The 68,177-nt window shown below is 33.7% G+C and overlaps 3 protein-coding genes across 3 annotated transcripts; 1 reads left to right on the top strand and 2 right to left on the bottom strand.

The window, feature by feature from the left end:
- Window positions 1-26,266: 26,266 nt before the first annotated feature.
- LOC137925811 (uncharacterized) lies at window positions 26,267-33,528 on the top strand. The gene is made up of 7 exons (XM_068769270.1): window positions 26,267-26,402; window positions 27,899-28,267; window positions 29,441-29,538; window positions 30,774-30,982; window positions 31,789-31,906; window positions 31,941-32,015; window positions 33,328-33,528. Exons 1-7 carry the CDS (start codon window positions 26,267-26,269, stop codon window positions 33,526-33,528), a joined length of 1,206 nt encoding a protein of 401 aa, XP_068625371.1.
- Window positions 33,529-42,099: 8,571 nt separating this feature from the next.
- On the bottom strand, window positions 42,100-55,259 carry LOC137926011 (tetraspanin-33-like). Its single transcript, XM_068769530.1, has 7 exons — window positions 55,049-55,259; window positions 53,163-53,237; window positions 46,859-46,987; window positions 45,910-46,083; window positions 44,940-45,119; window positions 43,391-43,566; window positions 42,100-42,724 (listed from the first exon to the last, which is right to left on the bottom strand). The coding sequence occupies exons 1-7, from the start codon at window positions 55,130-55,132 to the stop codon at window positions 42,712-42,714; spliced, it is 831 nt and encodes a 276-aa protein (XP_068625631.1). The 5' UTR covers window positions 55,133-55,259; the 3' UTR covers window positions 42,100-42,711.
- A 1,282-nt stretch (window positions 55,260-56,541) lies between these two features.
- On the bottom strand, window positions 56,542-64,470 carry LOC137925810 (myrosinase 1-like). Its single transcript, XM_068769269.1, has 6 exons — window positions 64,268-64,470; window positions 60,017-60,135; window positions 59,091-59,761; window positions 58,326-58,622; window positions 57,061-57,305; window positions 56,542-56,701 (listed from the first exon to the last, which is right to left on the bottom strand). Exons 1-6 carry the CDS (start codon window positions 64,468-64,470, stop codon window positions 56,542-56,544), a joined length of 1,695 nt encoding a protein of 564 aa, XP_068625370.1.
- Between the last annotated feature and the right edge of the window lie 3,707 nt (window positions 64,471-68,177).

Raw genomic sequence — 68,177 nt, 5'->3', positions numbered from 1 at the left:
AAGGAATATGTAAAAGATCACCTTGATGGTCATGCGCTGCATGGACGCTGCACGAACTTATAACAGTCCACTAACTTTGGGGCCTAACCACTTCGTACTTACCTGGTCATGGTCTCAAGAACCTTTCGGCCCCAGCCCGTGGGGATCCAAAATTCACTTTTAATACATTTGAATAGTATACACATATTTAAAATGAATATATAATTAGTATATTGTGTAAAAGTGACCGCAAATTAATCCGTCTGAATTTAATGTTGACTTTTCTCAGTAGAACATGTTTAGGAGCTTCGTAAATACGTAGGTGTAGTGTGTATTTACATATTTATGGAGAGAACTTGTTTTTGTTTTTTTTTTTAAATGGCTCCATTTTTGGGGACCCCTCGTTCACCACTACATTTGTAATAGGGACTTAGTTTACATAGGTTTTATAATTTTTCCAGATTAAAATTTTTATTCTGTTTTCTCCTTCTATTCTTACAATTTCTTCTTCTTTCTTTCTGCACTTATTCAAAAATTCTTTCCCCACTATGATTAATTACGTATTGTATATATTTTTTTTAAATGACCATACGTTAAACAGCATTTTTTACTGCTTACTCATGTCTTTCTTTAACTTACAGAGAATATTTACAATTTTGACCTGGACGCAATAACAGCGACTAGATTATTCGGGTCCGAATTCAAATTAAAAAGAAATTATTCTACCGAGTTCGAATTCAAATTTGAACGCGGTAGAATAATTTAATAATAAAAAGTACTTACGTTGTAGTGGCCAGTATTAGAAAGCATATAGAAATGTAATATTGTGATAAAAGCTTATTAAATATTTATATATTATATTAAAAATAATACGCGTTGCTTTTAGTCAATCGAACGCCTAGCATGTTTCGTTGTATTATGATGTACATAAAGGTTCAAGACTCGATCCAGGTATAATAAAATATCTTTTTAATGCACCGCAGCGAATGCTTTTCGGTCGCATTGCCAATAAACACTTTTACGACACCAAATGCGCTAAAGACATTGACATTTTCGAAAATGAACCGAACTAGTTTCAACGACTTCTATTTTTTTTTGACAGAAGGTCACTGTTGCCTTATTGACATTTACAGATTTCGCAGTCTTGACACAGAAATTTTGATCGGTTATATATATACAGGATGATTAGTTATTGGTATAAAAGCTTTAAAAGGATTAATATGTATCTCCTGTGTTGGCAAAAAGTTTTAAAGTTTTTACACTTATTTCTAATCACCCTTTATAAAGTGTTCACTAAATTGTTATTTCAGAATATACAAGCAAACACATTACGCTATGACAACGCGCAAATTTTTATACTGTGAAAATTAATGTGATTTTTATCTGTGAGTTCACATTTATTTTTTTCAATCCCCTCGATTTCCACAAAAATAAATTTGTTTAATATCTACTTTAATAGGAAGTCGTAGTTAGGGCCCTGAGATTCTGGGGTCAAGACCACGGACTGGCAAGCTCTGCGTATCATATCCTCAAGATGGACATATGGTCTTCTGAGAGTCATCGAAAAACGTTTTCAAATGGTCCTATTGGAAATCAATGGAAGAGGCCTGTGTCCAGCTTTGGACGTCCACGTTCAAAATTATGATGTATGATGAGGATTCTTTATATAAATTGTTTAATAAAATAACAATACTTCTAACCGGTGTCTATAAAGCCGACGTAATAATGTCGACGTTTAGCGAAAGTGAGCAAGAAGGCCTTTTTGTTTAAATTTGAATTTCTTTACAGAATCACAGTCGTACCAATAACACCGGACTTTTATAACGTATTATCATGTCATAATCCCCACGTTTGTTCTAGTACTATTAGTTTTTTTAATTTTTTTCTTATAGAAACATTTATATAAAGCTAAAAAATATATTGAAAGACGTGATTCTTCAAACCAAACTGTTGTGCATATATAACGTATCTAGATATGACAACGGTTTTTCCACGGTCCGTAAAAACGTGGATCCATACAAAAAAATTCTTAATTCAAAATAAAATTTTTATTCAAGCAGGCATTTGTATGCGATTTTAAACCGTCGATTGTTTTTAACAGTAGCAAGCAACCGCCATAATCTGATCTGTTGAGAAGTGCCGGCCATAAACTTAACAGCTGCACTTTTAAATGAAATTTAACAATTGTTATGTGTACATCAAAACATCAACCATGAAAATGATTCAACACACCAAGCCCCACACGCTTATATCAACTAAAATCCTTAGAATGCTATAATAAAATTTATTCAATAATATAATTTTAATTTTGGATTTAAAACTAATAGAAGTAAAGTCTAAGATTTCTTGTTGAACTTCATTATATGCGTACATTAAGACCTGTGATGGATTTAATAACATATAATATATCTTTCCGATAGGTGAGAAGCAGCGCGTATTCAGCGAGTTTCGACATATTCGTAATCCATGCACTTTAAGTATATAAGAATAAGATAAAAACAATATATATTGGAATATATTATTATTATTGGCAAAAAAAAATTGCCTTTGGCTTCACCGTAGACCCAAAGATACTATAAATGTTAAATGAATTTTAAACAATATCTTTATTGTATCGAATTAAAGCTTCAGAGAATTTTTTATATTTTTTATTTTATAGGGTGATTAGTGCTACATGTAAAGGCTTCAAAGATGTATAACTAATTTGTTATTAACTTAACTATTTCCAATTTATCACACTGAAATATGTTATATGAATAAAGTTATTTTATTTCAATACAACGGGTCAATAACATTTGCCAGTAAAAAGTCTGTAGGGAAATATAGTAAACATTAATTAATTTTAATATGTAATATTCGAAATTCAAAATAGTTTTTCTTCTCTATTTTATCGTTACTAATAATTTAAAAGTTCTAAAACCTTTATTTATGGTATATATTAATTATCGCCAAATGAACTATACCACCACCTATAACTAATCATCCTGTATGACATTTGTAACGTTATTTTTATATTGGCCAAATCCTCGATGCTTGCCTCAGGGGGAGAGGGAACATTGCGACCTTGAGGTAGTTCAGCGACCTAGGGAGGACCCAAACGGTGTGTACGTCGCTATTTCAAGTTGCTTTGCTGTTATAACAAAAAATAATCATCTTGTTTATATATACAGGATGATGCGATGTAAGTATACAAGCTGTCCAAGTGTCCTACTTGCTGTCAATTAATATACGGTACATCCTACTTTAAAAATTAATTAATAAAGGAACGATAGTAGAATAAGAAAAAGCGTTGTCAAAATTAGAATTACTATGTGCAAAAATTAATGATTTTTTCAATCTGTCGATGCAATTTTCCACTGCCAGAATTTATTGGTCTGTCGCATTCCAATAGAAAAAACATATTAATATAACTAATTAAGGAATGATTATTATAAACATAGTTATTGGAAATAGGTGTAAAAATTTTGAAACTTTTTGCTGACGAACGAACTATATATTGACCTCTTTTAATGTTTTTGCATCTATAACCAATTATCCTGTATTTATAATTAGTGGCTTCATTTACGTGGCAAAGATAAGCCTTGGATATCAAACTGAAATAATGGCTAACAAAAGTAAGGGCTGTGACCATTTACTTATCTATAAGACATGCAAACAAAATAAAGACATATGTACCTTTAAGTTTTTTTTTCTCCTTTTTTTTGAGACACTAATTCACGAAAATTGTAAGCTGGTGACAAAAATCGATATTAAACTAAACATAAAAAAATATACCGTAATTAAAATAAACATACAAACAAAACAAAATTGTATGTCTTTTACCAAAGAACATTTTTTTTATACATTAATTTTTCATTTTATGTCAGTTTTTCGATACTTCCATTCTAGGAATTCCTTGTCTCTACGTGCCTTAAAAGCCCTGACTCTATTAGAATTGACTACATGTAATGTCAATGGCATGTATATTTTTAACAGACAAGATTATTAGACAGAAGATTAAAATTAGAACAAAGTCAAAAACTATAAATTATTATTTAAATTAAAATGACTAAAAATAACAATAACTAAAAAATAATAAAGAAATCATTGCATTTAAATTAACATTTTTAAACAGTTCAGCTAAAACAAAAAAGAATTTTAATTTATGACAAAAATGTTTCTGCACTATTGAAAGTTAGCTGCCACAAATTTAAATTTTGTTTTTATTTACAATAAAGTTGAAGCTATATACAAATCGAATTGGTTCCCTTTTCAAGCAAATTTCTTTAAATTTTTATTACAATGGAAACACATAAAGTGTTACAATTTACTAGCGCGGCCAAACAGACTGGCACAAGACGCCGTTGCCATTTAAAGTATTCGATAAAAATAAAAAAAAAATGTCCACCGTCCAAACTGCGCTCACCCTGTGGGTCAACGGCCTTAGAAGCATCATTCTTATATCGGACGCATTTTGGCTGAACGAAATAGAAGAACTATCGCCGTCCCACTCTCCATCGCTGGCTACCCCACACATTTTCATGTGCGTGATGAATACCGATTATCTCATTCGGCGTTCACTTTTTGAATTTCGGTGTCTGGACGTGTGTGTGCGTATGCGCGTGTGTGACACGAAAATTATCTGTTTCGATGAATGCGAATCGTTCGCTTCGGTACGAACGTCGAATCTTTTATCATATAAATTCAGAACGCGAGACGAATATAAATTGTTTTTATCCGCCGCCTTCTAAGTATTCGTCATTTTTATGTAACCCTCATTTTTGATAAGCCATGTAGCGGTAGGTCGCGCGCATGTGTGCGTGTGAGCGTGCGCATACGTGTTTCGATTTCGGCATTCTAATTTCAAACTGGATTCCGACGATTTTTTTTTTCTAAATTCTCGCTTGTTATTGGCGGTTGGCGGTTAGAGCGATGTTATTGGTTTTCGACGGCTATGAAAATAGACGTTAGAAGCCGGTTCTCCGAATGATATCAATTTATATACGCTTTGAATTCTTTGAAGGAGAAAAAGTATGAGAGCGCCGTTTCGAATTACAATTAGCTTTGTTGTTTTTATTTGCTTTTAAAGACAATCGATACAGCCAGACGTAAGTGAGTTTTATTTAATCTTTATGGTTATTTGTAACAATGAAAATAATTAGTTATTAAAAATTCATTCCATGATTTTCCTAGTTTGTGAATCTATGCATTTTTTTTCTAGACATATTACAAAAATTATCATAAAATTAAATAGTCTCAGTAATTAATTTAATGATACAAATACGGTAAGCAAAATAATTTTGGAAGAAATATTATTTTTTGTTTCGATGTTATAAATACGTACCAAGACATTTCAAGAAAAAAATGACTTTATACATTAATAACAGTTACTGGCTCGTTAAAATACTGACACCAAAAAAAAAAAAAACAAAGTTAAAAAAAATGTTCCTATTTTAATTACAAAATTTTAATTTTTATACATGGGCTTTAGTTATAGGTAAAAACACTTAAGAGAGGTAAATGTACGACTCATTTGTAAGCATTTGGTTTAGAATTTTTATATCTATTTTCAATCATATAGTAGTGATATTGATATATTCTGCTCTCTCGTATCTTTTAAAAGACAATTTTTGTTCGAAATTATTGAGTACACACAATACAATTTAAACCTCATTGGAACGTGACGGCTTGCTGTGACTCGCAATTATTGCGGTGTGATATGCAGAATGCGCTGGATCTTTGATCCCTGTTTAGTAATGTTTTTTTTTGGCATTGTTTGACTATAAATCATAAAATGTTATTAGTGAGATAGTTATAAGGTAACAATTGTAACTAATTTATATTTCTAAGTTTTTTAAGTTTGTACTTTCTTACTTTTGTTTCTCTTTATCTCCAATAAAGTAAATAAATAAATGAACCTGTATACAGTGATTCCTCTGAAATATTTTATATTAATCTATTACTTTTCTATTGAAATTCGATAGGCAGTATCGAATTTCAATAGAAAAGTAATAGATTATACTCGAGTACTTCTTGCAGTACGAAGTCTGCAGAGACAGATAGTAAAAAATAATTAATTTTATTATGTAGTAATCCGAATTTATAAAACGCTTTACCTTATTATATTATCATTAAGTTGTAACTAAAACTATTGATTTTTGGATACCTAATAAATATTAATTGACATTTAAAGCTTTTACGTCTTTTTTTTAATGTTAATATTGTTTGTGAAATATTTCAATTCCCATATACCACATAAATGTTATAAATGAAATAATTAAAAACGAATATGACAAGAATAATGGCTGTCAGTTTTTTTTTTCAATCTGTCAAAACTCCCGCGCATAGTTGACAGCGACGGTTCGAGAACCGTTGGAATGACGCTTAAAGGCTGAAACGAATTCCAAAAGCAGAGTACAGCGTTCGCTGGAGGTGTTTGACCCGCTTGGACAACAAGAAGAGCTCGTATCCCGTCACCTGCTCAGCAAAAACCTAGTCCCGACCGGGCACCCATCCGACCGGTCCGTGCTCGTTTAATGATATGAGACGATTTTCAGATTTTGTCTCACGATGCTCGCCGTTACTATTAATGCTGGCAGATTAAAACACCTTTAGCGCTTTTTGCTATTTTATTTTGAAAGAAATAATGATTTTACGCTTTTGCGATTCAGTTATCAAAATACCATTTTTTTCTTTTTAAATTTTCAACTTCGTTCTTTTCTGTTACTATATTTAAAAAAATGCGATAACAAAAAAACGAAATATTATTTGTGAAATATTCTAATCACATCGCATTTGGAACTCTCGTATCTTTATTTAAATTTTTGAATAGCTTTATAAAAAACAGCAATACGCATAAGATTAGCTCTAAAAAAAGGTAAAAGTAAACTCGCTTTACATTTCTCTAGGCTTTACAAAATTATTAACTGTTTTTCTTTTTTCATTAACTATGTATGATTATACAATACACTTCTTTTGTTGTTAGGAAATTGCTAACAATTTAAATCTTTAGCCATCGTATGTTACGAAATATTTTAGATTACAGCGACTACATTTGTGATTTATTATGGATGCTATAAAATGACTTTTTTCCCAATGGATGGAATGGGGATAATGTTGCTCACTTTTGGCCATATAAATAGATCAATAATTTTCCACTTTCATCATATGAAAAAGATCTTAACTATTCTTAACAGCTGGATTCTAACGGATCAACCCTCAGACTCATATACTCAAAGGTTGTCATAAAATGATGAGTTTTTAGAAACACGTAGGCCTTTCCGATCGACTTCCGTTCCGTTGGAAGCAGACTGAAGTCAATGTCTTCCAACGACCTTGACAAGGTTGTCTGCCAAAAAACCTACAGCAAATCTTTTGATGAGTTGGCCCGGCACATTGTCGTAAATCTCAAGGCATTTAACGGTCTGTGGCGCTTGGGCAGCGACTTGAAATAAAATAATGTAGCAAAATTATATAATTGAGTATTCCAAATTGTATTTTTAAATATATATACATTTTAGCTGTATTTACACATAAGAGAAAATAGTGTAAGAAAAATTATAAAAAATTATAAAACGTTGTCGTGCCTCACAGCTGGGAGAAGAAAGATCCGTATCAAATAGCGGCAACCCTCTCCCAACTGTCTGCGTTTAGTTCAAACGAAAAATAAATATTGTAAAAAAAAACACTAGCGATACAAATTAGAATTAATAAAAAAAAACCTTGTTTGTGGACGTACTACGCTGCGCTTGCCGGTCTGTGGACTCCATTGCCGAACTTTAAGGTCCCATACGGCATATCGGCTACCACTTCAACTTCCCAATTGGCTTGGCTTCTTTTTTTTTTTTTTTAATGGTCCTCGCTGTTGGTGACCTTTTGTTCCCCTATCTCGTGTGGGACAGGGACTTTTTAATTCTAGTAATTTATTCATTTCTTTTTTATTATTATTATCATTCTTCTCTTTCATATCATCTTATCTGTCGTACTATTTCTTTCATTCTACAATTTTCCCATTTCATTTCATTCCATTAGCCATACATTCATCCTCAACCACTACATTCTAGGTTTCCCCACTATTCTATTTTGCAACATTATTTATTTTTACCTATTGCATCCATTACCACCCTCCTGCAGTAGCTGAGGAAGCATACTCTCTCCCCTTCGTCTTGCATGATGGCCGAGATATTCCTCTCTTCTATCTTTTTGCCCATTCGGCATTCGGAATCTGCGCGCAGTCTTCCGAACGCCGGACAGTGGGCCACAAGGTGGACCACGGTCTGGCCCACGCCCGGTTCACAGAAGTACGAGGGGTCCTCCTTGAGCTTGAACCTATTGGCTTGGCTTCGTAGACGGATATTCTCATTTCTGATTTGATCTCTTAGAGAAATCCCAAGCATATCCCTCTGCATTTATCTACTAGCCATGGCTAGTAGATCGACTGTCTACTTGCCAATGAAGCAAAGAGTGAGCCAATACCGAAGCCAGAGCCAATCATGGACCAGTCATATTTTAATCAACGTGAGCGCAAGGATCGAAAAATATACAGGTAATGATGGGAAACAGTGTCTTGTCGAAAATACATTTAAAGCTTATACTCCTATACCAAAGCCGGTCGAAGTTATTTGCAATAGTCGAAAATATCGAAACCAGAAGATTATTATTATTCTATGGTAATCCTCCTACGTAATGGCAAAGGCATCTCAGGATTTCTGCCCAAAAGGTAGACAAACGTCATTATTAAGATCATTAGAGAATTATGAACATAGGCTTCTTCCATCCGGTTCATTTGGTAATACATGAAGGATGCCATTAGCATCACACACGGGTATAGACCCAACAGTGGAAGTTTTATAGCTAAAATGTTCCTTACTTTCATCCAAAGCACTATCTATGGCTTAATGAGCAACTGGCAGCTTGCCAATCAAGTTCAGAGTGAACCATCATCAGGAACCAAAAGACCTTATCATTGTCCGATAGGCTTATTGAGTAATCTTATTTTGAATTAAAAAAAATGATGTTTGAATTTGTGAGAGTCGTAACTGCACTTGCACCACTCGTAGCGCAAACAGACGGCAGTTTATAGGTCGAGCGGCAATTACAACAAAATTAGCTGCATCAATGTATTCGCTTCCCTACCCTATATTACTCAGTCATCTAAGTCAAACTACCCTCGGTCATTACCCTGTGGACTAGAGCCCCTAGATTAGCAGTGGGAAAAACTAAAATGGCGTATTGTTTCGCTTAAAGCAGTGTTGGCACAAAGGGTGGCGTTCATGATTTCAGTAAGGAAAACGGTAGGCTCCGCCAATCGCCGACGACCCCGTTCGCAATAGATAGGGGATGGTTTTTCATACGAAAGCGGATAGCGCTTAATAGAAAAGTCGTTACAGCGCTTAGACCACAGCGGCTCAAATATTTCCCTTAAAAATATTCTTTTATCATCTATGGTTTATCAACACGACTAAAGATCCGTGGCAATTCATAAATAAATTAATTAAAAATGTTAAAGGAAAATATTCAGGATGATTAGTTATATATAGCTTATTCACTTTCAATTAATGTATAGTACATAACAATCCAAAATCAATAGTTTCTCAAATAATAAATATCGTATTGATAACATATTAAAAAAAATTCAAAATTCGAATCACTACATTTTAAAATATATTGTTATTAAAAATCTTTCCCTGCAAAATTTTTATTGCCAAAAAATAAAAATAAATTAATGTAACATGTATCAGAGTAATTAATTCGGTGTGAAGCCTTTAAAGAGTTCTGCTGACAAATGAACTGCACATTGACTAGCTTTTTACAATCACCCTGTATGCTTTGTTTACAATTCGCTTGCTTATGCAATAAATCGATAAACATAATTACTTTTTAATATAAGTCGCGTTAGTCTGCACAAGATATATTTTTAAAATTTAACAATAACGTGTATTATAAGAAAAAATGTTTAAAATTCGAATAAATCAAAAGCGCATAAAGCGATGCGATTTGAACGTAATTAGCAAAAATAAATTTGCTTTAATTCGAGCGTAATCTATTCAGCGCTGGAACGCTTAAAGCACTCAATCGTCCCCTAGTACGCATCTAGGAACCATCCCAGGCCTCCGTTTACCCACATTATTACAGTTTGATGAATTACCTAGCGTCCACACCGCCTCATATGCGGTCATTCAACCTGCACCAGTACGCGGGAAAAAGTACAATTCATAATGAACCCCGCTGTGCGATTCCTGGCTTATATACGCGCTCGATATCGCTTTTGCTCTTAAAATTATCGAGAATATATTGTCTATTGATGCTTCTGAAGAGCACTTTAACAGACTACGTTTTTTTTTAAATTTCAATTAATGACATTTATAATTTATGGCGGGAAAGTGAAGTTTGACATGTCATGTCAAACAATTTTTTTTATCATAAATAATTTTTGTCGTCTTATTTATATTAAAAAGTAAACATTATTAAAAAAAAATTCAGCTTTTTGTGGATCCACGTTTAAGATAACAAGGTTAAAGTGTTTTTGATGGTTTTATAAGACATCATTTGGTTAAATTCAGTGGCTATTTTGGAATCATCGAAAGTTATTATAGTTTCTGATTACTATACCACTGGGAAAATTTTAGCGCTGGGGAAAAAAAGACCTAAAATCCACTTCACACTATGTAATTTTTTTTTTGCGATGTACTTAACTGCTGTACAAATGGCATTTGCAGATTCCGTAAGTTTAAGGTGGCAGGACGAAGTGTGCGCCTGTAATAAGACCTCCAAAAAAGTAACAAGGCTCCCATGCGAGCGTCATCTCCGATTCGCTATATATTATTATTTTACAGGATAAGATAAAGTTCCATATATACTTTTTATAAAGAAACTTCTTAAAGATTCGCAATCTTTATGACGAATTTTTCTCCGGAAATATTAGAAGCACGGTTACACATTGTGTCAGTAATTTCAAGTAAAAGTTTATTTCCATAAATTTCTAAGTTGGTACTCTAACCGTGGCTTTTCGATACATTTTTATAGCCATAATTTAAAATTACATATGAAAAATTGTGACCAGTATATTATAAATACAAGAAAAAAATTAAACTCGTAACGTATAAATTTTGACTTTTAAAAGTTAACAAATACTTCATTGTATGAATGTATGCATTTATAATAAAGTTCCGCGAGATATGTTACACCTTTCTTTTCTTAGTTTTTAATCTAAAGTAAAAGTATATTATTAAATAAGTCCTTTTATAACATTAAAGTGTTTTAAGTTTATTAAAATGTATGGAACTTGGTTTTTTGACTTATTTACATACTTGATATTATAATGTAGATAACAAAAAATGTTAAACGTTATTTAAAAAAAGAGCAACTGTTGCAATTCTAGCTGTCTCTTCCCAACAGATCAGCATTCCAAGCCAGAGGTAGCTTCTTATAAATTTAAAATAATCGACCATTCAAAAGCGCAAGTAAATGCCTTTTAACTTTTTTTAAAAAATTATCGAGATTATAATAAAACCCACAGCTTAATAAAATACTACACTAGGCAATGTCTGTCTCGTCGAGTGAACTATATTTGAAATAACATTGGACTGGTGTGCAGCTTAGACAGTGCTGTAGATCTATGGAAAAAAAGGGAAAAGAAAAATTTTAGCCAAGAAACCTTTCCCCTAACACGTTGTCTTTTTCCTTCAACTATTGCCTACCATAATGGATGTAACATCAGGATATTCCTTCTTACAACAACTCAATTACCATTAGTGAGGTTGGTGGCAAAAGATGTGATAAATAAAAGTGAACAAGTAAAACAGGCAAGAAAAAAAGAGAACTAGAATTAATTATATTAGGAAAAGTTAGTATATCAGAAATAACAATACTGTGATCGTGATATATACAGTAAAAACTGTGTATATAAGAGGAAAATGAAAATAAAATCTGTAATATTATAAATAATAATTAGACCTAACTGCAGTAATTGAGGATGAGATGAATGGTTTAAAGAGCGGAAGAGAAAAATTGAATAAATTATGGACTGAAAGAGACAGAAAGATAGATATTGTAAGGAATGGAAGATGAGAGTAAAAATAATTAAAGATATTAAAAAATATAATACAAAAAAATCCCTGTTCCCACATAAACAGGGGTGGAAAGAGATGTCCTCAAAAATGGAGGCCATAAAAAATTATTATTTGTGTGAAAAAGTATCGTAATAGTGCAGTGTGAGAAAGAAACTGTGGAAGACCCTTGAACTTACATACGTCATGAAAAAATCATTACGTCATATTTGCTAAATCAATTTTTATAGTAGATGATAAAAATAAAGATCGAAAAGGTTTAACTCTACTAAGCAACGCCTGTATGTATATACATATATACACTACTAAAGATATAAACGACCCGTGGGTGCCGGTGCGGTAGAAGACAGTATTGCGACCATAGGTGGCGGATTCGATACCCTTGTTACAATGTTACATAATTCACACTTTGTGCAATAATTATATTAGATTGCCACTGTTCACAAACAAGTTTCCAGAGTATGGGCAGCAGTGACTTCTGCGTACCTTAATACCACACTGCGATCGCCAACCCGCCTGCCAAGCGTGGCGATTATGGTATATCCCCTCATAGATACCTTGGGGGGAGGCCTGTGGCTGGCAGTGGGCGTCTATGGGCTGAAACGGTGATGACGATGATGATTTTCAATATTTGGATAACAACATAAATATTAAAATAAATTATTGTTAATGTCTGTCCCTGCAAAGTTTGTACTGCTAGAAGTTATTAGACTGTTGCATTTTAATGGAAAAATAGATTAATGTTGTTATATTTTAGAGTGATTACCATGGCGATTATGGTATATCCCCCATAGATATCTTGGGAAAGGACTATGCCCTACTGTGGGCTTCTGTAGACTAAAACATCGACGGCAATTTTTATAACCAGTAGCAATAAATTGTACTTGAGAAAACGCATAATATTTACAAAATTCAAACATAATAAGAGTACATATAATGTTCCATTTAGTATAATATTATATTATGTTTATACATTTTTATTACCGTCGTTTCAGCCTATGTATGTACATATAACATAAAGTATGAATCATATAAGAATGTATCCGAGATTTACAATCGCAAGTCACAGTTCTCTACCGCTGTGCTACCACTGCTCAAATTTTCTTTTTAATTAACAAAAGACAACTTACATTAATGTTTAACAAGAGATACGAATAATTAAGTTTTACTGTAATAATATACAAGTCTATACGAGTAAACTAAGATTTATAAATATTAATAAAATCTTACCTACGAACCAAAATCTAGTAAAATGCTTGAACTGTAATTCTATTCGTAATTCGTAACACCCTGTAATCGTTACGAAATTACAACAGACGGTCACAAACTATCCCCACTTCTGTAACCTCAAAATGCAGTCTCCATTCAAACCTCACCACAATAGCTTACTTCGCCTGCATATATAACTCGATTTTACAACGCAACAATTTCAAAATAACACGAATGTAATTCTTAAAAACTAAAAATCGTTACTATTTATTTAAAATGACAGTAATTTATTCATATATGATGATCAGTTATAAGTGTAAATATATTTTTAATGGGTGAATGTTTAGTTCATTTGTCAGCAAAAAACTTGAAAACTTTTTTTAATTACCATGTATAGAGTAATCATATTGAAATACATTTTTTTTTCTATTGAAATGCCACAGACATTTTATTTGTGATAGTACTGAATCTACAGATAGATATAATAAATAGTGATTAATTTTAATGTGTAATAATTAGAATTTTTAAAACACTTTTTTTACCATTATTTATTATTTCTGAAACAGTTAATTTTTGGTTAACGTGATATATTAATTTATAGCGATCGAGACATAAATTTACTCTATTTAAAACTTTTACACATACAAGCAATCATGTATAAGCCAAGCTATATGTTAGACTATGTCCGTAAAAATATTATAAATCTGATTTTTTTCTGTCATGATTTTTATAATAAAGATAAAATATTATTAAGTCCGAAATTATTTAATTTATTTAAAGACAGGAATACACAATGTGATGAATAGAATCAAGTAATTAAAGAATATTGTAGTATTTAATCTATACTACTAGTTATAAAGCAATAAAAATATTTAATTTACATCAATTACGCAGTTATAATAATATCGAATAGATACAATAAATTTATTTATCATTATAAAATAATATAATTCGTAAAATGTACATATTATCCGTGTAATTTAAAAGCAAAACGTGATACAGAACGGAGTTCGAATACCCGAGAGGACGGAGTTCTCGGCGCTCGGAGTGATTTGGGAGGAAGAGGGCATTATGCGAAATCATCCGCCGACCCCAAAACTAGCGACCCTCCGCGAAATATTAAAGAGCGTGACATTTACGTGTCGTCTTAATGAGAAATAGTTATCGAATGTAAAGCTTGTTTCCCGACATGCCTAACGAAATCACCCCACGTGTCAAAAAATACATTCATGTATATGGCGGCAAATCTAATATTTTATATAAAATTCTCGTGTCACGGTGTTCGAACTTGAACTCCTCTTAAACGGCTTGACTGATTTTTACCAAATTTTATATGCGTATTTAGTAGGTCTGAGAATCGGCTACTATCTATTTTTCATACCCCTAAGTGATAAGGGTTGTTCACACTTAAAAATTTTTTTTTATTTTTTTAACGAATTTTTTTGTTTTTATTTTTTTATGATACAGCATACAAGAATACATACAACCATAAATTTTCACCCCTCTTCGATCAACCCTTATTTTTAAATTGAAAATTAAAAATATTTTTTTTGCAAAACAACGTTTGCGGGATCAGCTAGTATATATATATCTCGTAGAAATCGACTTCGATGTGTGTAAAAGTGCGCGTTTTCAGGTTTGCCAATAGCAATAATACAAAAAAGTGATCAATGTGAACACGCCTTTTTAAATTAATCACCAGTTTTGTCATTATATGTATTATTTAAAAAATACGAACATTTATACAGATTATAAATAGTAAAAAAACCCCGGGCGTAGCTCTCTGCGTGGCTCGTTGATCGACTGTGAGTTTTCATGATGTGATCCGCAGGAGAACGAATCAAAGAATTGCTAATCTGAAGTGAAAGTTGCACATCGCTCGTGCAACTGACGACCATTGGGGCCGGAAGGTTCTTTAGACGGCGTGGGCAGCCTTCTCACTAGATGGAACAACAAAGTAAAGGCCGCGGTAACTCTCTGAATGCGTTCGAAAAAATAGCCTAAGTTATATTTTGAAATAGTGTAGTGTGCATTATTTCTTAACTATACGGTTATATATAAAAGTGTTTTAGAGTGAACTTTATTAATAATACACATAGATTACTTACTAAGTTTTATATTACGTACACTCGTCATTATCATCACTATACAGGCTGATTGATAGTAGGTTTAAAAGCTTCAGAGCTCACGAATGAGCTATATATTTATCCCTTTAACCCTTAAATGCATGGCTTATAATTATACTTTATAAAAATATTTACCTTGCAGATAAGTACACTAAGATGCAGGAAAATAGAAAAAAATGTGTATAAATTGTCAATACTTATTTTTTTAAAAACTTTAATTTGTAGATATACAACACTGTGCATTTACTGTTAAGTTTAGTACTCATTTTACGTTAAAGTAGTATTTTGCAGTTTTACTTCATTATGCATTTAAGGGTTAAAACTTTTACACTGCAACCGTATCTTCTAAGTTCCTATATATGATAGATCACTGCAATTATATGGCAGACTACCAGTGCTATGAATTTGCCTGTCACCTATTAAAGATTGTATAATTCTTCTGTGAACTAATATTTACAAATTCACTTCTCTTTTCTAAATTTCTACGTGTTACTTCTTATTATTCTTCACCATAATTAATGGTGATCATTCCAACAATTCTTTCTGAAGAAACTATATGAAACTCAGGTCTTCTGAAATCTGAAACAGCAGTTAGATATATTTTTATATCTTTACTTCTCTATATTTCTTGTACAATACCGTCTAATATGCGATAGAAAATCATCGGATAAATTGAACAAAATCATTTAGTTCGTTAGTATAATAGATTCAATTATAAAACAATGTCGTATAGTATAGGCACAATTTTTCCTGACGTTATAAATAAAATACCGTTGTTATTCAATAAAGAAAACAGAAAGGAGATGAGATGGTTTATTAAAAAAAATATATCAGTAAAAATTGTGTAAAATTAATTTAATAAATAAAAATTGTAGACAGAAACAATAAGTTTAATGTAAGTATATACAATGGTAAATTTTTTTATCTAACATAAGAATAGTATAAGGGATTAACATATATATTTATTTAATCATTATATTCTTATTAATCTTTAAGTTATGTATTTAAATGCCATTTACTCTTTTTTATTATAATAACAACCTTATGTGCTAAGGTATTTAATACCATGTCAATATAAGTAACTTACATTTCGTTTATAATTCTAACTTGTTGAAAAAAAACTTGAAATGTATTCTTACAGGAATATTTAAGGCTTTGTTTATAATAAATAAATTACATTTTGCTTACAATATATTCTTCATTTTTATTATTTTTTACTTTATTATAATGTATGTCTGGTTTACAGTCGTTGGTGTACGTAAGGTGGGAAACGTTGCTCCTGTGAATGACAACCAAACCATTTATAAAGAACTGAAATAGAAATGAAGAGTTAGTCAATCAGCAGACAATCCTAAATCATAAACTATTACTCTGTTTTAATCTTAAAAAAACATATTCTTTTTAAAAAGTCGACTGAGTCATTTGTTGATAGATGTAATAGGGGTACGACTAAATTTAGTCAGGTGCAAATTTAATTTTCGATACGGATTTGAACCCATCACGTGTCGGATGTACGATTTCTCAACCACTGATCCAAAAGCCATGTAAAAATCATGTAGAGAGGGCATTGATCTTTGTCGAAACGCTGAGGAAACGGTGGCTTCCTGCGGTCGCGGAGGAACTGCAATACGTTGATAGTATTTTAAAGTATTTCGCTTTACTTACCTACGCCAATGTGTCCTGCGTTGTCGCTGTGTGCGCGTGTCCGCACGCCGCGGGGCGCAACCCTGTGTGCGTGCATTTCGTAAGTTCATTCACCCTGCTAGTTGGGGAAGTTGGGCCTACAGCCGTGAATGGAGTGGTTTGCACATTAATTAAGAATTCTTTGGTAGCATATATTTATTTGGCCGAAATAATTAATTGGAAATGTTAACAGAAAGTCCCCGACGTTTTAAAATATTTTTAAACGACGGCGATGTTATTTCTACTCTGGAGCTTTGAAAAAGAATTATATATTACTATCTTTGTTGACATGTATCTTCTTTTTATAGAACTCATTGCTAGACACTATAGTGGAGACCACAGACCGGTAAGCGCAACGTTGGATGTCATCATCATGTTATTTGAAGACCCTTGGTTCAAGCCGATTCCTATCGCTCTTCGACAACTTTGAGAATCAGATTTTACAGAAAATATGGTTCATTTAATTATCCCATTATTTTTATACGCTACAGAGACATAAGCTAAAGATAAACCTTTGATTCAAAACACTATTGGGTGCATAGGCGAAACCCTATACGGCAGATATTGCCACTAATAGTGACAACTATGAAAAGATTCATACCATAGACAGTGACTATGGAGTGACACAGATTATACACCTAACTACAGGTGGTACTTTTATTTTTGGCACTCAAAAGCTAATGAAGTTTTATACTTTTTTTGATAGCTGCCCCAAGAGACTTTCTACTGCGAGAAGGTATACACTTGTCGCATTTCAATAGAAAATGTATTAATGTAACATAACTCAAAGTGAAATTAGAGACGTAAGGATTTCAAGGATTTCAAGTGGAGACCACGAGTCGGTAGTTTCAGTGTGGGTAAGCCCGACGACATAGTCAAGGTCGCGGGAAGTCCCTGGATGAAGGCAGCATTGGACCGTTCATCGTGGTATTGGCGGATAAGAAGAATACAAAAGTGATTTTTTTTTATTTTTTGATTAAAATCGTAAAACCGTTTAATCAACTTAGTGATCGATGAATACTGTCCGATGCAACTGTTAAACGTACAAATTTGCAGTGCGAGAAGTATGTAGTGAACTGCCAAACGCGCGAAGTAAGTAGCCAATGTATATAGTTAGCCAAAGAAAAAGTTGTCTTTACAAGAGCGGCTTTTTCTTAAACTCTTTAGCTACCTCTAGTTATATAGATGAAGTAACGTCACTGGAGTTTCTCCCGCCACTTCTTCTCCCAGAACTAACGCCAGGCGATACAGCAGATTGTCGACGTTCAGTCCTCTCGGGGACCTTTTGTCGGAGTGCTAAGCATGTACAAAGAGTCAGCTCTGATACTAAACAAGCACTGAGTGATGATGAACGCCAAGAAGTGAAGAAAAGCCTCTTGAGGTCGTATGCTCGTAAGCCAAAGTCCCCACTAGAGGCGCTTCTGTCTTTAATAGATCCATGGAGCGTCTGCCAAAGATCTAAGAGCTTGGCCGCCTCACAATCCTACAATTTAAAAGTATAGAGATACGCCAATTCCACTATGACCTGGAATGACTGTCACTAAATAGATATGTCACAAAATACTTATTACATTTTCGTATTTTTTTACTTTTCTAATTCCAAAATTACAGTCTTTAGAAAGTTTTTTTTTATTGATAACTGAAATTGGTAAAGACGTTTCTTAGGAATTTAATGATGAAATGTTTATTCTTTTTTTAAAAGAAATAATTATCGTTGTAAACCTACTCCACTCCGCCGGTTCACGTCCGATATTTAACCAAGTCGCGGAGTTGCATTTTTGCCACGCACGCACCTACACGCACGCGTGTCGGCACACGCACGCACACACACGCACACGCCTCCTCATTACGTAGAAATAGCCCATAATATAGGAGCAAGTGCGTATGGTAAACGCTTTTTTAACTCTCTCGCAGCGCCGAGCGTTAAAATTCTTTTTGAGGTAGACACCGACGGAACATGTGACAGTCGTCTGACAGAGCCGCGAGATCGTCTCGGAATAGACACGTGATTTTTTTCTATATTCGAATTACAAATTACCACAGATTATAGTCAACCCGTCTATACTTATAGTGTGTGTACATACATGACCGAATTTAAAATATTTTCAAAAAAAAATCAAATAAAAAATATCAAATTAATGACTACAATAATATGAAGATTTGCATATTTATTTCCTCCAAAACTAATTTTAAGGTTGTACCTAGATATCCTGTAAGAGACCTGGTCTTAAATAAAAAATACTAATTTTTAATCCTCTCATACATTATAAAGTTACGAGGCAAAAATAAAATGTAAAAATATTTAATAATTTTACTTTAGAAAAAAAAAGGTAATATAAAACATTTATGTCATTAAATATACTTAACAATAATGGAGACTTCAGTTAAAATATATCACTATAACAGGCTGATTGATTATACGTAAAGAAGGTTAAAGGGGTGATCGTATAGTTTATTACACAAAAATTTTTAAAGCTTTTTCGACTATTTACAATCACCCTGCATATCACATAACTTGATTATATTATGGTAATATAAAGAAGTAAATATAATCAAAAAGTTAAAATATAGTCGGTAAGTAAAACACGTAAAACTTTGACAATGGAACACAAGTATAAAAATATTACATAGTAGTACTAAATATGTAAAAGTAGAAATGAGGAAGTTAACGAACGGGCAGAAAATGTCTGCAAAATTGATAAACAAAAAAGAAAATTATGAAATATTCCTGGGTTTCCATGCCAGAGGGAAAGGAATAAAAAAATCAATCTGTACAAATTGATCACTCTGAAATAAGTTACATTCATTTATTTTTTTTATTGGACATGTAGTAAACAATAAATGATTTTAACATGTATTAATCCTAATTTGAAAAACTATTTTATTGTAATATTATTACGTTGTTTAATATCTCTCTCTAGTTTTTGCTCAAGGTCCACCGTATATTAATAAAAAGCAAACTATTGTACATTTACCATTTTACAACTATAAAAAAACAACCTTTATACATAAAAATTATATTTTAAATCGAGGTCGTAAACTCAAAAACGGTGTTGACAAAAGAGTCAAAATACACTTTTGTAATACAAACTGATTATAGTAATAAAAAAATTGTCAACTATCAAAAAATTCACCACAATCAAAACCTATAGTGCGTTAAGATAATTTTTACCTTAATCAAATTGTCAATAGTCTTTCAACGTTACTTATACAGAGATAATATTTATAAACACAACACTTCTTTTTTATACAAACCATAGAGTAAATAAAAAAAAACTAAATTTTAGCTCTAGCTCAAAAAAATTGACGTGAATAAAAAAAGTATTTCTGCCCGTGCAAATTATTATTAGCAAACATGTACGTTGACACAACTTCATCGATGTAACTGGAATACATTCGTCAAGAGCAATTTTTTCAGCATACAGACCTCTAAGAATAATTTCTCGTGCTTGAGGTATGTATCGCACTATCGCTTATTTATAACAAATTCTCTATATATCTACATCATAAATGTCAAAGCACGGTAATATTTGGCGCCTTTTGTAAAAATTAAGGCACATTCACATTATGACATTACTTTTGCGCCACCTTTCCACTATCCAGAACTTATCAATCGAATAACCATTTAAATAAAATGAGATACTTGTTCCAAAGCCATGAGAATAATTTTATAAGAACACAGTTTAAAAGAAATTACAATTAGATTGAACTCGAGCGTTCCAAATGCACTATGAATAGGACCCACAACCAACTTAGACTGTTCTTTATTTTTGTGGTCGTCGTTTTATCCTTTAGACGCCCACTGAAAGGGATAGTCCTCCCCCAAAGATATCTATGGGTTGATATACCATAACTGTCACTCTTGGCAGATGGCCTGGCGATCGCAATATGGTATTATGGGTTCGCAGACGACACTACTGCCAATTCTCTGGCTAATGCAGCGGCTATTACGTGTTATTATGTATTATGTGATATTGTATCCCGGGAATCGAACCGGCGACCTATGATCGCAAGTCTCAGTGATTACTGCTGCGCTATTACTGCTCAAGTTTTTCACAATATAACTATACCGTGGTAGACTAATTTATTTCCCAAGCTTTATTAAAAGTTATAAAATCCTACACGTTGTAATAGGATTTCATATATTTTTGTCTAATGATATTCTTAAATTTATTACAAGCCAATTTAGAGATATTAAATAGGTATTTATTGTAATACCATACCGTAGTTGCCGACGGAACTTACTAATTATATGTGTTGTGGAAAAGATATACATGCCTATTTGTATGTCAAGTGTCTTTATCTTTGTTTATTAAGATTCATATGCACATAGGCCATATTATCATATAAAGTATGATTGGTTATTTGTGTAAAAGCTGTACAGTTCCTTTGTCAGCAGAAATTATTACACTTATTCATCACCTGTATAAAGTGATCACTCTGAAATATGTTCGTAACACATATTTGTTTTTCTATTTGCATGAGAGGTGCCAATGACTTCTAGCAGCACAAAATCTGTAGAGTAGCACATAAAAGTTAATTTTAAAGTATAGCACTACGAATTTTAAAAACGCCTATTTGTTGTATATTATCATTACGTTATAAATATTTCTAAAATAAATCTGAAATAGACAGGGTATAAGATGTATTAATTGATAGAAAATGAGCTATATTATCATGTGTTTTAAGCTTTTACATATACATTCTATTACCCTGCGATAGCTATATATTTTTTTTTTAAACCTGCGGATAACGTATTTCGCATTCATATCTAACAAGCGACCACTTAACATCGCCAACCGTGTTTTAAACCGCTGCAATCACGCCGAGATCTTCAAGAACCCCACTTACCAGTGATTCAGGCAGCCAAATCGAGCGAACTGTGCTCGCTGAACCGGCACCTTGGGGTTCGATTCCGTCCTCTCACAACAATGTGATATCGATAAAATATTAATATATTAACCAATAGTTTTTTTGGTTTAACGCACACTACGTAGACTTATGTATGTAATATATATTAAAGGCTTATATAACTTGCTACAGAACTTAAGTACGGAATGACAGCTGCCCAAGTGGCATTTGAAGAATCCGTGGGTTTCAGCAGACCTTTTTAAGCTAGCAAAGTTTGTAAACATACTACTACTTAGTCTTGATATATTTTTACCAAGAAAAACATCATTTTTATTGTAAAAAACATTTCTTACTTTTACAGTGAGTAAGTTTAATACGTTGATATTAAACAATTTAAAAAATATATAAAACTTATTTGAAATTATCTCAATTGGCAATACAGTCCTTTAAACTTTAAGGTTTTTCTATGGCACTATTTCTATGGAATATTTCTTCACCGTAAATCGTATCAACACAATGAGTAATCATATAAAAATGAAAGTTTCCAAATTCAAAAGTAATTACATTTTTTCTTTTAAACGTCATCATATATATATTCAATTAAAAAATTATTGTATTGACTAATACTCTTTTAGTGTAAAAAAAAAAATATTATAATTGTATTTCTATCACATTTCATATAAATGGTTTCACAGATAATAAATAACTTAGCAATAATATGCTAATAAAATATGTTTTTAATAACATATTAAAATTAAATATAGTTTATTATCTGACCGTGCAGACTTTATACTGCTAGAAGATTTTTTCTCATCGCATTCTACTGAAAAAAATAAATTAATATAATTAAATTGTAGAATGATTCCTTTAATATATGATTGGAAATAGGTGTAAAATCTTTAAATAATTTTGCTGTCAAATGAGCTATGCTCTTTTAAAACTTTTACATCTATGACCAATTATACTGTAAACAGCTTCAGCGGGAAATATTAAAGTTTATTTTAAATTTGGCTGTTGAATAGTAACAAGCTTTTTTGCTTAACACAGACACGAAAGTAAAATTTTCTGACTGTAGTTTCAAAGATAAACAGAAGAATGAAGATAAAAATTATTATTGTAAGCTGTTCATATAGTGCTGCCATCTATTACGAAACCGGTAAACTACGACGACGTTAGATTGTCGTCTTTAGGAAAGGGAGCAAATTAAATTTTTATTTATAAATATAGATGCTTTAATATGATTGTGTTTGTTATTTAATAATATTAGTTTTGTCATTAATATTTGTGTGCGAACAAAAAGTTTATATTTATAATAAAATTTTTTAGACTAATTTTTCAGGTTATGTGATATAAAGTTGACACATTTATCCTAATGATCAACATTAGAGATTTTGAATTACAAAATTTAGCACCTCATTAGCTCTCACAGCTATTCCTTTGTAGTGCAAATTATTTTAAATTTTTGAATACCATGATAAATAACCTATAACATTTTTTATTAATTTGAGTAAAAAAATCAACATCTGATATCACTGATACCCACAACCATCCCACCTGTGGGAAGATACCATTACAACCGTCCACAGACACTCGAATATAAACGTTAAAAATTTCTTTGTCCCCCATAATTAGGACGTGTTGGGATAGCGACTTCCAAACTGTCGACGGTGGTATAAGTCATAAGCGATTGTACGAAAAAATTGAAAAAATATCTCTATTAAAAACACACTCCTATATCGATCCAGTTATGATCTATTAGAGAACTGACAAGGAATATTGAAGAAGAAAGCTTTACAGAGAAAATATCATTACTCTTCATTTGCAACTGATGAGACATAGAGATCGAAGGAGGTGTTTTAAACATAAAAAGCACGACGTAATTACGCACAACTTTGTTTACAATGACAAAGAAGTTGCATGGCGAAAAAGTTTCTACGATTTTTTAGTTTGTAACGATAAAATAATGATATTGTATTATTGTTTAAGTGTTCTTTTAATTGAATGGCTTAATCTAAACTGTAATACCTATTTCCTTTTATTTTTTGTCGTTTTAAATGTTGATATTGAAAATATTGTATGTTCTACCTCTATTTGGACGATTTAAGGTACCTCTTACTTTTCATTTACCAAAGTCCTATATAGAAACGAACCTCGAACGGGTGATGTAATTACCTATACATATTACGTGTTCTCATCTGGAAACAAACGACTAACAGGTTATTTTCGTCCGAGTACAATGCCTGTGCTGAGATTATCGCTCTTTCACCCTTGAATAGGATTGAAGTCAACTGAATGACTATTGGAACCAAAATTTCCTCCCAGGTGCTCCTGGGTTATATGGAGTGTCCGTTCAAGTGATCTTAGAGCTCGAAGGTTACTTATTAGGGAAATAAGTAATACAAATCTTCAGCCGATATTTGCGAGGAATCTCTAGAGTTTAGTTATAAGTTTGATTTCGGATAGCGCCTTAGTTTGTCATCTCTGATCCGCTGTAAGTATAGAGTCCTACATGCGACGGCGACTATCGCTCAAGAACAATAATACTTAGATAATAAATGTTAATGATTCGCCAAATGTTTTCAAACTCGGAAACGGCTCAAATCTCAACATAAAAATGACTATTCTTAAAAAAATTACATTGAAAAAATAGGTTTCATTCCATGTCTAAAATTTTACACCAATCATAACTGATAAAGATCAAAATCAACCAAACACAAGTTATAATCAAAAATATATCGTGTATCATAAATATTATAAACAAAATATAATCACATCATTACTAATTTCTAATCAAATACAAAAAGAAAACCTCTGTTGGTAAGTAAAGCTAGTTTATTAAAAAAAATCGCTCGTGCAACCGATGGTCGAAATGTTCATGACTGGTAACCACAAGCCGGTAGATGCACACTTGGTGGATCAATGACATATTTAAGGTCTGGAGGAGTCGCTGGATGTGGGCAGAGCAAGACCATCCATCGTGGCGATCTTTGAGAGAGGTCTTTGAAAAAAAGAAAAAGGATGTAGAAAACATTCTCTTCAAAATAAGTTTTATTTATTTTATTTTTTATTGGACTTTAACAGGCTAATAACTTGACAGAATATAGTATGCTGGGTACAGTTATTTAATAAATAAATTTTAATTATTCGCTTATCGCTCCCGCTTATGGCTTGCGGGGTACATTCGGTGCTCGCGCCCCTGCATTCGGACGCCCATCGCCCTCCTATTTTGGTTCTCCAATTAGTATCGCCACCATAATTGTACCGTAAGCGAGCTTAATGAATTCCTATACTTTAGCCGTTGTTTGATGTAATAATACATTTGTTTTGACTAGCGGCGGCCCGCGGGTGCGCCCGCGATGCCCCGTGCCTCGGGCGAGAATATTCATTTTATCTCTACCCACCCTGTGTAACTATAGGTCGGTAGTTTTGAATAACACTCCATATGCTAAAAAACTCTTTGTTTTTTTTTTATCCCTAATTCGAAAATAATTTCGGGATATATTCACGCCTGCATACATTTGGAGGGGTAAACAGCGACAAGGGCTTTTGAAAACTACTTGTCACTGATGACGACGGCTAGGAAATTGAAATAGTTGTGTTGTGCTCATTGAGTTAACAATACCTGCTGCGTTATTATAGCAAACGGATTTAACTATCGATGGATACAAAATTAGGATAATTTTCCTTATTAGAAGTATTCTCAACAGTTCTATAATTTCATGGCATATTTAATAAACGTATACATTTGCATTTAAAAGCCATTCCGATACTTCAATCGATAAATATACTTAATTTCTATGTTAATATTTATCCGACTAGTTTTAAATTGTGTTCAATTGATTTCGCAAAAAAAACTTTTACACCTATTTTCAATCAAATAATTATTTTTTTCTCTTATAATGAAATAGACCAATAACTTCTGGCAGTATAAAGCTTGCATGGACAAATAGTAAACTATAATTAAAATTACGTAATGTGAATTTTGGAAACGTTTTTTACGCATTTCGTTATTTATTATATTTCATACTATTGTTATCTTTGGTTAGGGTGTATCATATATTAATTGAAAGGAATAATAAAATATATTCACCATTTTAAAGCTCTCTTTCAAAACCACTCTGTATAATAAATATAGATAGATAAAAGTTAAAAAAATAAAAAAAGTTTCTTTTACTGCAATACGTAGCGATTTTGGCTTTTTAAAATCAATGTAACCTTCATGTAAACATACTTAAATTTTCGAACATAGTCGTCAAATAAAAGAATTTGATTGGTTTGTCAATAGTTTAACAAATTGCCGTCAGATCGAAGTTACTATAGGTGCTATTATTATACAGAATTTTAATATACAGAAACTGTTAAGAACCGAAGATGACGTCCCATACCATAGAGAAGTCTCACAAGAAGGACTTGCAACAGTTGCTTGATGAGTCCGGGCTCACGTGTGTCCGGTCGATGCTGGAATCGGAAGAGTCAAGCGGCGTCTCTGTAGAGACAGAAAATAAAGGTAATTATAATTAATAATATCTTACAATTCGTACTTATATACGGAGTCAAGAGTCCAACAAGGCCAGTCCAACCCTCGAGAAAGAGATCGACGAATCCAACTTGGCTGGGCGGTTTTCGGGAAACCATGAAACATCTTATAGTCCAAAATATAAATATAAAATTATGTGTATGTAAAAATATGTCTATACACCAATACCTCACTTTGCGTCGTGGTTACGTTCCAAAAAAACACGACGCAAATTGAAACGCCGCAAAGTGAATTAAGATTTTCTTTAACAAACCATGTAAAGATCAAAGATGGGTTCAGGGTTACGAAAATACTACTGTTTAAAAAGAAAATTGAACAAAGTAAACATTTAAAAAACAAAAATAATATCTCTGCCAATAAATAAATTGGAAAAATATTTACCTTTTTTGTAACCAGAAACAACACGTAAAAATTTATATAAATTTATAACTCTCTTTTAAAAAAAGCACAACCCACTACATTACAACACACTACGTAATTAAAACTGAACTCTAAAATTAGCAAAACAAAGTGAAAAAAAAAAACTGTATTCAAATTGCGTTGTTTTTAGTTAGAAAAGGAATTCCCGAATTTTGATGGCATGGCGCAATTAAAAACAAAAGTGTTACCATCTTTTAAAAAAAAAGAAAATTTCAAGTTTGAAAGTTTCAGTTCATAGATGCCCACTGCAAGACATATGCCTCCTCCAAAGATATCTATGGTGGGATATACCATAATCATTGGGTTAGCGATCACAGTGTGGTATTAAGGTATGCAGAGGACGCTGCTGCCCATCCTCTGGAAATTTGTGAGTGAAATGTGACAATAATATATAATTAATGCCGAAAGTGTGAATTTATAAAAATCGTATCCCAGGATTCAAATCCGCGATCACTGGTCAAGTGTGGTATATTATACAATTATCATAATCTAAATTATATCTTCTTGTCTACTGTCAGTTCTTTAAGAAGAATGTCTAAGACGCAATATGTTACCAGTGACGAATTAATGTACAGAAAGGTGTTATATTATAGACAGTTGCTTTACGGACCTTTTAGAAGGCTATAATCAGGAATTGTCTACGATATTGAATCAAGACAGAGGAGATCCATCACCATCAGGAATCATAGCGCACAAAAGGTAATGCCGCTGAGACTAGAAGGTTCTGGAACGGAGATCAATAACGGGCAAGCGAAAGAAACTAGAAGTCTATATATAAAATGGACACATAAATTTGATACAGTCGTTCAAATAACCTAAAAGCAATCCGCTATTAGGTTTCCATTGTAGAAGAGCTCATTCGGATTCTAGTTTGTATTAAATTGTTGTCTTTTCCTATTTTTCAAGACATACACAAGTGACACATGTTCTCCGTATAACAGGAACGTACGATAATTGTTTTGGACATGATCGTTAGGAAAGAATTCTCCAAATAACTAATATTCTATAATGACATTTCTTCTATATTGTTCTATTTTATTACGTAGTGCCAAGTAAAGAGTTAGAAGAAGAAATGACCGACATGGAAGTGGAGGAAGAATCAGTGTTCATGACGGAGTTGAGAGAAGAACAAGGACCGGAGATATTCCCCTCTCCGTCGCTGAGAAGGGTACTGTCGGACAGGATTAGGATGATTGAGAAGCATAATCAGATTCACGTTCTACCAGAGAAATTCAACACGCAAATAGATCCGCTGAGGATACCAAAGATATCAACCACGCCTGCGCAAGGGTATATAGACGAATTGGCAGATATAACTGGATGTAAGACTTATAAAAGCAGTTTGGCAGAATACTGGTTTCTGGATACACTGGCTAACTTACTGAGGAGAGCACAGGAAGACGGCTTGGATAAGCGTATGAGAATTATCTTTCGTATATCGCTAAGTCTAGTAGTCTAGTTTTTTTATCATTCTTTTTTTATGGTATTTACTTATTTCACCGACCTTTGTTAATTTATCTGTGTTACCCAAATGGTGAACTGGTCAAAGGAGAGACCATCAAAAGTTACAAATAGGAATAAAAAAAAACAATAGTGTATAAGAGTAATCAAAGTAATTACTTAAATGTATGATAAATGTTAACAAAATAGAAAGGTAAAAATAAATTATAGTAATATAAACGTAAGAAAAAATCAAGGAAATGAAAAAGCGAAACAGAACAAAATGTAAGCCTGTTGCATTCCGGTGGGAAAGTGACGAAAGTGAGGTGATGAATGAAAGAATACAAAATGAAAGAAAAGAAAGAACTTGTGAAGATGATATTGAGAAGGAAAAAGATGAGAACGCAGATAATATGATGAAATATATATATACATATACGTATATAATGAAGCCATAAAAAATAAAATTAAATCGTGGACTGGTAGAAAATAACTTTGGTATTAAGTTCACCGTTATACGTTGTCTAAGAAGTGTTTAAATAAATAAATAAAATAAAATGACCAGTACTTTAAAGTTCTTTAAAACCTTTGCAAGTTATATACAGAAGTGGAAAATGAAAAATCATTTTGTATCTTGTACCTCCTCTGGAAAGACAGTGTGATTGAGTTATTGTTTTAAAAATCATAGCAGTTTAGGAGGAAAGGGGAACCTTAGTAGAGAGAGAGTTAGCTATCCTAACTCTTGTGTGAAGTGTACCGTATGTCTGTTCCATGCGGAATTTTAGGGGAGTGCTTGTATTGACAGAGTTACCTGGTTATTTATACACCTGCGGATTAACGATAAACATGATAAGGAGTCCTGACAGTCACGCGACGTTCGAGTGGCTCATTGTGGTAACGTTTTTCTTCCTATTGCAGTTTAGGACGATATTTAATATGTCGGGTTAACTATAGGGCAATAACATATGTAGCTTAAGTGTGGCAGTAACTGTGGAAGGCCACTTTTATCTTTCGATAATTGATCTAACCTAAATTCTTCTTTTGGTTACATGCAATACTAAAGTAAACGAGGAAACAACCAATCACCCTGTATTAATAAATCTCTTCGATAAGAACTCACTTCATAGATTTTAGTATGCTTCTTGTAGCAACCCAAGCAGTGCTGATCCACTGGTTTTGCGAATGGATGAAAGAGATGCAACATTTTGACGCTGCCAGTCGGCCACGTATGCTGAGACGTTTTAAGGTTGGAGTAAATACAATCAAATATGATTATTATGCCTATCTGAAAGTCTTAGTCCACTGTTTTCCAACGTGGGATCTACGCCCAAAGGTGTGGCAATTAGAAAGTGGACTCATCACAAGTTTAACCCTTTCGCTTTAATGGATAGACTAAGATTGTACATGACATCTGAAAGTTTTAAAAATACTGTTCTCAGCCGCCTCTGTGGAAGCCCTCAAACTTTATTACCAAAAACGAAGGTTGAGCCTAAGCGCCATCTGCACTATGATCCCTCAATCCTACAGAATCTATATAGCAGAGTAACATGATCTTTTGTCATTTTAAGATTATCCCAAAAAAATTAGTACCCTTCGTTTGATTTGGTGAAAATATTAGTTCTTACTTCAAAGAAGTAGGACTTAATTGAAAGATCGGCTGCAGTCCTGAAGTTCTGACAGCTTAACTTTTGACTCTGGAAATATTAAGTCTAATGAAGCATCTTATTATCATTAATCAGTCTTAGGAAGCTCCTTTTAGGAGATAGTCCGCAGATTTCCAATGGTCATGGTTGGATGTGGCCAGTATCCAGGGTATTTTGAAAACCGTGACAAGGTCACCTAACCACCTTATGAGTCGGTTTCTAATATATACACTAATGTAAATGTATAATCATCATGTAAACCGATAGACGTTACCTGCAAGGCACAGGTCGCCCATAAAGATTGCCACAATGAACGATCTTGGATTGCCCGCATTCAAAGAATTCCTGCAACCTTGACTTTGTGGTCAGTCTACCTATCAGGAGGTTTACGTTACGTCTACCGGCTTATGGTCGCCACTCGAAAACCTTTTGGGCCTAACAGCTGTCGGCAGCATGAGCGAATTGCTCATGTGCCGATATATCTAATATATAACATTTGCATGCCATGTCACAATGTTAGTTACCGTACTCCTCCGAAACAGCTCAACCGATTTTTACCAAATTTTATATGCGAATTCAGTAGGTATGAGAATCGGCTACTATCTATTTTCCATACCCCTAAGTGATAAGGGTTATTCACCCTTAAATTTTTTTTATTTTTTTATGATACTGCATACAAAAAAACATACCACCCTAAATTTTCACCCCTCTACGATCAAGCCTTATTTTTTATCTGTTAATTTTTTTTTCTCGCAAAATAACGTTTACGGGTTCAGCTAATACTACATATATAAATGTATTCTAACTTATTATCGAGGAAATAATAAATATCTTCCAGGAAACAATGCTCTCGGCTGCTGGCTATGTGGTAACTGAAGATAAGCTCCCGTTGCCTCTAGATGTGGGTGTCACCTACAAGGCAGAGGAGTACTTCAACATTAGCCATCCGTCACCAACGCCGGTTGACTCCGCACATTTCGTCACCTTCGAAGGCTTCCAGTGCTGTCTATTTGATCTAATCAAGATACTGCATTATATATTCGATTTGTAAGTACAATTCTTGTAACTAATGCTTGAAATTTTCTTTTTATTACTCAATGTATTTATTGATTGAAGTAAAATTTTTAAAGAATATATATGTCATATGCTGTGATTTAGTATATGGTACAGCATATCCAAAAATCAAATAATATACTGAAGGTATTTTCGAAATTGCGAAATTGGGCAGTGGTAGAAGACTCGGACTTGCAATCGTAGGTCGCGAGTTTGAGTCCCGGGATACAACATTATGTAACTCATCCATCGTGCGTTAATTATATAGGATTACTACTGCTCACAAACAAGTTTCCATTGGATGGGATGGAGCATCTTCTGTGTTACCATACTGCGATCGCCAACCCGCCTGCCAAGCGTGACGATTATGGTATATCCCCTCGTAGATACCTTGGGGGGAGGCCTATGCCTTGCAGCGGGCGTCTATAAGCTGAAACGGTGATGACGATGATGAATTTCAATGTTTAGATTACAACATAAATATTAAAATTAATTATTGTTAATGTCTGTCCCCGCAAAATTTGTACTGCTAGAAGTTATTAGACTGTTGTATTCTAATGGAAAAATAGATGTAATGTTGTTATATTTTAGAGTGATTACCTTATACAGGGTGACTGAACTGTGTGTACTATGACTTAAAATAGGTATAATATAATAAATAATATAGTAAGCTCTAAACTTTTTGCTGTAAAAAGCTATACATTCACCCCTTTAAAGATTTGCATTTATAGCTCATTACCCTGTATTCATTAGTGATTAGCAATAACAACGCTTGTCACTAAAACCAATGACTTCTCCAGATTCAGCTCCGACTTCCAGTACGATTTGATAAGATCAGTGTTCACTTTCACGCCGGAATATCAGCTGATTGACGCCCCACATAAGCTGCAGTCACCGAAGCGGCTCTTTACACCTTACGTCAAACCTAAGGTGAAAGATAAGGGGGGTGAAGAAGGACAAAGAACAGAAGGACAAGAAAGGGAAGAAGAAAGAAGTTGACACGGAGGAATATTTGCATCTCCTTAGTGTAAATATTTATTTAAAACATTTAAATTCAACACATCATCATTTCGGCCACTGTCATTGCTTGTACTGGCAACACATGAACAGATTACTACATTCTTTTTTAGTTTTTATTGATGACATTTAATATTTTCTGCAGGAAAAAAAACAAATGTCAAACTTTTTTAATAACCTAATCACAATTGATTGTTAAAGTTGATTATTTAAAAATTAACGTCGCTTCTTAAAATTTTTAATTTATTTAATCAATATTAATATAATATCATCATCATGCCAGTTGCAGGGCGTCCATTGCAGGATATTGAGCTCTTTGCTCTTTCTCTGGCCTGCCTATTACTACTTCAACTGGACGATGCTCGGTGTCGGTAACTTTCTTTCGCCTGGAGATTTTCTGATTATTTAATCAATCTCATAAAGGCTTTCCTGAGCATAATAGTCTTCTTCATGGCTCTTTGAGCAACTTTGATTATTATATATGCCCATAGCCACTTTAAGTTGCCGATCTGCTGGGCTACTTCCTTTTGCCTTTCGCTTACAGATTTTCTCATTACTTATTCGATCTTAAAGGTTTTCCTGGTCATACTCTCTTGATGGCTGGTTGGGCAACTATGATTATTATATATGCCCATAGCCACTTTAAGTTGCCGATCTGCTGGGCTACTTCCTTTTGCCTTTCGCTTACAGATTTTCTCATTACTTATTCGATCTTAAAGGTTTTCCTGATCATACTCTCTTGATGGCTGGTTGGGCAACTATGATTATTATATATGCCCATAGCCACTTTAAGTTGCCGATCTGCTGGGCTACTTCCTTTTGCCTTTCGCTTACAGATTTTCTCATTACTTATTCGATCTTAAAGGTTTTCCTGATCATACTCTCTTGATGGCTGGTTGGGCAACTATGATTATTATATATGCCCATAGCCACTTTAAGTTGCCGATCTGCTGGGCTACTTCCTTTTGCCTTTCGCTTACAGATTTTCTCATTACTTATTCGATCTTAAAGGTTTTCCTGATCATACTCTCTTGATGGCTGGTTGGGCAACTATGATTATTATATGTGCCCGTTGCCACTTCTACTTGCCAATCCGCTGGGTAATCTTGAATACTTTCGTTAGTCTGTGTTTCTTTTCATTCCTGATTCGTTTGTTTCGAAATAACGAGCATATCCTTTCTATAGCTCTTTTAGCGAGTGGGTAATCTTTTACTAGAATTGACAAATATGTATAATGTTTTACTTTATATATAGTTCGGCGGTTTTGACATTTAAGTTTAAAGTAATGCTGGTTGACAAGTTTAAAAATGAAAAATTAACAGCTTCAAGCGGATATTGAACGAGAGAAGGAAGAAGAGACAGAAAAGCAGCGCGAACAGTTTCATCGACGCAATCACCTGCTCCCCTTGTCGTTTGCGATCACCGATGAATTTTTCGACAAGTACTGGCCGCCGCCAACGCCTGAAATTATCGAGGAGCCCGAACCGGAGCCGAAAGGGAAAGGAAAGGGTAAAAAGAAATAGTGGCGACTACATAGATGTTATCGTCGTTTTTCTCATAATTAATTTTTATCTGTTTATTTAATTTAATTATACGAACATGTATCTTTAATGTCTTTTATTTTGCAACCGAACAAGTTGAGGTTCATCCCCCACGGGCGGCCTTTTGTCCGAATGCTAAACGGGTAATATTGACGACTGTCCCAAGTCCAAGCCCAAGTCGGAGCTTAGCGGTCTCCTGATCCGCTGCAATAGTATGTAGCAGCTAAAGCCGCAGCTCCTCCGGGAGACATCTCGCTTTGCTACCATAGAGGTCTTAGGCAACAAAATAAACCCGTTTTTTTTTTATTTACGGCTTGAATTATTGCTAAAATATTATAGTTGTCTTGAGGTGAGCTAAACCAAATTGAATTAAAATTTAACACTGTTGAGAACGAAAATCAAACCATAAGTTACATTTTCTTTATTTAATGGAATCGGGCGCTACCTTGCGGAAGTCAATCCTAAGTAAGAAAAGGACCAATATTTAGCAACTTCTGCACATGCAGTGGTAGTCGTGCAACAAAGTGCACCGCCCGCCAGTCCGTTGATAAATGCGCATGCGGCAAACAATGAGAATTACACAACTGCCACCGTTAAATCACTCAACACGTGTTTCACCCCTCCACGAGGCATCTTCAGGAGTTATGTTACACCGATTAGTGCCAAACACAGAGTGCCATTATCATTATTTATAGCTTAAGTTAATTTGAATATGTTAACTTTAGTGAACTCTTTGTAGAACCATAAGCAACATCGGAAGGCAGCCCCAAGCCTTATTGTGTCGGTTGAGATAATGGTAAAATAAAATAGTGAGCCAGGACCTTGAATTTCAAAACTATTTTTTTTCCAAAAACTGCGTATTTTGAAGCTTACAGTAAGACTTGTTCAACTAGACGGGTTGACATCCCATAAATCCAATGACCGTTTAGCAGTTTTTACGAAATGTGTAAAACTGATATCGCGTCAAGAAGATATTCCGTGATCTCTCTAGAGCCCATATTTCGTGCTACTGGATTTTTTCTCTGTGGATACTTCAAGAACTCCACTGCAATTGCCCAGCTCTAAAAAAAACTTTGTGGAAAATGTCCGCTATCCCATGAGCGATGTGTCAGCGAGTTTTCATGTGCTTGCGTTCTAGATGTCGGGCGAGTACGGTTAGATTGCAAACACTGTTTTTAAAAGATAAAATTCCCACGTGTTTATTACGTCACATGTTTCCTTTTCTGAGCTTTGTAATATCTTTTTTGTTTGCTCAACTAAATGGCCCACCTGTATATTACAGAGACATCTATCGTTAAAATATGTGTACAAATAAGCAATTTTACGAATTAATGATATTAAAACTTGTCAATAGATGGAGTAAAAATAAAAAAACCGATTGCACCTGTCAAAAATGTATTTGGATTGTAGTCGGACTATGAGAAATCGCTGGTAAGATGGCCGACGAGCGCATTATTTTTGGATAAAACGTAGCCATTACTTATAATCTTAAGAAAAACCTGTTGAAAAATCCATATCCTAACGCCACATATCCGAAAAAGAGTAGTGCAGTAGTAGAGTACTGAGACTTGTGATCGAAGGTTCGATTCATAAACAAGTTTCTATAGGATTGGCAGCAGCGTCTATAATACCATGATACATTGCAATTGCCAGCTCCTTTGCTATGAGAGGCTATTATGGTATATCCTAAGTAAGAAAAGGACCAATATTTAGCCACTTTCGCATATGCAGTAGTAGTCGTGCAACAAAGTGCCCGCCCGCCAGCCCGCTGATAAATGCGTATGCGGCAAACAATGCCAATTACACAACTGCCACCGTTAATTCACTCAACACATGTTTCACACCTCCACGGGGCATCTTCAGGAGTTAGGTTACACCGATTAGTGCCAAAGTGCCACTCTATGGTATATCCCTCTACAATCTGAGAGTGGCTTATTCACTATAGTGGGCGTCTATGGGTTCAACCGAAGGCACACTATCTAAAAATCTATAGTTTCAGAAATTTTAATAAAATTCGTTCTTAACGGATTACTACGTATTAAAATTAATTATCGATTACAGCTTTTTCCTGTAGACTGAAGTTATTGGCCTATTCTAATAGAAAAATAACATATTTCAGAATAATCCTTTTATACAGGGGTAGTATGAAAAAGGTTGAAAAGCTTTTATTGTTGGCAAATAAGCCAGTATAAAAACGCTTTTGACATATGTTTTAATGTTATAATATTAAACATCAATTACAAAATTAATTTCCATAAATAAAGTCATCACTTCGAAATTTTTTTAACTTTTTTTTTCTTTTGGAATATAATAGCCAAATAACGTCTTGCGGTATAAATTCGGGACTTTGTATATTTTTATCACTTGAGTATTTTAGAGAAGGATATCAGATCTGTTTCATACACTCGTCTACCTTTGAATCTCAGACATATGTTTAATAAATACACAAATATAGATTAAATTTAATATTTATTCATACATCTTTTTTGAGTTACATGATTATAATTCACGGAAGTAATTTGTCGTATACAACGTGAAAGCTTAATAACCAAATATAAACGTTACGACATTTACAATAAGATTTATTTTTCAATACCATTGGCTTCATGGAATGTACGCCATTCATTTTGGATATTTACTTTGTTTTACCTTCTTATAGAAAGCACTTTCGCACTGAAATTTCAAGATTTCAAAACTAATAAATCTTATTCAAAAATAGAACCAAATGCATATTACGTAAGTGTTGGCTAATATGGAATACACTTTTAAATATAAAAAATAAATATATCTTAATTATAAAATTTTAATGATTACTGTTACGTGTTCTATTACTTATGTCCGATTAACAAAAATTAAATTTCTTAATTAAAATTTGAGAAGTCGACTGTATATTTTTTTAACACATGTCTTGTTATATAAATTTCCCGAAATAAAACATGTATATAGGTCCAATACTTATTATACCATAGTAAACATTGGGGTTTTTATATTATTGGATATTGGAGATTGTCACCGGATGAGAAACGCTTTCTTCATATCCCAACTCTTCAAACCTTCCCGTGTATATCACAAACTACTTCCACATATAAAACATCTAAAGTGACACTAAATATATTATGACACATATTAACGTTTCGAATATCAAATCAGCGTAAATTATTACTAATATTTGATTATAATCACAATATATTAATTTGCAATATGCGGTAACTTAAACCTATAAGTCCAATAATAAACATTTGGTTTTGGTCCAGATTGCCAAATTCATTTGTCAAAATCATAAGCTTGGTTAATGTGGAAAGAATTTTTGTGAAGAAATCATGCCGGAAAACAATTACTTATTCTCTGTTGTTGTTGTTGTTGTTAGCCCGAGGGCTTTTACAGTTTCATCGGATCCGAGTTCACGGAGCGAAAGGGTCCGTGAACTTAACAATAATTACTTGTGCGAATGTATGCTCCAAATTTACTTTCTATAATGCTACCAAAACCGCTGTACTGCTACATAGAAATGCGTGGCAAAAGAGGGAGGAATTTCGACGGTCTGTTTTGTCAGTCCGTCGTCAACGCTCGGAAGCGACGCACGTAGCTTTCTGAGGCGCGGTACAGCGGTTTCGGTAGGACTATACCTTAAAATAAGTAATACTAGAATGAGACATGACATTTTCACCTATGTCATCATTATATCTCTGAAGCCCCAAGGTTTATAAACTTGAAATTTGGTTTGACTATTCATTTCACGGACCTTCAAAATTACACCCGTAAGCAGATGGCGCTTAGAACCTTTTTTATATGATGAAAAGCTCGGGCATCAATAGCTTTGGCTCGAGCCGCAACATTATACTATGTTATTGGATTGGAGTCCGCCGAGGTCTTACTTGGACGGACGCTCCATAGCACTTGGCGCAAGGGTCCTCATCAGAGGACTTACGAGTTTATCTATGAACACCAAAATAACAGGCAGACAATAAGTATAAAAATTGAATTTTACAATAATCGATTATATTTTTACATAAATCATCAATAGCTTTGAACAGAAATTTGACAAATAAATTTGGCATGCACCTTGAAAACCTAAATAGCTATTTAAAATTCTAAATAAATTGATTATAAAAAAATTACGATGACTTATTTTGACTTAAATATATAATCAAAATCATTATTTATTTGAACTATTCCCTAAATTATAAGATGATTTTCGAATGCATATTTAACAAAAGTATGTGTTGGCAAATTATGGAAAAAGCTTTTTTTAAAAACGACATTGGATAAATGATTTTTAATTTAGGCCTGAACACGATTCCATAGCATAGTAGGAATCTAATTGGAAAAGGTGAACGCCAATGCATCACAAGGCCGAAATACATATTAAATATATGCTGGAAATAGGACATCTAGTCTATAAAAAGCCATCTCTATAATTTCTTAGCCGAAAAGCAACTTTGAAAACATGCATTCGATTATCGATTTCTGATTTGAAATAACGTTAATACAAAAAATAACTGTTTTTTATTCTATTTTCAACTACCTGCAGTTTTTACATGTAAACACCGACACAAGGAGCAATAAAAGGAAAGATATTTCCACATATAATTTTTATCTTATTTCTAATTTACGTGGTCACTTTTTTGTTTAAAAGGATAAAATTTTTGAACTTAATTATCCTGAAGTAGGGATTCCCAAAATATTTTCCAGAAATAGATTCGTTTTTCAAAATTAATACGGCACACAACCCTAGGCAAAATAATCAATACTTCAAACACGGCATATTGACTAAGTTTTTCTAAAGCATATCATGTTACGAAATACTACTAATATAACCATTTCTCAAATTTAGTAAATGTAACAACATATAAGTCATATTAAAATTTTGAAAACCACATAAACAATTTTCTTTTTAGTATATCCCTTGGAAAAAAATTTCGAATCTGAGAGATATCTTTTATTATTACTATGGGAATCCCCGTCTTTGACAGTCTTTGCACGAGTTGATATTATATGGGAACGATGTTACTTCGATGCCGATAGATGGCGCTACTAGTGTTTTATATAAGTGCTACAGTTTAACGCGGGTAGTCGCATATACCGCACCGCTCGGTCAATCGAAATGAACAAAGAAGACCCGACATATATTTATAAAGAATATTTTAGAATGGTTTTTCAAGGATGCTCATGTTTAGGTGTATGAAGAGCTTAGTGCCTCTGAGCTTATATCACGGGACATCATCAGAAACAATGCATTGGTTTAACATTAACCAAATTGCTTCATATATTAGCTTATTGTTTGAATGACAGTCCAAGTGTCATAAATAAATATAGAATTGTTGTTAGAATGCACAATAAAGTTGAAGGGTTAGCTTACTATGGAAAGAACTTTTAAGTGTCAGTTCGGCTTATAGATAGGGATAGACAGAAAATAGATCCTTGCCTTATTCTATCTATAAGTAACTAAATGAATGTATTTCAGTAATTTCTTCAAGCAAAAATAATTTTGGGTAATGCATCCTATTATCCCCTCTCTGACACCATTCATCAATACCATTTCCTTGTAGTTCTACCGAAACTGCTGTACCGCGCTTAGGTATGCGCGGCAAGACGAGGGGGAGGGGTGTTCTGGTAGTGATAAATGTGGTCCTATTTCCTAGGCCTCCACCTTGCCGTGCTTTTCTTAAGAAGCTATACAGCCGTGTCGGTAGCACTAGAAAATATTGTTCTTTGCTAGTTGCACATATAAAAAAAATCATAGGAAGTTTAAATAATACTTTAAAACACTATTTCGAATATTGGAATGCTATTATATCAAAATTGAAGTATAGAAAAAAAATCATATTTGTCTTATGTTTGAATGGCAGTACAAAGTTAACATACGTGTCCCATAAATCAACGTCATGTCAAAACAGGGTGAAGGGGCATGTATTGTGTAAGACGACCTTTTTAAACCTTGCGATATTTTTCCTACTAATAAGTCTTCAAATCTTTTTATATTTATTTTTTACTTTCATTCCCGTATTAATCATCCTGTGTCAGATACGCCTAAGACAGTTGTCTGATTTAAAATAAAATATTATTTATAAAATCTAAATTATTACTACATCGTCAACTATCAAAACAAAGGCCCTTTCATTCGACCTGACGTTGATTCATGGGACACCCTGTATATTATAGTTTAAATATATTAATTATAAATTGAAAATTAATTCACTTAAAAATTTTAAAAATGCCCATATATATTTTTGACCTTTGCAATTTTCATATCAGTCACGTTGTAATGGCCCGTTTTCATTGGCAGATCAGTTGTTCAATGAGTATCATAATCAAACTGAATATAAGGATTAATGTTTACACAAAGGTGAAGTGTTAGCTTACAACGTAAAGGACTTTTGTAACTGAAAATCCCAAAACGAGCAGACAGGCGAGAGGATATTATTCTTTTTGTTTTAATTTATCATCTTTAGTATAATTGCAAACAAGAAACACTTTCCAAAATTAAAAAAAAATCTTTTATGTAAACATGCATTAAAATATTATAATTTGAATCATTAGGATAATGTATCATCAGAGTTTATATTACACAAAGTCCTAGTCATCTCTTGAGGTATGTGAGCGATAGGATAAGGGTAGACAAGCTTCAAATTTGATCTTAAATCTCGTGTGCGTCTTGTAAATCGCGCCTTTCCGCTTACATACCTCAGGCGGTAGATGACATTTACGCACATGCTGTCGTCTCGTCTTGAGATATGTGTACTGCAGGACGGGAAAGGTGGAAAAACATCTGTCTGTTCTTAAATATCACATGTAAGTTTTGTAAATCGCGAGTTTCCACGTCTTCCCGTTTGCATATTTTAAGCGGTAGTTGACACGCGCGTACGCTATAGTTTTTGTATAGGAGAGATATAGAAAGGTTCTTATACATCTCGTGTGCGTCTTGTAAATCGCGCCTTTCCCCGTCTCACCTCACATACCTCAAGTGGTAACTGATATTTATGCACATGCTGTAGTCTCGCCTTGAGGTATGTGAAAGGAAGGACGAGGAGGTGGAATAATATCTGTCTGTTATTAAATGACGCATGTGCGTCTTGTGAATCGCGCAGTTCCACTTCTCACTGCTCGCATATTTTAGACTGTGATTGACATGCCCGCACACAAGTGTATGAGTTAAATTTACAAGGGTTAAGGCATCTGTTCTTAAATATCTCATGTGCGTCTTGTAAATCGCGCTCCCTATCGTCTCACTACTCTTTCTAGTACAACTTCCGTACATACGAATAATCCGTTAAAAATCTCCAGTAAAAACAACTTGTTATGTAATCACCAATGAAAACGAGCAAGAAACATTTAAAGAAGATCTTAACTATATCAACTTAACCTATTTCTGTATTTAATTAATATTATTACGGAATAAATGCGTTATTTACAAAAATGCAACATTTAATTGCATTATCAACTTAAGTTTTCTGTATATAAGATATGCTTAGATTATTATAAATGACAAACATTATAAAATATTCAAGTACAACTAGGGTGATATATTTTGACATATTTACAATTACCTAGAACATTAAGGTTATATTTTGCATGAGTTTTGGCTTTAACACGGTCTTTCACAGCACATTTTTGGGGCAAAATTTTTATATACTTTTGTTAGCTACGGCCTTTATTTACTAAAGCAAACCGATAGTGACCACTAATGTCAGGTCAGGGGTGGGCAAACTAGGTTTATGGTCTTCATTCCTAAATGACAGACAAACATAGCGACAGTTGAGACCTTTGCAAGATTGCGCCTTAACTAGAAGGGTGAAATTACTGGCAATGCACTGTCAAAATGTATAGCTAAATATTATATTTTTGTTCTAGAGGATATCTCACAAAATAAAAAAAAAATCAAGTCAAACTTTATATTTTTTAAAGAATCTAAATACCCAAATACTCGTATATAAATATGCCATTTAAATACTATTTTTTTATTTGGCTATTTTGAATAATTTGCCCACCCTTGCTATAAATTTTAACTACATGTCACATAAAAAATAAACTTCGTTATATTTGTGCATGTGCTGAACTAAAAATTATTTTCTTCATTTTTACAGACATCTAGCTTGAAGATATCAATATATTATTAACTACTCCAAGGTTAAATTTAAATGTTTAAAATAACTGAGATAAGAAAAATTTTATGTCATACTACCACTAAAATACTACACATGCAGCCAAGTGTACCCAAGTTACATATATGCACCAGTTTGCAAATATTCTTTTAATTCTAAAAACAAATTAGTTCTATATACAAAATAATGTAATGCACCATAGATTATATACAAATATTTATAATGGTGACATATGAAAAAGGTTTATTTTTATGTATAATTACATATAAGTGAAATAAAAATTGAGCAAACTGACTGACAAGAATTTTGTGTGAGCAAGTATGGAAGTATGAAGTTAAATAATGTTATAAATTTTGACAAAAACTAATGATTTTGAAGAAGAATTTAATATTTGATTCATATTTAGGACTAAAATGACACTAAAATGTTACATCTACTGTTAAATAAAATTTTGAAAGTTTCCATAGCATGGTGAATAATTTAAAGCGCTCTCGTAAAAATCATCAATGTTTGAAAAACAAAAACTTTACATTATGGAACAACACCTATGTAACAATCAAAATGATGTGATTGTGTCAAAGGCCGTGTGTCAGTTTCTGAACATCTCTCATTTGAAACGAAATTCAAGATTAATATTTAGACATTCATAGATAAATCTTCTATAATCTTTATACTTTCACACCAAAATGAAAATTGTTTGTATAAATACAAATTTAGATTATTAGACATTACTTAGTGATAGACTAGATTTCTATTTTTAAATTACTCACGAATTAATTCTTGACAGCTGTCAAATATCGTAGCACAGATAATGCACATATAAACACTGGCCGAAAATAACATTTGACAGTGTGCTTACACTGAAAAAGTTAGTTTTACTTCATAGTTCACTAGTATGATCACTAGATGTTTTTGGAGGTTCCCAGGACAAATCCTGGTGGGTCCATTACACGAGGGTCTGTATGCAGCCCTAGAAGTGCAGCGTGGCGGTGCCCGAAGGCGGGCGAGGCTACAGCAAAGCGCGCCTCGATTCGTCGCGGTAGCCCACCGCGTACCCCCTATTTCATGTTTGCCATCTGAGAACAACATTTCATTTTAATATTCAAATTCAAAAATTCTTTTACAACACCCTTAACACTTGTAGAGTTATTCATTTCCTAATTTAATTATCACTTAAAAAATCCTACAAGAAAATTGGAGGTAGGTGTAAAAAGAAAAGGTGTAAAAGGTGGAGCCTGTATTGTAGTCTGCTTGCCAATTGATACAATAAAGCGAGGAAAGTATGATAGAGGTCATATAACTTTATTGCCTTTAATACCGTAACCATTTTCTATGTTGCGTCAGCCCCGACAGGCTTGTTCATAGAATTCGTTCTTTGTGTTGGATATTTCTGTGGCAGTGACAATATGTCAAATTGCAATAATTATTAAACATGTAACTGGGGTGGTGGAGTCTTTTTGTTCCTAGCCCGTTAGTTAACCTATGCATTATTTGTATGCATGAAAATGAATAAAATCTAATTCACTATAATTAGACAAAGAGCCCATCTGTTAAATAAAGATTTATTACTTTTATTATAACTGCTTTTAAAGTGTAACTTCTTATCAATAATTAATTTAAATGATTGTTCGAATCTTATGTTATTATAGCCTATTGGTTAGTTCGTAGAATACATCCTTGGTTTGAACTCTATTATATTATATGCATTTAAATATAAATATAACGTGTATATTAGTTGTTACCTTGCTTTTTGCAACTCAATCTGTCCCTCGAGGGTTTTGGCGAGGTAGATAACGAAGAGTTGTGAGAGTGCCACACCCAGTGCAACTGATGCGATCATGTACAGGTTTCTCTCGGCCCACGACCTGACGATCTCGATGCATCCGCTGGTCCACACGCGCTTGCTTGCTTCAGCCACCTGAAAGAATTATTAAATGGTGATTACTAAATATAGTTAAAAAAATATTTATATGCAAACGCTTTTACTTCGGACGACCCCAATGGATGGCATAGTTAGTCGATTGCCTCAAGTTTCTCACGGGTAGTTGCATATAATGACAGTGTTCAGTTGCGCTCGCAATTAATTAAAAATGAAGTTTTACAGAACTTTATAGACATATGACTTTCATATAATTCTATAAATGAAAAATTTGTTTTGTATCCATACTGCAAAGGTTGATATATATCAAATTTAAAGTTTACATTAGTTTTGTATATCAAAACTAATGTAAGCTTTCTATATTATGTTTTCTTAGTTCTCTATATTATGTTTTTTTAGTCTAATTATAACAAATAAATGTTTTTTTAATTAATCTTACATAACATATTACTTCATGGGGTGTTAAAATCCAAAGCTGGCTTAGATCATATTACACTTAAATTATTTAGAAATTAATACTTTTATTTTGACAAGTATATACTTTGTATTTACATATAATTAAATTATTGTTTACGTCCCGATACTTGACATCTTTTCTCTGTTACCCTCCTTTTTCGGAAATTATTTTATTGGTCGAGATTGCCTGCAATTTTGAGCCATTGGTCCAAAATTCAATTACTATATTCAAATAGGCATTTATAAGAACTTTTGAATCATAGATTATTTTAACATTATAAGTTAATACTTGAAACAGCATAAAACTACATAAAACAGCGTACTGCGCCGGTGATAGCTTAAGCACAGTAGGGGTTTATTGAGAAGAGCCGGCCAGAAACTTAATAGGAGCTCTTTTAAATTAAATTTAACAGTTTTTCAGATATACATTATAATATTAATCATGTAAATGAATCAAAAAAGTTCCACACGTTATAATCAACCAAAAACTCTTGAATGCTATAATAAGATATATTTAAATAATATACTTTAAATTTTAGATTTACAACTAAGAAATGTAAGGTCTAAGATATCTCGTGGAACTGTATTATATATACACCTAGACCTATGAAGGATTTGTTAACTTTCTGATTCATGTGATATATGATCAATGCCTCTAGAAATGAGCATAGTTGTAAAATGTATAAAATTCCAAGTTTTTTTTTTATATATACGGTTAAAGTTAACACTACACAAACTAGACCTAGCCTGTATTATAGGCGGCAAGTAAACAAACAAATTTTGTTTAATTTGGTAATTTATTTTGGTAAGTTGGGAATTTATTTTGGTAAGTTTGGTAATTTATTATGGTAAGTTTATTAAATTATTTTGATAAGCTTTTTAATTTATTTTGGTAAGTTAGACAATTTATATAGACAAGTTTGGTAATTTGTATTGTTAAGTTTGGTAATACTCACAGGTGAATTCTGGACGCCGTAGCCGCACATTATGTTGACAAGACCGGACGATATATCGGTGGCATTGATGCAGCATGAGAACGGAACCCCACATCGCTCGACGGAAGGCGACGAGCAGTTGAAATACTCGTTTTTCGACCAGTCCATGTAGCCATCTGACGTCAGACCGCAGCAGTGGAACTAGAAATACCATAACAAAAACGAGGTTCAATCGGGTCTCTTATGGATTTTAGTTGCTCCTTGGTCACTTTGGGAAAAATTTGTTTAAATTAGGAATGAGCAACACGCGGTCCGTTAACATGTTTATATGGCCCGCTAAGCATTTATAGCATTTAATTTATTTTATCGTCTTTCATCAATATACAGTTACAAAATTAATTATATTAAAATGGTGGTACATGCTAAACCGAAACAATTAATTAATAAAAACTGAGCGATGCACGATTAAAAAGCTGCATACTTATTATATATACGCTTGTATCGAAAAGAAGTTGCTAAATTTTCTGCTATCTTCGTTTTTCCGTACTTATTTTGTTAACTTTCATTTTTTACTTTTATTATCAAAATTTGTGTATTTTCTTATTCTTATTTAAAACAAAGTTTTGTAAATTATTCATAAGTGTTACATTATGTGCGGCCCGCCAAAAAATTTAAAATTTAAATTGGCCCGTTGATTTCAAAGGTTGCTCACCCCTGGTTTAAATAATTTTAATATTCGAGCGAAATTAAAAAAGGGTCAATAGAATATCCATTTTTATATATTTTTTTGATCGTTTAATACAGATACATTAAACTTGGTAATCTCGAGCTACATGATGAACACTCTCTGAAGAATTTATTGTGGAATTCGTAGGTGAATTGTGAAGCCCTATTCTATAAGTCATGTCCACGTAAACCCCTCTCTAGTCTGGGGGTCCACCAGAACTACTTTTGGGTACTAGGGCTGCAGAGTTTAACTGTGTTTACTCACATCGCTCTGCGCGAAGTCGATGAAGTTCTGCAGATCTGGATCATCGCGGTACGCATGAACGACTCGCTCAGTGAAGCTCAGCTCTAGGAGTCCGTGCAGGCTGCGCGGGAACACGAACCCGCACACAGCACCCCCCATCTCCACCAGGAACAGGATCAGAAGACATAGCGAGTACTGGAAACCAAAATGGTGGCACTGTACACTATTGACTGCAAACCGCAATTTGAAGGTATTCAAAGCAGCCATATATACTTATTTCTCATGTCTACCGGATGATTGGTCATAGACATAAAAGTTTTAAGTAATTAATATTTTAACACCTATTTCCAAACAAACTATAAAGTGATCACTCTGAAACTATTGGAATGCTTATAATATCTTTGGTAGGAAAATAAGCATTTTTAGAGAAAGCCTCAACTGCCTTAGCTGATGAATTTTCAATTTTCAACGATATATAAAAGTTTTAAAGGGGTGAATGTATAGTTCACTCGTTGTCAATTATTTTATGGTATGTCCAATATAAAATTTAAATTTCATAAATGAACAACGTAATGATAATAAGGTATGAAAAAAACTTTTTCAAACTTCCGATTACTATATATTAAGATGGAATATTTTTAACTATATGTATCTGCAGATTTTGTACTGCCAGAATTTATTAGCATGTCGCATTTAAATAGAAGAAGAAAATTAATGAAACATTTCAGAGTTATCCCTTTATGAGGTGAATGGAGATAGTTGTAAAAGCTAAAGTTTTTGCTAATAGATGTCATCATTGTACCCCCTAATTAGAGGGTTGTGATATAAGAGATAGGAAGGTTGTGATATAAGACGGCGTCGACAGATGGCGCTAGTAATCGACCCTGGTCAAATTGTTGCCAGGTTCACGTCTGTTTTAACCGAGTTAAATCAAAATTTTAACATATCCATAATTGTAGAAATTACTTACAAATTTAAGTAGACATGTGTTCTCCCGTAATGCTCCCACGCACCCAGCGAAACTGACGATGAAGACGACGCCACCCAGCAGAGCGATGAGGAGACTGATGTTCAACATCACGTCGTATATTGTGTCCAGCTGTGTTAATCACAAACTCAAATTAAGATTTCAAAATATTTTAAACTTACGATATACTTTGACTTCAAGTTGAGGCTTCCACCTGTTCAGATGATAAATACCTCAAACTTGAGAATAAATTCAACAGGACAATATATATATATTTTTAAAACATAAGATCTGAGATTGAATTTGCCAAATCTTTTACTACACAGTTTGATTGGGAAATTCATCGCCGCTATCTATAAGACGTACTAAATCACTACCTATTTTTTTTTTAAAAAAAAGGTTAATAAATATTTACTAAATCATTGATTTTTTATACTTTAAAATGGTTTTTTTATCTGTTTCTATATTCTTTCTGTGGCAAGTACGGTTCAAGTTACTTTGATGTTTTTATTTATTACAGTATTTAAAATTATGTATTATAATGTATTTATTAAAAGTTTATATTAATAAATGTTTTGTCCAAATGTACACGTTAACTATTCGCTACTTATCTCTCTACGAATCCCATACAATAGGCGTCTGCAATGGCCAAAATTAAATGGCCAGGAGGCGAACACATCATTATCAAGATGTGGTATAATGGTTTCCCGCCAAATTGAGAAGTTTTTTTTAATGAATTTAAATTTACAAGATAATTTAGAGACATTACATCGGAGAGCATGACAACATGGTACGTTATTCGTCAACCGACAGCTTAGGCTGGGAACGCTTGACGAATGGAATAGCAGGTATATGGAAGGCACGACGGCATCGACAACGCGAAAATTCTTCCCGGACACCGTTTTAGTCTATCCGCAGTATCAAGATGGACGCGGTTTTGGTCCAACTCTTCACAGGGCACGGGGGGTTCTCTGAGTACCTTCACCAGTTTAACCCTTAGTAGCCTGATTTACGAAAGTGATTTTTTTTAATATTACTGCGTTTGCTTGAGAGTCTCAATAAAGGGTAAAAGAGATTTTTTTTTAATTTCGTTGGAAAGAATATAATACAACAGTAAAATACGTACAGCCAACCTATAAAAAAACTAATAGTCATGTGAACATTCGGTTTAAAAGATTGGTATCAAAATTGAAACTAGGTTTTTAAGGGAGCTCAAGGAGGACTCCTCGTGATTCTGTGAACCGGGCGAGGACCAGACCGTGGTCCACATGGTAGTCCATTGTCACGCATTAGGAGGACTCCAAATGCCGGTTAGGCGTTAATTAATTAGCGAGGACTCTATGGCCTTGCTAATTAACGATGAGGAAACAACACCAATACTCCTAAAAATGTGAAGAACGATTGCGGAAAACGTGATAATAAACAAGAGTTGAGCTAAACTTAATGTAAATAAAACTGCAAAACTAGGCAATTAAATAAGTAAATAAAAAAATACATATCGAAATGTGATATAGAATAAAAACAAAGAAATAATAATAGTTATAGTATGGAAGAAAGAATGGTATTTAATAAAAGAAAAAATGGATATGAAAGGAAAAGGAGGAAGAATTGTAGAAAGAAAGAAAATAAAGGAATGAAAGATCTTAGGAGAAACGATAGAAGAGCGCGAAAATAAAAATATTACATGAATAAATTATTAAATAAAACCAATGTCCCTGTCACACAATAGATAGGAATACGATGGGTCCCCACAGCGGGGGCCATAAAAAAACACCGTACGTTGCCCACAAGAGTTTATTGAGCAAATGGGTAAGATAAAATTATATAAAAATTATATTTATTGCAAACATGATACATCATGGTTTTCTTCAGAGACCAATATCAAATGTCGGTTGCTATTAAAGTTAACAAATTTAAAATCGGCCGGGAATCGGATTGCGGACGATTCCGCCACTGTTTGTATGTACGCGCAGTTTACAGTCATTATTAACTGACGGTTATGTTGCACTTGATATATATATATATATATATAAACTACTTTTCCTTTTAATTTATATGACACTAATGTGATGCTTACATTATATTTTACCCTTTAAGCTTGTTATATTCGGAACGATGGTAGTTATTTAAAATATCATCATCACGTCAGCCGATAGACACCCATTGCTATATATATATCTCCACTAAAGTTCACTACAATGAACGGTGTAGTTCTGCCCGCATCCAGGGACTCCCTATCGAACCTATCAATCCATCGTATTCGCCACTTCGGAACCTTTCGCTCACTACGACTGTCGTTTACACGAGCAACATGCACCGCCACTTCATGAGAAAAAATATTTGAGAATTACACAAACATAAGAAACATTAATTTGTCAAGAGACAAACATAATCCTTCGAAGAGCTGCATATAGCTCGCGAGCCGCAAGTTAACTTCCCCTGTGTTAAATAAATGTTTATCATTAAACTTTTGAATCATTTGACATTTATATTTAAATGATCTAAACCAATGCCGCCAAAAGGGTGGAACAGTCCGTACCTGGAGGTCCAGCCGGACTCTTAGTATCCAAGAGAGATTCAACGAGGGTCTATGTTTATTTAATGGAATCAGGCATTACTTCGCGGAAGTCCATCCTAAGTAAGAAAAGGACCAATATTTAGCCACTTCCGCACATGCAGTGGCAGTCGTGCAATGAAATGCCGCCCGCCAGCCCGCTGATAAATGCGCATGCGGCAAACAACGCGAATCACACAACCGCCACCACCAAATCACTCAACACGTGTTTCACCCCTCCACGGGGCATCTTCAGGAGCTATGTTACACCGATTAGTGCCAAACACAGAGTCTCGGTGCATTTCATTGCACGACTACCACTGCATGTGCGGAAGTGACTAAATATTGGTCCTTTTCTTACTTAGGGTCTATGTTGGCGTGGAAAAAGTGGGCTCCAAAATTCGTCAGCAAAGGTCCTCAAAAATGTATGTTATCCACAGTGAATAACTAAAACGTTGGTGATACTTCCACTATCATTGTAGGCAGATAATATTTTAAAACTCAGCGACTGCTACTTGTAAGAAGCTTATTCCATATTCAATACAACGCGTCGAGACTTGCAAAGCGCCGCCGGCGTCTGCAACACTTGTTCAGACGTGCAACGTGACGAAATACGACTTGTGTGCTACATAGTGCTTGCAAATTATTAATTTGTAGTTGGATGTCGGCAGAAACGCATTTTCATACAGTAATACCCCGCTTTACGCGAGGGATACGTTCCAAAAAAAATCGCGTTAACTGAAATTCGCGTATAACGAGGTTTATGATTAAATATAGTCAAAAATTATTACAAAAAAATACAAATCATTTTAATCAATCACTTTAATTCTTGGAACACTATGCAATACATACTCTAATTTTTTACGGAAAAATACATCTATTGTCTTTTGGGTAACGTTTTGTTTACGTTCTTGTAAAATACGTTCATAACACCCAACACTGTTTTTAATTGTTTGACAGATTGTCAAGACACCACAGAGAAGTTGATGACTACATTATATTTATACGCACTCTTTCGCGTAATTCGAGGCATTTGAGCGCGAAATTTGCAATTCGCGTTATAGTGAAACCGCGTATAACGGGGTCGAGTAAAGCGTGGTATTACTGTACTTAGATCTAAACATTTTTTGTTCCTTAATTTTTGAAATATGTATATTATAAAAATAGTCTATGAAAAAAATGTGAGAAAAATTCTGATCTAAATATGACATCAAACATGATTGTACCCTAAGAGGAATCATTTCAATAACAATTCAATATAAGAAAAGGCAAATGGATGCCACCTAAATGCGGCACTACACACGGCGTGTCACGTGGATCCCGGCTAACTCCGGCGCTGGTAACGAAAGAGTTAATAATAAACAACGATTAATTTCTAAAAAAAGGTTTTATATTTCGAACAAATGACCAGTCATAAAATGATTATATCTTCGTTGTAATTCTATAAACCATCAACATCGTGTGGTACACAGTTTGATTACGTTCTAACACACCTCTCTTTGTTTTGATTGACGTCAAATACTCGACGGTAAGGAACAGATTAACTCGACGATTTGAACAGAAGTATCGTTTTTATTATTTTTCTTAAAAATATACGAATTCATCAGTTTAGTAAATTTTTACAGCATGATTGGTAATAGGAGTAAAATCTTAAAAGGGATAAATTAATACCTTATTAATGTACGTTTGTTTCATACAACGTAATAATAATATGGTAAAAAAAACATTTTCGAAATTAGAAACAGTACTATTAAAATCAATTATTATTAACTATCTATCCCTGCATACTTCGTACTATCTAAAGTTTTTGGTGTGTTGCGTTACAATAGATAAAGAAATGAAATATATTTTATAGTGATCAATTAATGTGTAACTAAAAATAGGTGTAACATTCATCCCTTAAAAGCTTTTTTTACATTCTTAGCAACACTTGAAAAGTTATGTTTATTTATATATCATATACAGATCAATTATCAAAACGAAACGAAATTAAAAAAAAATAAGTTTCGATGTAATATGACAACATACGCGACACTGGCCGATTGTTTGCGAGTTTAAAAAGAAAAAGTAAACATGGACGTTATGGCGCGAATCGATGACGTCATCCGCACACGGCTCCCTTGTAAACGACCTGCATAATAAAGTCAAGTCGCGACCGAGTACAACTTTCCTTCGTTATGTAAAACTTAAGTTTTATGCTGAATTTATTATGCTCCGTTGGAATTTTATTTAGGTTAACTTATTTAAATGTGACAGACACGCGGAAAATCGAACGAGAAATGTACACTATAGAGCTATACACTATATATATATAGAGAGAGAGAGAGAGTAAGATAGAGCGAAAGAGAAACACGTGTCTACTTTCTGAAGGGCTTACTTCAAATGGTCAATGATTAACAACCATTTACGATTTAAAAACTTCCTTTTTTAATAATTTTTTTAGTCAAAATATTAAAAAATCTGTGTTTTTGATTTACCACTATCGCTTTTACTTTTCTTGGCAAGAAGCTCTCGCTTTTAATATAATTCATACCATATTATCATTATCACTCCGCCAAACACCGCGATACAAGGTGACGCTTAATTAGAGCAGCAGGGGCACCAGAACCGACTGGGGCATGACCACGACCACTCTGATAAGACACCACCTTTATTTCAGCCGTATGCATCTGCTGCACTTAGACTTCCCCTGCTGCACTTAGATTTCTAATAGGACAGGATAGTAGCGACCTGCACCCTGTCTCTTATGAGACTTCGTCTATCCAACTATGCAGGTGGATGTCCTACTCTTCGCTTGCAATACCAGGCTCCCAACTCTTAGTTAGGCCACAGTGCCCATCTGTTCTGCGCCATGTATCCTACCCACTACTACTTCAACTTACCAAGGCCATGTTACTTTCGTTCTATGGAGCTAGGCAGTCAGTTGAACAGGAAGAATGATTAAAATATGTTGACTGTATTATTTCAAATTGATAAAATGATGTTTACTGTTTGAGCAATCTAAAAATTATTATTTTATATTTATTTTCCTGTTAATATTAGCTATAAAAATAACTCAACATAATTCCCATTTGAACTAGATAGACATGAAATTACACCATTGAATTTACTCAGAACGCAGTGTATTAAAATTATCTATGATAGCATATTTTTGGTACTTCAATAAGTACCTGGGTCAAAAACTATTCAGAATTTTAAATCTAATGAAGTCTAACCTAAAAATGAATTGTATTTGATAAAAAGATTTATTCCTTTTTACATCATCATTTCATCCATTTCTAATAAGACTGGTTGGAAGTAGTCTAAATCCAAAAACCCCAAAAGTCTCAAGGTCATCTTTTCACTTCTTGTGTGGCTGTCCTTATGCTACACTAGCCGATCCGTGATTTCCTCTCCAGAACCTTAAGACCTCTTGATCTATCTGTTCTTGTTGTTGTGGCTTGCTCAACACTACTACAATTTGCCTATCCATTGGGCTATGTCAGTTAATTTTAATCATGTATGGACCCTCTCATACTTGATTATATTGATCTTATAAAGAAATACCGAGCACATCCCTCTCCATGGTCTCTTCAGTGACTGTGAGCTAGCCAACAAGGCCAGAAGTGAGAGACTATGTTTCTGTGCCATGAACTGAACAAGATCTTTCATAGTCTTCTGGATGCTACCCACCTTAAAAGGATTTGATTGACCTCATAGTAAGACTTAATCTGTTTAACTTAATTATTAAATATAAAATAAAATACATTTTACCTTTATTAAACCAGTTGCCTGCCATTTGTCTATGAAAGCATAAAGACCGATAGCTATCATAAGACCTCCAAATAACTGAAAAAAAATGTTAATATTTTTTATTTTATTCTGGAGTATGTGTTACAATAACATATGGAATTGCTTTAATCTCCATGATATATAGCATGATAAATGTTAGTAGTACATCCCTTATGTATATGATTTAAGATATAGTTGTATTTTGAAAAACTTGCAGGCACATATTTTAAACCATCCATTGGCGGACTTGAATCCGTGAGCCTGTGATTGGCCACTAGAGGTCTGAAATTTTTTCTCTTTCTAGTTTCTATATATGATAGGTTGACAGTGTTCACTAAATTGGTCTTTGAATATGTAAAATATTATTTAAAAATTCCATTGATATTGATTGATTTTCTGACAATTATATATTATTTTAATGATCTAAGTAGTAAAGATATTTTGACTTTGTCCCTTAGCTATTTCTTCATTCAATAAATAATGAAAGTATATACAGATTTGTTTTTTAAAAAGAAGTTTTATGAAACATGATAAACGTAAGATACCTGTATCAATATTTTTTAAAATAAAGCCACAAATATGTACTTTGGAAAGTAGTAACAATATGATATTTTAAAGGCAGTTCTACATAAAATACAAACTATATATACTGTAAAAATATACAAATGTCTATAAAAATTAACTTTGTCATAATCTTAGAGAATAAAATAATTTTGTGAAATGGCATATATAAACTTTTTGAACATTTCTTTAAACAGCATGTTTTTAAGCTGTTTTATATGAAGAATATATATGAGTTTCTTTTTATGTAAATTATTATTTCTAGAATCATAAAGCTTAGTGACTTCACATTTGGTAGGAATATCCCTTTTGCAAAGATTGAGAGTTTTCATTAAAAACTCAATCATTATCAAAAAATCTAATTTAATCACTGGTGAAGATTTTAAAATACTATAGATTTGATACTCAGTTGCATGTTTACCTAAGTTACAAAAACTAAACCGACTAGTGTGTAAGATGCAATGAAAACAGCTACTTAGATAATATTATCTGATAATATGAGCTATATAGCTCCTTTTGAAAATGTATAAAGTTACATGTTGAAATGCCTTTAAACTGTTTTAGCTAGTAACTTTAGGTAACCTACACTTATTTATTAGACTTTTGACCATCATGTATAATTAATGAAGTTTGTGGACGACAGTGTTCCTTACTGTGTTATATTAATAGAAGTGATTTTGATTATATTTTGTTAAACAGAAGTCTAATAGTAATTTTTATTTTTAAAAATAACTAGATTCAGTTTCATTGTTCTACGGGCAATAATTAAATGACAATAAATTATAGGATGGATTGTTGGAGAAAAAAAAAGAAGTTTAATTTTTAATCATATAATAGCTTTTTTACTAATATTTAAATTAAAAACGATTATTATCTATATTTAAATCAAAAAATATTTATATGTCCCGAGACATAAAAATCACTTTTCCAAATTTGAATTCAAATTTATAATGAATTTTCATAAATAAATAATAATTGTAATAACAATAACAATTGTACAATTTTTATATTTAAGGATAGAGGTTTAATATTTTTATGAATTTAATTTACAATCGCTTTAAACGCAGTGGTTTGATAAAATCGAAACGGAAATCCGTACGCAAGCTTGAAATGAATGACATTATAATGCCTACACCGAGGCTACAAATGTTCCCATCCTCAACATGAGAAACAATGAATCACTCCGGATTTTATGAACAATGGACGAATCTTTCAACATTGTGTTAATTTCACACGAAAATCGAAAGCTACATATTCGTAAATATTTATAGAAATTTTCATATAAAGTTCTTCATAGAAATACTTACCCAAAATATAAAATTCAAAACAAAAATCATATATTTCACGCATCCACTGACATAGGTAAAATTCGGCCCCCTGCGCCGATGCATTTTGCTCAATTATTTCTTTAACAATTTTCAGTACAGCTTCATTAATTATTAATTATCAATACACACAATAAGCACTATTTATAAATTAAAAATATAAACACATTAATGAGTAACGATGAATAAACAGACACTCCATACACTATCATCACTACTAGAATAATGTTGCCTTATGTCGATACCAATAATGTGACGGAGGGGAAAGAAAACGGACGTATGCATTATTTTCGCTTGGCAACACTGTAAATAAAAGTGGTAAGCAATTAAATTGTCTAGGTGGCGCTTAAAATAAAATACCAGATTGTTTACATAAAAATACGTTTATTTCTATAAGCATTAATATAATATATAAAACATACTATTCGCGATATCACAGGCTACACAACGGCGTGCTAAGTACGTGTCGACCAATAATGATCTCGTGCACAGGTCAATCATTTTAAAAAATATGTAAAATAAATAAGACATATACTCATAAAGTATCATAAGCAACTCTTGAACAATTATGTATATATTTTTAATCATGAACAATTATATTAGTGTAGCGTAGTAAAAGGAATCGGGTATATTCAAGAAGATGTTTAAATTAGTTTTAAAAAATTATTTTCTCTTGAGAGCTGGTAGCAGGGAGCGAAAAATTAGGGCAGTGTTGCCTTATTATAATAATAATTTCGGTTCACTGATACCTAGCGCTAAGACACTAACAATATCATTTAGTCACCAAAAAAGTTACAATGAAAAAAAAATTATGATTATTTGTTTATTGGTGATTGTATGAATAAAATCGGGTGCAAGAAAAGTACATTTTGGTTAAAATAAGAAAATTACGGTTCTGTTTTCTAATTAGTTAATTATGTTTTATAGTCAACGTCATTTTGAATTTAAGTTTTTAAATATTTAGCCGATTTCGACGAAACGAATTTCTTGAAGGACTTACCTTATTTTAATAATACTATATGTTTGATTGCCTTGTAGGTCCTTAAAACGCCATCTATAGCCCTTCCTAGTTGCAGTGACGAGGCGTCATTATTCCAGATGACGTTTTGTCATGCTTTTCTGTCATTTTATATGCAGACGGCGTGGTAGTGGTGTAAACAATATTGTATTAGCAAAGAAATACAAATAGATAACTATTTTAACTAATTTCGTGGAGGTACGCTATTACTGTCTATCAAAAGTGCGTCTGTTATTCGAGCATGGTACCTTGTCATTTTGTCAGCTGTCGATACCGTCAATCTGCTAACTTAATGCCATTTTTATGAATTTTATTAAATCGTTAATTGTATTGCACTAATAGATTTAACTTAAAGTAACTTAAATTGTTCAGAAGATTGTCAATGTACTGAAAATTCTTTTGATTAATAAATGAAAAATATGATAATGTTCAATATTTATTAATGGAATAATTGAAATCAATGTCCCTCGTCGATGGTCATGATCCTGGTGTCGGGTTCGTACTCGTGGTCAACGACGCGCGTCTTTATGATCTGCTTGTACACGAAGGCGGACTTGCGGGGCGTGCGAGTGCGTGCCGGATCTTCGAAGTCCACTTCGTACAGGCCGAAACATTCTCTGTATATAAAATAACGATTGTTAAATCTGTTCATATATATATATATATATAAGTAAACATATTCGTCAATTACACAAATATTTTATGTTTAAGATTTTAAATTTTTTTAAATAATATAGTTAATATAAAATTATACAGTGCAAGTCAACAGTAAAGCCCAAGACGAGCATATTTATATTTGTTCTATGTTATACGAAAGCAATATAAACGCTTATTATGTTTTACTGTTGGTGTGTCCATTTAATATTACATAAATTCCCATCAAATTATCGAGTGTCTGAATATACGAGTATGTGTTCAAAGTCCATAGAAGTTTCAATATAGGCGTATTTTGACGAAAAATTCTTGTAGTACTTACGTATACCCTTCCATCCATTCCATATTGTCCATTATACTCCACGCCATGTAGCCCTTGAGATTAATACCAGCGTCCAGAGCATCAAGGGCACTCTCCAAAGAAGCACGGTAGTATCTGATTCTGTCATCGTCCTCCAGGCCTGCGCCAGGCCTAGTTGACCATCCATTCTCAGTAATGTATATCACTGGATTGTTATATCTGTTCTTTAAGTAGTTGAGGGCGTTGTATATGCTGTCTGGTGATTGCTGTGGAAGATAAATTTATTAATAATATTAATGTAACCTTCATTCTATGAAGCCCGAAGACGCGATGTCGGTAGTCCTTTAGGGCGAGGACGACATATTTGCCGAAATTGATTGGATATTGGTTGGCTGAGTAGTGCAAGCCAGGTTGTCGTGGTGATTTTAGGAGCAGCTTATGCATTGTAATGGGGGTGTATTGGTTGATGTCATGGTGATGATGATGAACATTCAATGTTTATTGTTCATTGTCGATATACATGTACTGATGATAGATATTAAAAGCTAGCACTATGCTCCCAACTAAATTCGTAAACGTGTTTATTTAGAATATGGATATTGCTTTTTCTATTTATGATTGGTTTTGTAGGGTTTTAGTGAATATTATTTTTATATATCTATGCTATTTGTAGGTTTTCAGTGCATATTATTTTTTTGTTATCTATGCTAAATAAAATATAGATATCTATAATTTTACAATTTTTCTCAATAACTGAAATGAAATTGTATGAATTATGAATGCTTGGGTTGATGAAATTACATCGCTATATACCCGTGAGAATAATACCTTGAAGTGTTCCGACAATTACGCGGCGTATGATATGGCACGCCATCTGTTGCGGCGTTGTGTTTAAGTAGCGTTCATTATGGCTAAAGAAAGCTATTTATAAATACAACAACGATCTTAATATATAATAAATAACTAACTCTCAAGAAAATACTCCTTAAACTTTTTCTAGAAAATTGTTAGTTATTTCGCAATTCTAATATTTAACTGTTTATCCGTAATATTCAAATAATAGGACGTTCGTCCACAAGGTGAACAGTTGACCTTTTTAAGGTCATAGGAAGACGCTGGATGCAAGCCGCTTTCAACTGATTCTTTTGGAAATCTATGAATGAGGCCTATGACCAAGCTGATGTCCTGTAGGATATGTGGTGATGTATGATGATAATGATGCTGATTACGAATAATATTCAAGAGATTTAATGACGTAATTGAGAATTAAAGTACAAATAACTAACGTTCAACCACGATGAAGCTGCGACTGGCCATTCTTCAGGCGTTGTTGACTTCGACCCAATGTCATCAGCCATTGTGTGCTCTGGTAAATTTTCACCTTTAGTCATCAGGAATCCACTATAATGGTTCACTCCGAAGAAATCTGCCGCGCCTCTGGTGAAGGCTTTCTCTTCTTCTGTATATTCAGGCATACGGGATCTAGGGTAGCCCTGTTCTCGACTCTTCTGTGCGACTCTCTCCGACAGCTCTTTGGGGAATCCGCCTTCTTCAGAAAATATCGGTTCCGCGTATATACCCCACTGAAATTAAAAATCTACCATTAACTTATAACATAATTAAAACAATAGAAACTTGAAAATAAAATAACTAAATACATATATATATATATATATATATATATATATATAATAATTGAGTATTGTTATTTTACATTTAAAAATAATAAATGAGGACATTCGCAGAAGAAACAAAGCCACTCGAAGAATTGCTCTTCGGAAGTGGAAGTGTATCAGGCACATTATTCTTTCAGTAGACGGCATTTGGGGAAGAAAAATTCTTTATTGGATTTGAGCCGGTTGACGCGGCACGGGTAGACTCTTCGCTAGATGGACTGACGTCGTAATCAAAGGCATTTACGCCTGACATGAATGATATGTAATAAATGATATTACATTGATTTATTTTTTCTATAAGAATGAAAATGATCGGTAACTTCAGGCAGTACGTAAGAACTATTGAATGACAATGATAGATGTATTTGATATTACCTGTCCCTGTCTTGTCAGTTCAGCTGCAAGCTCATCCTCCTCAGAATCCGTAAGCGGTCCAAACCAATTAACACTAATGGTTATACCAACAACACCGTCCTGGCTTGAAGCGAATTCATTTTTATATAGATGGTATGCCCTCGCGTGGGCCATAACAAGATTCTTAGCGCAGATGTACACTCCGATACCAGTCGCATTTACCCGCGGGGCTTTTCTGTCTATATCGTAGCCTTCGTAACAGATCTCTCTGGGCTCATTGAACGTGATCCAGAGCTTCACCCTGTCTCCAAACTCTTCGAACACCACCCTCGCGTAGTCTTCATACCACTCCGGGAATAGAGGGCTCATGAAGCCGCCAAGTTCTTGTAGTTTTTGTGGCAAGTCCCAGTGGTAGATTGTTACCATTGGCGTGATACCGTACTTTAACATTTCGTTAATGTAATTGTTGTAGAATGCGATGCCTGCTTCGCTTCGTTTATTTGCGAAACCGTTGGGTAGAATTCTGGCCCAGGACAGGGAAAAGCGGTACGCATCTAGTCCCAGCTCCCTCATCATCTCGACGTCGCGCTTGTAATTGTGATAGGTGTCGGCTGCCACGTCGCCATTGGTTTGGTCCTTGATCGCATCAGGGTAGTTGTGGGTCATGTGATCCCAGATATTCTCGCCTTTGTCTGAAATTAATTTCATGGGTTGATTTAAAGTTTATATGATTATCTTTAAATATACTGATGAATTCCGAAGCGTCATTTTTTTTCGTCTTCAGAAGACATCAACGGAGACAATATTTATTGATAATGATGAATTTATTGGCGTAATTAAGATGCCTCTGTTAAAATTTATAGGGCCCATGCTGGAAGGTTAAATCGTTATATATTGAGTTTGATTAAATAAATAAAAATAAAGAGAAACAGTTACTTTTTACATACCATCAGCGTTCCAACCACCTTCGATCTGGTAAGAGGCAGTCGCTGTCCCGAAAAGGAAGTCATCGGGGAACTTCCTTTGCTGTCTCGGGGAGAAAGCGTTACACCCAACGACAAGAACGCTAAAACAATATATTCATTTAATCTATTATGATATATCCCAAAAATTGTTACGTCTTATGCTTTTTATTCAAATAATCTCGTACTGGTCAAATTTATTAAATTATTTTTATAAAGTGAATACATAGTTTGAAAATACCTTACTGTTAAAAATGTTTATTGAACTTGGACGAATATTTTTTAAAATTAATAAGTTGGTAGGCTATTTATACCTCCCTCCTTTAGGCCTCCCTCAAAGATATCTATGGGGGGATATAACATAATCGCCACGCTTGGTAGGCAAGTTGGCGATTTCAGTGTGGTATTATGATATTCAGAGGACGCTGCTGCCCATTCTCTGGAAGCTTGTTTGTGAGCAGTGGCAAACCCATATAATTAAAGCATAAAGCGTGTACATAAAAATGTATCTCAGGATACGAACCCGCATACCCCGAACCCGCTACGATCGTAGTGTTTCTATCTACCGCTGGGCAATCACTGCTCTAATTTTTTTTTATTACAGAGTCAAAATTTTTTAGTTATAATAATGCTTGGAAATGAATTCATCTACGTTTGTATTAAGAATGTTGAGGAAGTAACAGAAAAAAAATCTGATTTTGTGTTGGTTCTACTTTTGAGATCGGTATTCGAACTCTTAGCTTTATAATATAATTCATAGCTATCAATGTCAATTTTAAAGCAACTGTCTATTAGTGAAAATTACCGACGTCATTAACAACCCACTGTTTAGCCAAATCGTAAACTTTTATAAAATTTTATTAATAAAGTAAAGTAAAATCTTATTTTTAACTATTATATCTGGCTGGATTTAATGCTGCCAAATAGATGACATTATAAAAAACATAAAAAAATTAACATTGTTTCCCTCCAACTTTTTCTTTTTTAATTAGGACCGCCGAAACGTATAATCATAACAGATTATATATTTTAGTTTCAAAGTATAGAACATAAATAAAAAAAAATTATACAAATTATGATTCCGAAAAGAATAAATTAAATTTTTAGGTTAGTATACCAGAAATATAGATATTGTTAATGAAAGATGTGGCGACTCTATCGCCTACAAAACATTCAACCGAAACGCGAAACTAAAGTCCGTGACGTCACTAACACACTACTACTAAACACAAGTCCCACATTGGAAATATCGAGCTGTTCGATTGTATTGTGGATCTATGTAACACTATACAAGTCAATATCTATCCTAGTTTCATTGCACCAAAGCAGAAGATGATACTCCATACCGATATTTATTATTATCTTATATAAGTTAAATATAATAATTCTTCTATTAAACCTTTTACTTCTAATATCTATTGTAATGTTTCGGCAAGCTGTTCTTACCGTAAAATATATTAAGAGCTGTGATGTAAAATCTGACCAGGCCTTCTGCCCCCTACCCATTTTAATTAAATAAATATATTTTTCTTCTGTTGCCGAGTTGCTGTTTTCTTTCACCTACCAACACAGCCTCTTTAACGGCACAGTTTTAGTGCCGTAAGTCATCGGTTTAAAAACTCAATTGAACTTAGTTAAACACTTTGGAAGTCGATTGGCTCAAAGTCAAAGTCAAAATTACTTAAGATCATTAGCATCATCTATAATCGCCAGCTTAAAATTAAGTTTAAGTTAGTTCGAAACACGCTACATGCTAATATATATAATATAAGAACTAACAATAAATTCATTGGAGTATTTTTTTGATGATCATTTAAAAAAAAATATTTTCTTAAAATTAGAAAAATTTATTTTTAAACACCTTCATTGTGAAAATAGTTTGAAATACAATTAAAATGCATTCGGCAGAACCTGTGCCTAAATTTTTTTGAATTTACTAAGAGATAAATTTATAACGTCGCTTTGTAGATTTGTTATAGAATTGTATATATTGACCGAGAAATATTATTATTATATGAATTGGAGCATAGCAATTTCCTTTGACGTACTTTATATTATTTTTGATTAACAAGTTCCTGCTAATGTATCAAGATGTGGGCCACCTCACAGATGTCATCTGAATTTATGACTACTACGCAATGACATAAAAATATTTGTGCGACAACGACGTAATAAGCATTGATCGAAATAAATTGCGTTCTGTGAATATTATTAATATTAATTGAGCACCATACAAACTAATAGAAAAATAATAGTTTAGCAAGTTAAACTATTTAAAATTTTAAAAAAGTTTTGATTTTATTTTGCGAAAAGATACCTCAAATTCACTTCTAGTAGAAATAGTTTTTTTTAGGATCACTGAAAGTACATACCCAATCGCGAATAGCAACTTCATTTTCATTTTCATCCTCACTCGAACTCTGTTTAGGGGACAATCTGCTTGTAATTTATATACCACCAACATTGAGATATAACAAGATAAATGTCACTTAAAGTTTTATCAATTCAATGTAACGTCAAAAGGGTCTAAATTTTTGCAATGTCATCGGATATGAAAAAATACAATCTTGTCATACAATAAAATATCTAACGCAACTTATTTTCACGATATATTAAATGTTTGAACAGAACATTGAAACGTTAAGTACAAATATAACTTACTATTAAATGGGAAATAAATATACTTAAATACCACACAGCTAAGGTAAACAAGTACAACGACATAGTCAAAGAATTAATTAACTATGAATAAATGAATATATTATGTATTCACACACACATATATAAATATATAAGATATTTTGATACCTCCCGCTTTTTCCTCTTGCGCAAACAAATTTCATCGCCATCATTACCATCATCATGATTTCAGCCATAGGTCTATCGTCCACTGCTCAACATAGACCCTCGACTTTTAAGGTCACCTGTCTACATACACACACACACACACACACACACACAGAAAGAGAGAGAGAGAGAGAGAGAGAGAGAGAGAGAGAGAGAGAGAGAGAGACACACATATATATATATATATACATACATATATATATATATATATATATATATATGTTGAGCAGTGGACGATAGATCTATTGCTGAAATCATGATGATGGTGATGATGGCGATGAAATTTGTTTGCGGGAGAGGAAGAAGCGAGAGGTATCAAAATATCTTTATTCAAGTAGGCATTTACATGCGCTTTTGAATTCTCGATTATTTTAACATTATATGTAGTAAGCTACCACCGGCTGAACGCTGATTTGTTGAGAACATCCGGCCAGAAACTCAACAGTTGCTCTTTTAACACGTTCACTGCGGGCCCAATTTTGAATAACTTTCAGCTGGTGCGGCTGAGGTCGAATCAGTCTCAAGCTGAACTTCCTAGTAGTGCGGTTGAGGCCTTTTCTACCTCATGTTCATCAATATTTTTTTACATTATTGAGTCAATGCTTCGCAGACATAAATAAAGCTTTATTTGTCTTTGTCATACCTCATACGGTTGAGTGTAAACAGCCGCCGCACTAGAGAGAAAACACGAGTTCTACGCGCCGCACCAGTGCAAAGTCTACCATGAGGCTGAATCGACCTCAAGCCGCAGTGAACGTGTTAAATTAAATTTAACAAATCAATCATGTAAATGAGTCAACAAACCAAGTTTTAAACATTTTGATAAACTCTTCAACGCTTTAATAAGATTTATTTAATAACTGACAAACGGAACGTCTAAGATATTGTGAAACTTTATTATATACATGTACCTCCATACCCATTTAGGATTTGTTAACTTTTTTGATCTCCGTATAGCCTGATAAAGGATTTAGGCTTGTCGAGAGCGAACATTAGCCACAGGAAAGGCCTCCAAAACGTCAATAGTGGGGTAATTCAAATTTTGGTTAGGAAAGGAGAGATGTTCTCCTGCTGAAAAAAGGCCTCATTTCCATGCATTGTAAACCTCTTCAAACTATGCGTTAGACTCGGCAACCACACGGTTAAATAGATGCTGAGAAATTTCGTCTCTAGTTAATCGAAAAACATACATAAATGTGAACTTCTCGATCGAAATGTTCACTTCCAGTGTACTTTGTTTCGATTATCATATTGCTGTATACCCGTATCATGTCAAGGTCACCAGGAATGTAAATGTGGGCACGAGTTAAGTAAAGCGGCTTATGAATTACGTCACATTAATGCTAAATAGTTAATTAATAATATACATAGGCTTAAGGTAGCGCATACAGGTCTTTGGGCGTGAACCCTACAGGCATACCTCGGGACAGGCTATCTGAAATAGCAAAGCGAGTGGAAAGACCGCGTGGCGATCCCTGACCGGGAGATACCGTGGTCCTCCGCATACCGCACAGGGCGATCACCAGGGGAGTTTTAGTAGGTAGAAATTCCACATAACTCTTTCCTCCCCCCAGAGGAATCAAGCAAGACATCTTGAACATTCGGAAGATCCCCCCCCCCCAACTTAAAAAGCCCGTACCGTCCTTAACGGTCTTGGCTGCTGTCAAAAGTCCCATCAACCTATGTCAACACGAAAGTAAGCATCATAAGCATATATATATATATAACGGGATCATAATATACTTTTTAGTGATTGTTTTATGTGATCAAAAATTAAGGTGAATTGTCATTTGCAACTCCCGGGCGTAAGAAAAGCAGGTAATTTTATTTTCCTAGGTTTGTAGAACTGTATAGTAGAACTATAACAATTACCAAGCGTATGTTTGTCAAAAGTTGAAATAATATTGCATGCAATTGCAATGCATTGACTATGCAAAAATTGAACTGTCCTTAAAAGTATAATGGGAGGTGTATAAACATTGAGAGAATAAAGCGATTTAATAATAATATAAACAATCATTATATAAGGTTGTCAAATATCTCCCTTCCGCCTTTTTGTCTTTTGAATTTCGCGGCTATGTACAAAGCGCTACAGAGCTCGTATTTGGCAATACTATACATAATTTGAAAGGTCTTGACATAACCTACAAAACGACGCTATGCATGATTAGTTTGGATATTGCGTTCAACAGTTATAGACGTGTAAACATGGAGTTCACTAACGCCAAAATTCGCGCTATTTTAAAGTTTTCCTTCGTTAAAGGCAAATCCGCTAGAGAAACGTTCCGTGAGATTAATGGTGTTTTGGGGGATGGTACTCTATCACTTCGGAGGAATGGTTTCGACAATTCAGACCCGGTGAAAACGACACCATGGATAAGCCAGCCGGCGGAAGACCTGTGACGACAAATACCGATCAAATCATGGACTACATCGAGTTAGGCCGGCATGTGGCATCTCGTGACATCGCCCAGGAGATGGGAGTTAGTCACTAAACCATTTTAAACCATCTGTAGAAGGCTGAATACAAATAAAAGCTTGATGTTTGGGTGCCGCATGATTTAACGCAAAAAAACCTTCTGGACCGAATCAACGCCTGCGATATGCTGCTGAAACGGAACGAACTCGACCCATTCTTGAAGCGGATGGTGACTGGCGACGAAAAATGGATCACATACGACAATATCAAGCGAAAACGGTCGTGGTCGAAGGCCGGTGAATCGTCCCAAACAGTGGCCAAGCCGGGATTGACGGCCAGGAAGGTTTTGCTGTGTGTTTGGTGGGATTGGAAGGGAATCATCCACTATGAGCTGGTCCCATATGGCCAGACGCTTAATTCTACCATCTACTGCGAACAACTGGACCGCTTGAAGCAGGCGATCGACCAGAAGCGTCCAGAATTGGCCAACAGGAAGGGTGTAGTGTTCCACCAGGACAACGCCAGACCACACACTTCGTTGATGACTCGTCAGAAGCTACGGGAGCTCAGATGGGAGGTTTTATCACATCCACCATATAGCCCGGACATAGCGCCAAGTGATTACCACCTGTTCCTGTCCATGGCGAACGCCCTTGGTGGTGTAAAGTTGAACTCAAAAGAGGTTTGTGAAAAGTGGCTGTCCGAGTTCTTCGCAAATAAGGAGGGGGGCTTCTACGAGGGAGGTATTATGAAGTTGCCGTCTAGATGGAAACAGATTATCGAACAAAACGGCGCATATTTGAACTAAATCCGATCACTGTAACACTTTTTATAAAGCATTGAATAAAGAGCAAAAAAGCGGAAGGGAGATATTTGACAACCTGTTATAACATTTATTTTGTATATATATATGTCTTTGCTCTATATCTAAATATTATCTGCCCCAGCACACGTCATACTGTAAAAAAATACTGGCTCATCGCAGTCCAATAGAAAATAAATAATGAAACATATTTGCGAGTAATTTTTTATTTTATTATTTTATGATATTCCTAATGACGTGTACTCGTTATGCGGGTGGAAGTGAGAAACCACTCTTACACTTATTTGTTCTTTTTCGATGGCGAGGAAAATGAAAACCGAATATTATCGATGTGAATAAATCAAAAACTATTTACAGTACATGGCGATATATTTCGTACGACAGAAATATCGCTCTACGAAGCCGAAATTAGCCGATTGTCTCTTTCCAAAGGTCGATGCGCAATATTTTTTGCCGGGTACTGTAAGTAGTTTTTGATACAATTTAACCCGAACACGCTAACTATAACTAAACGCCAATATTTCACTGACGGCGTTCGAATTTTAAATCAGCGTTCAAATTTCAATTGGATCGCACAGGAATAATTTAATTGTCAAAAGTATTGTAGCCGTACTGGCCAGTAAGACGGGGCGTTCTTATATGAACGGTACATATGTACAATAACCTACAGAAATAAGTTTTATATTTCTTACACTATGAGACTTTATTAACAATATGATTATAAGTGTAATTCATACAATCTTACTAGTAATTTTTCCATTTTTTTTCTTCCATAAGAACCTCCTTCGTATCTTAACGACAGAATAAAAAATAATCGGCCAAATAGGCGAAGTCGTTCTCGAGCAATGCATTATGCATATATATGGATAGATTATAATTATATTTATATTATTCGAGAGATAATGCTTAGAAATTGTCATGGATATTTGCTATTACGAATTACATTGTATCCCACATTAGAAATGATAACGTTTCCATTGAAATAATTTATTAACAATGTGAGGTGGACAAAAAAACCTTGTCAAGGTCGTTGGAAGAAGCTGGATGCAAACCCATTTCAAATGGTCTTATTAAAAACTACAGGAGAAACCTACATCCAGCGGTAGATGCACTACAGCTGAAATGATGATGATAGGTAAAGGTTTGAAAGCAATTTTTGTGACCGGAGACATCGCACACACTCAAAGGCCAGATTTGGGCCAATTCGGAGCAATCCATCTTTATGTGGTATTACATAACAATGTAAATATAATACTGTGACCAAAAAGAAAGGTGAATTTGTTAATAAAATGTAAATTTATCATTTATTCTTCTAAATCAATTTCATCCCCTTCAAAGTAATCTCCGCCCGATAAAACGCATTTTTGCCAACGCTTTTTCCAGTCCTCCAGTTAATTGGGATAGTTTACTCCGGTATAGCCTTCAAGATCTTCTTCGATTTGGTTTTTATCTCCTTAATCGTGTCAAAATGGAGTCCGGCCATTTGAGTTTACTCAATAGCCAGAAGTCGCCCAGACCCAAATCTGACGAATACGGTGGTTGTGAAACGATATGAGTAGAGTTTTTATGGTTTTTTTTCCAAAAATTTGCGTGATTTTGTCACCAATAGAGAGTTGAGTTGCTAAGTAAGTAAGTTTTTTCACCTACATTTTTTATACACTTGTAGAGGTATGCGTCTTCGGGCCCTCACAAGACTATAGCCATTCAAAGTGTTAGGAGCTTAAGAAACTTTGCAAAAGCTAAACTTTGCAATAACAAAAGCACATTTGCCAACAAAATCTTTTACATCTATCACCAATCACCCTGTGTATCTATGAATGATTTTAAATATCGATTGTTATTAAAGACCTTTGACGATAATCTAATTCTTCTGACAAATTAAATGACATTAAACTTGATTTATTCTCGCTAAACTTTTACATAAACAGGAAACATTATATTATTTTCGGTATATCTCTTGTTTATTAAGTAAACACTCGGCTTAGCGGGGAAGGTTTTCATAAATAATTTTGACATATCAATGATATTTGTCAAGTATGTTTTATTGTGGTGTAGAA

The sequence above is a fragment of the Battus philenor genome, unplaced genomic scaffold, assembly GCF_028537555.1.
Source record: "Battus philenor isolate CCGP_79_NKW_IND1 unplaced genomic scaffold, ilBatPhil1.0.hap1 SCAF_28, whole genome shotgun sequence".
Classification (NCBI taxonomy): domain Eukaryota; kingdom Metazoa; phylum Arthropoda; class Insecta; order Lepidoptera; family Papilionidae; genus Battus; species Battus philenor.
This window is presented reverse-complemented; position numbering and strand designations above follow the sequence as displayed.

Excerpts from the sequence above, each read along its gene's own strand:
- LOC137925810 (XM_068769269.1), bottom strand. The coding sequence starts at position 64,470 with ATGTCTTGCTTGATTCCTCTGGGGGGAGGAAAGAGTTATGTGGAATTT. Across the intron at positions 59,762-60,016 it reads AGGTGGTTGGAACGCTGATG|ACAAAGGCGAGAATATCTGG; the intron begins GTATGTAAAAAG and ends AATTAATTTCAG. Across the intron at positions 58,623-59,090 it reads AACTGACAAGACAGGGACAG|TGGGGTATATACGCGGAACC; the intron begins GTAATATCAAAT and ends TTTTAATTTCAG.
- LOC137926011 (XM_068769530.1), bottom strand. The coding sequence starts at position 55,132 with ATGCATCGGCGCAGGGGGCCGAATTTTACCTATGTCAGTGGATGCGTG. Across the intron at positions 53,238-55,048 it reads TTTTGAATTTTATATTTTGG|TTATTTGGAGGTCTTATGAT; the intron begins GTAAGTATTTCT and ends ATTTTTTTTCAG. Across the intron at positions 46,988-53,162 it reads AGGCAACTGGTTTAATAAAG|CTGGACACAATATACGACGT; the intron begins GTAAAATGTATT and ends TGATTAACACAG.
- LOC137925811 (XM_068769270.1), top strand. The coding sequence starts at position 26,267 with ATGACGTCCCATACCATAGAGAAGTCTCACAAGAAGGACTTGCAACAG. Across the intron at positions 26,403-27,898 it reads TGTAGAGACAGAAAATAAAG|TGCCAAGTAAAGAGTTAGAA; the intron begins GTAATTATAATT and ends TTTATTACGTAG. Across the intron at positions 30,983-31,788 it reads CTGCATTATATATTCGATTT|ATTCAGCTCCGACTTCCAGT; the intron begins GTAAGTACAATT and ends TGACTTCTCCAG.